Genomic DNA, 65,000 nt, shown 5'->3' with positions numbered 1-65,000 from the left:
ATACAAGCTCATAGCACGGCACTTGGCTAGTCCAGGTAAAGCTACCTGTGAGAGGCCAATGTCATACACCTTATCCAACTACATGTTACTGTTTGTGTGTGTTTGTGTGCGTGTGCTTGTGCGTGCGTGCGTTTGGAGTCTATTTGGTATTCTGCGGCTGAACCCAATTCAGTTTTGGCAGTAACACATTAGGGACAGTTCCACATTTGGCAATCTGTTGCTGTAGAACACTTGGTGTGTGTGTGTGTGTGTGTGTGTGTGTGTGTGTGTGTGTGTGTGTGTGTGTGTGTGTGTGTGTGTGTGTGTGTGTGTGTGTGTGTGTGTGAGAGCGTGCGTGACTGCGTGTGTATGTGTGTGCATGTGCGTGTGTGCATGTGTAAACGTAAACGATAACTGTTATTTGCTCAATTTGAATTTGCACACAGCTTTTTCCACATTAATACGGCATGAGGAAATTCCCACAGTGACACGCACGCACGTACACACACACACACACACACACACACACACACACACACACACACACACACACACACACACACACACACACACACACACACACACACACACACACACACACACACACACACACACACACACACACACACACACACAGTTAATATGAAAACACACAGTTAATATGAAAATGTGTAAAATGTCATGACATTTTATCTCCCATGGGCCCCAATTCATAATTCATAACTTGAACTGCTAACACCAGATTGGACTTTTTAAAAAGAGCAAATGTCTCAATTATTCTCTTTGATGTGTGTGCGTGCGTGTGCGTGCATGTCTTCTGTGTCTCTTAAAGTAGATTGGCTGGAAAGTGAAAGTGAACATATCCTGTTGCCTGGATACAAAAAGCATAATTAAACACAATTATGAACCATTTCACCCTCTCAATGAGCAGGCTTCATTACACACATGTATCACCAACAATAACAACCCATACGGAAGGAGTAGGAGAGAGAGACAGAGAGGAGAGAGATGGACAGAGAGATTGAGAGAGAGATGGAGAGAGAGATGGAGAGGAGAGAGAGAGGGAGGTAGAGAGGAGAGAGAGATCCGTGGGATGGAGAGTGAAGGTGAAGATTATAAAATGGGGTCGAGCAAACATGACACATTGTGTGCAGGTAGTGGGCCTACAACATGATGCAGACCAAAAAACACAACAATTATATTTCCATATTACACAGTCAAATTTAAATTAGTTTCAGAACTTCTTGCCTGTTTGAGTGAACTTGATATTTGGTTTGTATAGTCATGTATTTTCCCACGCTCTGACAATATGTCTCTTCATTTCTATTGTTGACTTCCTTATTGTATTTTTACAACCATGTGTGTCTTTCATCTTTGTAATTTTGTATAATGTTTGAGGTAGAAGAAGAATTTCAATGATGTATCAGTTTTCTGAGGTGCTTGTGTCTTTAATAATGATGTCACCATATTGACCATCATCACAAGCTGTCACCTCTTGGTAATCACAGACTTTGCCCAGTGATTGGTTGGTCATGACTGTGGCAGTTCACCACCCTGCCGCTGATACTACATATAGCCTAATATAGTTCCTGTGTTATTTTCCCCAAACCTATAACAGGAATGCTACTGTATCACACATTAAAGTTAAAGTTTGAAAATGTTTGTACATAAGTAACTCTGTCAGACTGCTGTGTATAATGCCTTAAGAAGGTCATCAGTGACAAAAACGTTGCCTCTCTCTCAATAAATGTGCTCCTGTACCGTGCAATTTGGCAGTGTGCGGGCGTATTCGTTTATTATTCATATTACACAGTAAAATCCTGTGTTCATTTAACTAACAAACTGAACCAAATGGAAACACCGGTCCATTTGGTTCATTGACGCTCGTTGGCACTCGTTGTTACTCGCATCAAGGCAATTATATTGTGTTTCTGCATCAAGTAGAACTACACTAGCCTGACACTCAGCCTGAATTTTCATTTCGTTTCACTCCATTATTCAGTCTGAAAGCCCTCTTTCTCAGTGCAGCCGTTTTTTGAGATGGGGGCGTGGCCAAAGTGGGACTCTTTAGCGATTGATTCATACTGTAATAACCCGATCCCGATAGGCTCTATGCACAGCAGCCATATTGGAAAGAAATTGGGCCTCTTTTTACAGGTGTTACCAATGATACTAATGAAGGCTCTGTTCCATTCTGGTCAGGGTGCTGATATTGTGCATGTTGGCTACTATAAACACTCCATTTTGGTTCCCAAATGGCCCCTTATGGTGGGTGTAACTCTGAGAGTGTACAAATGGAACCAAATGGACCCGTGAGGGTCCATTTGGTTCCATTTGTACACTCTCAGAGTTATGGGGGTCCTTGAAAATAAGAGACCACTGTGCTACACTAAATGGAACAGAGCCTTAATACTATTATTGGTAACACCTGTGAAGGAAGTAAGGAAGGGGCCCAATTCATTCCCAATATGGCTGCTGTGCATAGAGCCTATTGGGCTGGGGCCGGCGGTTAGATTTTCAACCGAGAAAACCCCGCCTTTTACACCGTCACCAGACCCTGAATGCCAGCCATAGGCTTTCTTGGGGTTTAAATCCTCTTAGCTGACCTTGTATTGAACTGTGCTTTCCTGTGCTTTTTTTTTGCAAACTGAATTTTGAATAACCAAAGTATAAAATACGGATAAAGTGAATGGGCTGACGTCCAGATGACAACAATATATGACTGTTGTGAATTCAAATAGATAAATGTGATTGGGAATCATCTTTAAAATGAGAATCGATATCTTAATCGAGAATCTTTCTGAATCTAATCGTGACCCCAAGAATCGGAATCGGATCACGAGATAGCAGACGATTCACAGCCTATAGATGGCACTGTGTTCAGTACCTGTGTTAAAACCAGCAAAGATAGGCATTCAATCCGGGAACGCATCTACAAATGTCTTCTACATCCTAACAGTTTTCTGAAAGACTTACGTTGCTATATCAGTGGTTCTCAAACTATTTCATGTCAAGGACCCCCAAAATTATATCTATTTGACTGCTGACCCCCCCCCCCCCCCCCACATCTCAAAATGTTTTGATCCACCAGAAGCTAAGATTTGAATTACAAATGTTCGCAGATCTACAAGCTCATCTATGAGCTTGTAGATCTGCTATTTTTGAAAAGCCAAAGTATAAAATAATGGTTATAGCTAAAATCTAAAACGACACAACACAGATGCGCTCCCGCAGCAACCGTTGTGATATGGATGTTGTTGTACGAGTCAATACTGTAATTTAGAGACGATTTGTATGCACTGTGCGTCACGTGTAGTGCAGATAGTTGAATCATAGCATCGTGCCTCACTAATGGCTTGGCCGGCAAGGCGATTTATTCATTCATTTTTTGTTATATGACAGGGAGAGCTCACAATTACATTGACTTGATTGCACCAGAGTTAACGTTGCGGCTTATTTGCATCGGTAGTTCTGACAGATGCATTTATTGGATTTAAATATATCAGCCATTATTTGCCTTTTTTGGGGGACAGCAATAATGCAGCTTATGTGTCCTGATTTCTAAATAAGTAGGCCTACAATAAGCAATAAAACATTCAATATTTATCTAGTATTTTATTTTTTGTAATTGCTATTTACTATAATTTACCATAAACCATGTAAGCTACTTATGTAATAAGACATTAAATGTTCTTTTCATATATTGAAATTTTATATCATTGCTGTCAGGGCAGAAACCTCTTTGTAAGAGCCATTTGAGCCATACATATGATTGCTTGTTAATTGCTTGTTAATTGATGATGTCACTGCAGGGCTTGGTCAAGGCCAAGTTGCCTAGGTACTTAACAGGGCTGTAATCAGCAGCAGGTGTTACCAGTGGCAGAGGCAAACAGTTTTCGACTGTGTCAGTCTCATGAGAGCTGGAGGTCTGTGTGCGTTTGAGTTGGATTAATTGTATTTGTTTATTGTATGCTAAAGTGATTGGCACGAAGCGACTAAGAATAAATATAATTTGTTATGAACTTCAAGGACACTTGTGGACATCAGTTTATATGGAACACACGTCAGAACTCCCTCGGCAACCAGTATAGTGCCAAAAGTATAGGACTCTTGACACTACACTTAATAGTACACCCAAGTATAGGACTTGGGCGTTACACTCTTATCTCCATATTTTATGCATTTTTTTCATACAGGCCTACTGTATAGCCACTCCAGTCAAGATCCACACGATTCAATTTATTTTATCCATCAATAACTTTGTTAATCGTTATCTATTTGTTTGCTTATACCGTAAGCTAAATGTTAAACATTTTGCACTTGTTGACAAAAATATCGATCAAAGAAAATTGGTATTCAGTGGGCTAGGACTAAAAAAAGAACCTGGCATCAGTTGTGCTCTAATGTTGAATAATCAGCGTCCACAAATCAATAATGCCCTCTCTACCATGTCGGAGCAAAGAAAACAGAAAGTCAGTGAATATTAAGAAGGAAGCAGAGCTGGGTAGCCTACTTGAAAGCAGAGTTGAGGCAAGAGTGTCAAACGGTCAAACTCTCTTACTTTTAAAAGCTTACTTTTTATGTAACTTTTTTTTAATGAATAAAATGTAATTTTGTCCAATCTGTATGGTAGAGCAGTGTTTTTTCAACCCTTTTCATATCAAGGTGCATTATTTATTCGGCATTTGAGCCACGGACCACCGTTTCATGAGATTTAGACTCTCAGACCCAAAACTTAGAATATTTTGTTATCGTTGGATAAGATTTTGTCCACAATTCCATGCTGTATTGATGTTGGTACCATAGGAGAGATAACAGGCAAACGTTGATCAAAATAACAATTCTTCCACATTCTCCATTTGTGTAGACTTCTTGTAAATTAAGTAATGCTTTAACAATAATTTAACTCTTGAGAGTGCCAAATGAAACCAAATGGACCCATAAGTCCAATGTATTTTTTTTTAACCAGGCGCATACCACATATAGGCTGGTAATCCAGCTTGACAGCGTGTCGCAGGTTCGACTCCCGATCCCGACGGCCTTTGCTGCGTGTCATCCCCCCATCTCTCTCCCCATTTTCTGTCAGCCTACTTTCCTAAAATAAAAAAATAAAAGGCAGAAAAAGTCCAAAAACATAACTTTTTTAAAAAAAGTATAAAATCAGACTAACTATCTGTCTCCTATCATGGTTGGCCTGGTTTCCCCTGAAGGTAATAGCAGACTGTGTCAATTACACCAGAGCAGAATGCTCTTACACCATGTCCCCAGAGATAGATAGCAGACGTCTCAGACAGACGGACGGACGGAGAGACAGACAGACAGACAGACAGGGGGAGGGAATGAAAGGAGAAAATGACTGGAATGTCTGGGCAGACAGAGAGCTACAGTACGTGTCCAGCTCTTTTAAACCCTTATACCAAAATAAGATGTCCTTTCAAGACATTCCACAACAGATGGCTTGGACCATTACAGCAGTAGTTCTCAAACTTTTTTGTGTCTAACTAGTTTAACTATTTTCAAAAATAGCAGATCTACGACCTACCCCCCCCCCCCCCCCCCCCCCAAAGGACCCCACTTTGAGAACCAATGTTACACAGTATATTTTGAATCGTCTACATAGAAAGAGATGTTGTAAATTGAGTGACCAAAATAGACATTTGTCAAAATGTATTTCCATGATAAACATCTATATATTTATTTATGTAGCTGTAGATGTATCTAAAAAATGTAGGCTTATATGTATATTACACATACATGCATGCAAAACCTACTCTGTGCCCCATACCAAATTTACAGGCTAATGGGGGGGAAAGAAGATGTAGGCTACTGTATTACATCTTGCTCTACACTGTGCATATTATTTAAAGAATTGCTTTACATTTAATAGGAAAATAAAAAAGACATTGTTTCCCCAAGCAGAACATTCTAAAAAACAGCACATGTTTATGCACGTGTGTGTCTATGTGTGTGCGCGCGCGATCCCTTTTTCTACCCCTTGTTTTTCAGTAGCGGGGGGCGGGGGGCGGGGAGCGGGGGGCGCCCTAGTCCCTACGTCACATCCTAGACGGATAGCTCCGCCCACACTGGGCGAGCGCTGTCAGTGCAGCGGAAGTCGATGCGCAGACGGCTTTGTTGTTGAAGCCCGACTGACGCACGCTCATGAGAAACAGCAGAAATGAAATCTGGCGAAAACAGTTGCGTGCATTAAACTTTAAAGGAAACATGCAGTCTAAATATATAATAAATATCCATTTGCCTAATTCACCACTACTTTTGCGACTGTGTCTCAACGTGTTTTTACTGGTTAAATAAAGGTTAAGTAAAAAATAAAATTTGCGTTTGAAACTTAGTATTTCTCTAAATATTACACTTTCACGACAGCCTAAGTATAAACTGTTATATTAGATGAGTGAAACAGCTGTCTCACCACTACTTTTGCGACTGTGTCTCAACGTGGTTTTACTGGTTATATTAGATGAGTGAAACAGCTGTCTCACCACTACTTTTGCGACTGTGTCTCAACGTGGTTTTACTGGTTAAATTAAAAATAAGATTTGCGTTTGAAACTTAGAATTTCTCTAAATATTACACTTTCACGACAGCCTAAGTATAAACTGTTATATTAGATGAGTGAAACAGCTGTCGATACAGTCAATATAAGTAAAGCATTATATATGATGATAGGGGACATGATTTTGGGACATTTTGTTAATGTGCACAACACCTTTGTTTGCACTTTTTTGTAAAGAATGCGGTTCTATGAATTGGTCCATCATCATCAAGATGATCAAAAAAGCCACGCAAACAATGTGGTTCTATTAAGTGGGCCATATCATCACGATGATCAAAAAGCCATGCAAAGAATGTGGTTCTATGAATTGGTCCATCATCATCAAGATGATCAAAAAGCCACGCAAAGAATGCGGTTCTATTAAGTGGGCCATATCATTATCATCATTATTCCATTTACCTCACTAATGGTCAACAAAGGTCTATTTTGGGTTGATGGTCCACATAGCAAAGTGTTGATATTTAATTAGAAAGGCAGAGAATTTGTCATTGTGCTTCAATTCAAATGAGCTTTATTGGCATGAGAAAACAACATTGTTGAAAGAAATAGCAGCATGAGAAAACAACATTTTTGAAAGAAATAGCAGCAATCTTTTGCAGTCACTTTTGGGACAATTTGCAGCATTTTTTAAAAACAAATAGCAGCAATCTTTTGCAGTCACTTTTGGGACAATATGCAGCATTTTTTCCCTAAACTTAATAACAATAAGTTGTGCAGAGTGCAGACACAGAAGCCGTGTAGAATCACTCATCAGGGGGGGAGGGCTAGGTGTCTGGTCCCTGGCGAAACCTTATAGTGCAGTCACCAATTTGATCAATTTACAGTGTGTGTGTGGTAATTAAACAAGCTAAAATGTACAACATGCAACGTACAGATAGCAAACATGCAAGTGCAAACGTAATGTGCAAAAAAACATATCCAAACAAAATCAAGCGTATAAAAACTGTACAACATGCAACGTACAGATAGCAAACATGCAAGTGCAAACGTTAAGTGCAAAAAAACATATCCAAACAAAATCAAGCGTATAAAAACTGTACAACATGCAACGTACAGATAGCAAACATGCAAGTTCAAAGTGCAAGAATCACACAAAAGTAGAAAACTTGTGCCACAAATCACTGCAAACAAAGTGCAAACATTGTCCACACACACACAAATTGACCAAAAGACAGATATTTACTGTATAGTAAAACCAGGTCCAAACCCCTAACTGCTCCCCAACTCCAAGCGCTGTCTAATAGCACTCACTTGTTTGGATGTGAGCAATTTCTTTCCACAGAATCTGATAACTTGTGGTGCCCAGCCATCCTTGGTTTCTTCCTCAAACTATAGCCTGAGTGATCTGGATGTGGATCTTTTCGGCGGGTAGGCGTTCCTGGCTGACATTGAATGATTTTGCCTGATCGCCTCGCTGCTCGCCGGATCGCCCTTGCTCTCACGGCCGTGTTTGTGGTGTACCCAAAAAGGGTACACCGTGCCACTGATGGGTTACTTGCAGCTACAATCAGCTTGGTAAGTGTAGCTAAATCGTAATCGGTGAGCATGGGATTATCTGGTAAGGTGTTTCCCAGGGTGGTGATGGCGTTACGCAGGCCTTCCACAAGGATGCGACGGTCTGGTGCGTCTGTTAAAACAGGTACAACGTTACAGTAACAGTAGGATCTTACTATTCACACAATATCTGTGCTTAGAATTAAATGTACACAAAATAATAACGTTCTATTTATGCCTAAGTACACTGCAACGGCCAGTTAATATTGTAAATGTCATTAAGTATTTGTATATACAGCTAGTTATTATTCTTACCAGTTTCACATTCGGGAGTGGTGGTGGTGTTTTCTTCGCTTGCATGAGGAGTGGACGCAAGCGGAGTGGAATGGTCCTGGTGGCTTGCACTTGGAGCAGACGCGAGTGGGTAGGAATGGTCATGATGGCTTGCACTTGGAGCAGTTTGAGCTGCCTTCAGAGGCGTCAGAAACGTGTGGCGTACTGCACCTGCGGCACCTGAAACAGTGCATGTAATTGCATCTTTGTTAATTACTGTCATCTTGTAGCATGAGAATGACAAAGGCAATAAACTGCAGATATAAAACTAAGAGTATTTCAACAGGTGATAAATCCAAAACATACCCGCTGTTGTCAGTTTGAGCAGCTCTGCCTTCATTTCCGGTGTTACAGGCACGTAGTTGGCAGAAAAGACACCAAATGCCTTTACCACCGCAGCCTGGTGCTTGCATGGTGCACCTGTTTGCCCCACTGGACAGGTGCAAAACTCAGACTGCATGTCCACGGAGTAGGTCAGCCCTGAAGTTGTGCTGCTCTTGACCTCAAAACTTCTGCCATCAATCTAAAAGACATAAAAAAAAACAGAATATGAAATAAATTCCAAAAGTTATAAGCAGGAGAAAGGAGGCATTATAGGAAACAATAGATAAATAAATATATATATTCACCTGACGAATGTCAGAGGATTTCACGTTTCTGGCTTCAGAAAGGACCCGTGACTTTTGGACATATGCCGTCGCCCGCCCAAGAGCAACATCGGTCAAGCGGAGTAAAAATATAGACAATTGGAAATTGTCTTGTAGATCTGCTATTTTCAAATAGCCTAGGTATAAAATAGGGCTAAAGTGGTTAATTTATGTTTTATAATGTAATAACTGTAGTGGAGTAGTAAAAATATATTGTAGATCTGCTATTTTCAAATAGCCTAGGTATACAATAGGGCTAAAGTGGTTAATTTATGTTTCATAATGTAATAACTGTAGTGGAGTAGAAGTAAAAATATAGACAATTGGAAATTGTCTTGTAGATCTGCTATTTTCAAATAGCCTAGGTATAAAATAGGGCTAAAGTGGTTAATTTATGTTTTATAATGTAATAACTGTAGTGGAGTAGTAAAAATATATTGTAGATCTGCTATTTTCAAATAGCCTAGGTATACAATAGGGCTAAAGTGGTTAATTTATGTTTTATAATGTAATAACTGTAGTGGAGTAGAAGTAAAAATATAGACAATTGTAAACTGTAATTGGAAAGTGAAAGTTCCTAAACATTGTACAGTACTTGAGTAAATGTAATTAGTTACTTTACACGTAGTATTAGTAATTATACTCTTATTCTACTCTACTTATTCTAAAGCACATAAAATGCTCATTTTTGCCACACAGAAAGGCCTCTAGAAACGGCGTGGCTTTTTGATCATATTATGATGATGGCCCACTTAATAGAACCGCATTCTTTGCATGGCTTTTTGATAATCTTGATGATGATGGCCCAATTCATAGAACCACATTCTTTGCGTGGCTTTTTGATCATCTTGATGATGATGGACCAATTCATAGAACCACATTCTTTGCATGGCTTTTTGATCATCGTGATGATATGGCCCACTTAATAGAACCACATTGTTTGCGTGGCTTTTTTGATCATCTTGATGATGATGGACCAATTCATAGAACCGCATTCTTTACAAAAAAGTGCAAACAAAGGTGTTGTGCACATTAACAAAATGTCCCAAAATCATGTCCCCTATCATCATATATAATGCTTTACTTATATTGACTGTATCGACAGCTGTTTCACTCATCTAATATAACAGTTTATACTTAGGCTGTCGTGAAAGTGTAATATTTAGAGAAATTCTAAGTTTCAAACGCAAATCTTATTTTTAATTTAACCAGTAAAACCACGTTGAGACACAGTCGCAAAAGTAGTGGTGAGACAGCTGTTTCACTCATCTAATATAACCAGTAAAACCACGTTGAGACACAGTCGCAAAAGTAGTGGTGAGACAGCTGTTTCACTCATCTAATATAACAGTTTATACTTAGGCTGTCGTGAAAGTGTAATATTTAGAGAAATACTAAGTTTCAAACGCAAATTTTATTTTTTACTTAACCTTTATTTAACCAGTAAAAACACGTTGAGACACAGTCGCAAAAGTAGTGGTGAATTAGGCAAATGGATATTTATTATATATTTAGACTGCATGTTTCCTTTAAAGTTTAATGCACGCAACTGTTTTCGCCAGATTTCATTTCTGCTGTTTCTCATGAGCGTGCGTCAGTCGGGCTTCAACAACAAAGCCGTCTGCGCATCGACTTCCGCTGCACTGACAGCGCTCGCCCAGTGTGGGCGGAGCTATCCGTCTAGGATGTGACGTAGGGACTAGGGCGCCCCCCGCTCCCCGCCCCCCGCCCCCCGCTACTGAAAAACAAGGGGTAGAAAAAGGGATCGCGGTCTTCATCATCATCATGGCCCAAATACACCTCACAGCCTGAGAGCTCGATCTTCTCTCATCTCTCACACCCATTAATATCTCTCTCTCTCTCTCTCTCTCCATCCATGTCTCTCTCTCCATCCACGTCTCTCTCTCTGTCTCTTTCTCTCCATCCATGTGTCTCTCTCTCCCTCTCTCTATCCATCTGTTACTCTCCCTCTTTTTGTCTCTCTCGCCACCTCTCTCTCTCCCTCCAGCCTTCTCTGTGCTATCTTTGCTTCTTTCTTGCATGCTTTCTGATCTCTCTCTCACACACACACACACACACACACTCTTTTCTCCAATCCTTCCTGTCCCACCCCTCCCCTCCCCTGTCTCTCAGCCACACACACACACACACACACACACACACACACACACACACACACACACACACACACACACACACACACACACACACACACACACACACACACACACACACACACACACACACACACACACACACACACAGGGATGGAGTGAAGGGAGTGGAGGGACCTTGAACTTCAGCAGTCAGTCGGTCAGGTCCTACATTACATTAACATTCTCTCACATTCTCTGGCACACTAATTAATCTCCGTCCATGTCATTATGTCGCCCGCCGTCTGATGCAGTCATAATAATACCAGCAGGTATCAGCAGCAGCAGAAGCAATAAAAACGTGTGCGTCAGCGAGTGGCGCGCTAGGTCTATACACGACCACGGCAATATCCTCCATTGTCTCAGTCAAAAGCGGATCAAAAGGGAAAATGATGAAGAGGCTTTTAACTCATTATGACCGGGAACGCATCTGTGTCATTTTACGATTTTTTTGGCTATTCAAAAATAGCAGATATACAAGCTCATAGCGCGGCACTCGGTGTGAGTGCCGCGAACAGATGCGTTCCCGGTCTTAATGGGTTAAAGTCATCAGATAAAAAAGCCTGTTATATTCATGGTCGTCTCGTCTAGCTCGCTCTCAGACACTATACAGCCTGAGGGGAGGGGGGGGGGATCTAAAAGACAAGCACTCCCCCTACTGTCCCCGGGACTGTCAAGGTCCCTTCACGTTTAATAACCACTTTCAACCCGTGTGTGCCAGACTTTGAGAGAGAAAATGAGGCCACATGAGCAATTGGCTATTTACACTTTTGGATCACCATATATACATCGGCTATTTGAAAATAGCCGATCTACAAGTTCACAACGCATCTTGACAAACACTTTGAAAATGTGGAATGTTTTTGAACCATGGTAACACAAATCTTGTACGAGGGGTCCCTGGCACAAAATATTTTTCGATGGGGGGGGTCCGCGTACAAATACATATTAATTGGGGGGTCCTTGATATGAAAACATTTGAGAACCACTGGTTTAAACAACATAAAAGCAACAAACCTATCTCCCACCTAAACAGCTAGAGATGGAAATCCATTCCTTTGTATATCTTCTAGATTGGATTATTGCAACTCCCTATTCACCGGTATTGACCAGTCCTCACTCAGGCGCCTGCAGCTGGTGAAAAACGTGGCTGTTCGCCTCCTTACTGGCACAAAAAAAACGTGAGCATATATTCAATTCAGAGGGCTTTATATAACTCCAGTCTTAGCTGCACTGCACTGGCTCTCTGTTTATAAATCTTTGCACGGGCTGGCCCCTTTACACTTGCCTGAACTTTTGGAGCCTTACACCGCACACAGAGCACTGAGGTCTGCCAACAAGTTGCTCTTGGAGGAAAACAAAACCAGGCTGAGGAGTAGGGGTGACCGCACCTTTGCTCCTGACCATGGACCCCCATCTCAAAAATATTTTGTGCCAGGGACCTCCAGAAGATTTGAGAACAGCTTTGGAACAGCCCGCCCTTCCATATTAGAAGTGCTAATTCTATTATTTTAAATCCCTTCTCAAGACACACTTTTTTGTATTAGCTTTTAATCACATTTAAGTCTATGTCTTGATATGATTGATGTGTGTGACGTGTGACTTTGTTGTTGTTGCACTTGCATAGCCTACTTTATTGTTGATGTTTTTGTTTCAAATTGTACAGCACTTTGGTCAATTACAATTGTAAATGTGCTCTATAAATACAGTTTGATTTGATTTTGATTTGAAATTAAGATTCCTCTGTGCCGTTCAATGATTGGGAATGTAAATAAATAATATCACATCAAGTATAGTCCTATACAATATACGGTACTGTACCTTGTTCGGTAGGCATCTGTGTGTGCCTTTGCCTATTTGATGCCTTTTAAAAAATTAAAAAAAAATTAAATAAGAACTGAACCTTTCCACCGTACGTTCCTCTCAAAGAACTCTATTCTAATCACACAGCCAGTGAATTCACAACCACAGCAAGAGATGGGACACTTAACGTTTAAAAGCAAGAGACGGGACACTTGACTTTTCAAAGCAAGAGACGGGACACTTAAAGGACAACTTTGTTTTTTTACAACCAAGGTTATATTTTAGCTTGTAATTAAAGTAAATAAAAGATGAGTGTTCTTTTTTTTCTATAGTTTTAGCAATTTTCGCGATATTTTTTACAGTGGGCGGGGGCATTCTGTCCGGTGGCTAAATGTGCCTTTTTTACACAATAAAAAAGGTCCTGTGGTCTTTGATGGCCAGATGTGAGTTATTGGGGGCTAGAAGAGCTACTGTAAATAATAATAAAGAAAACACCGGGTTATTGTGTAAAAAAAGACATATTTAGCCACCGGACAGAATGCCCCCGCCCACTGTAAAAAAGATCGCGAAAATTGCTAAACTATAGAAAGCAGTACATTTAAAATTTTTAACACTCATCTTTTATTTACTTTAATGACAATCTAAAACATAAACCTTGGTTGAAAAAAAAACAAAGTTGTCCTTTAACGTGTCAAAGCAAGAGATGGGACACTTACTACGTTTCATAGCAGAACTGAAATTATTTCCCTCGTTAACCACATAAAAACTATTCAACTTGCTGTTTTGACAGGTACTGCCGACTTCCTGGTTCTCAGTACACATACACATACACAGCGTCTCTCATTTACAACCTCAGCAAAACATGGCACAGTTAAGTGTCACAGCACTGCCTCCTTAAAGGACGACTTCACCCATTTTCAACATTTTCATCTTCATATAATCGGTCCTCACTAACGCTCATGATAAAATGGTACCATTTTTGTCTACCCCGGGCCGTCAGTTTCTAATAGCTTGGACTCCACATCGATGATGGGGAATCTCCTCTGAGACACAGACTGAGTAGACAAAAATGGAACCATAATTGAATTAGAAGTTTGCAGAAAAAAGCAAACGCAAGTATCGTTCAATACAAGGTCAGCTAATAGGAAAAAAAAAAAAACAAGAAAGCCATTGGCTTGTTTCCATTGTCCTTTGTACTCAATTCATGGTGACATTAAATGACAGATGTACACTACTATGCAGAACATCATAAAAACAGTTCAGAAATAAGAAAAACGAAAAATATGTACAGTAAACACCTGTAGGTGCTCTTTTAGGGCAGTTTTGAAGGAGAGTAGGGTTTTACACTCCTTCATGGCGTTTGGTAGGGCATTTCACATTGTGTGGCATAGCAGGAGAACAAATTTAACCCCTTGTTTGTGCCAAATCTGGGTTGGACGTGATCAGTGGAGCTACCTCTGGTGTTGTGATTGTGGACTTAGTGAGGAGTCGGACCAACCATATGAAGATTAGACTGAAAGAACGAGCCCAATCGATGGTCTCGAAGGGCGGATCCAAACCCAGCCGGCCGGATTCGTGCGGCGCTTCCTATTGCTTCACCAATCTATGTCCCTGCCTCCCCTCCTCCCCCCCCGGTCTGTGCACGGAGCACGCTGACGTCACCAAATTTAGAGCGACGCCCCTCTGCACTCTGGTTGGTTAGGAGTTAACAAGGTCCTAAGACCATCGTTCCTGCATCGTTCACCCAGACTTTTTTTCTTTTGTAACAAAAAAAAAAGCATGGGTTTCCGAGGCTATATGAAGATAGGTTGAAAATGGGTGAAGTCGTCCTTTAAGTTCCCCCATTCAGATTTGTGCTGCAGAACATGGCTTACCACGTTCCACTCAGGGGCAGACACTGTTATGTAGCTCTTTGTAGCTCTGATGATGGCCATCCATCCATCACATACCTGCCAAGTTGGCAGCTATGTGATCGTTTTCACAGCCTAATGTTGACAGTGCCAAAATTAGGCATGTGAAAAAGAGGGAGATATTCTGGGGGTATGGCCTTACCCTCAATAACTCTGCCCTGCACTACAGATTATTAGAATACATTACTTTTAATTGGTACAACATAATTGAATAAAAAACATAAAATGTACAACAAAGGGATAACATTTCACAAAATATATGTGCAAAGTCTGCAAACACTGTGAGAGAGAGACAGACAGATAAAGAGAGAGAGAGAGAGAGAGAGAGAGAGAGAGAGAGAGAGAGAGAGAGAGAGAGAGAGAGAGAGAGAGAGAGAGAGAGAGAGAGAGAGAGAAAGAGAGCATGGGTCTGTCTGAAACTGAGCAGAGTGGGCTTGTGTGAGCGCAATGACGAGTGAGATACATCAGAAAGGCTTGTTTGCACATGGATTGTGCTGCATTAAATCTGGATATCAATGGGGGAAATTACAAACCGGCAGCAGAGCAAAAGAAAGGGTTAAAAACATAGACTAGAATTGGGAGCGTTGGCAGGTATGCCATCATCAGTCATGAGTTTTGCTTGTTCAGCAGTGATTATTCACAGTCGCGTTGTGGTGCGCTTTCAAATGTTGGACGTGTTGCCAGCAGCATATCCGATTGCCAATTAACAATGCATGGCGCACTGCTTTCATCTTAGCCAGTTGTCTTTCTCCGTTGTCATCTCTCAGAGAAACAGATGTGTTCCCAAACACACAGGAGACCTTATGATAAACACTGGGTCTTCAAAATCTTCCTTCTCGGCTGACAACAAGACAGGCTTTATGGCTATAAAGCGTGCTGTCTGTGTAGCATCCACTGTGTAGTGTTTGCATAGTGCGCTCCCTTAATATGTTCAAGTAGGAACACAGATTTTAAGTTCTGCACGCAAAACTATTTTTTGTTTTGTTTTAATCCCATCTGTCTTTCCCCCCCCCCTCGTTTAATTCCTGTTTACATTTAGTGTAATTCCGGATGTGCTTCGTCACTATCGCCCATTTGGAATTTCCGACAGAATCGGCCACAGACGGGATTAAAACACTTATTTATTGAAAAATATGGATTATTACATTGCACTACTACGCCGTAGAGTGAGTTAACATTTGGGGCACGCGGGTAAGCACCTTATATTTTGCATTTCTACATGTTTGGAAAACTACTGGCTTTGGAGCTGACAATCCAGTGGGAAATGGGGGGATGGTCGCTACGAGTTCGTAGATTGAAAATGTCAGAATCGATAAAATACATCCACGAGAGTCGTAATCTACGGCTAGCACAAAGCCTATGTCTTTCTGGTACTTAAATGAACAATGAATTAACCACTTAAGACACTCTATATACCCTCTAGACCCGAGTTGGCTGTGTACTTGGTCTGCTCTTGTTTCCCTTCTACACCAAATCTCTTTGTCAGAAATAGCAGATCTACAAGCTTGTAGATCGGCTGTTTCTGGCGAATGTTCCACCCAGAATAGGAAACGCTCGGGTTCAAGTGGTTAACCCATTAAGACCTGGAACGCATCTGTGTCACTTTAGATTTCTTTGGCTATTCAAAAACAGCAGATATACAAGCTCATAGCTATGAGCTTGTAGATCTGCTATTTTTGAAAAATCTTGAAACTTTTTTTTTTTTTTTTAAATCAAAAAACTGTTAGGATTTAGAAAATTAATTATTTTTAATAATCGCCTCAGGTCTTAATGGGTCAATTACCAAATACCTTTGAACAATAACAGTGACGCTGATATAGCTCTGCAAGTCAGTCTGACTCACCTGTTCCTTCTCTCTCCTCCAGGCCTCCATCACCTGAAACACCCAGCCAGGACAGCACGATGTCGGGGATGATGATGGACAGCTCGCTGGCGGACGTCCTCCTCAACGGAACGGTCATCTCTTCTTCTACTCCTCCTCCGCCGGGGGCGGCGGACAACAACGGGACCTTCCTCCGCTTCTCCCCGACCTCCTCCTCCTCCTCCTCGGCCGAAGCCGAAGCCGCCGCCTCGTGGCCGGGGGGCAGGGGGGGGCCGCTGACCATGGGGAACGTCTACGTGTACGTGTGGGTCTTCCTGGGCATGCTGCTCTTCCTGCTCACGCTGCTGGTCATCTCGCTCCACCGGCTGAAGAACATCATCACGTCCTCCTCGTCCGTGCCGGACTGCAGCAGCACCGTCAGCGAGGGAGGGAGCTCCTCCTTCACCAACATGGAGATCTGCAGCATCTCCTCTCAGAGGTCCTCCATCTCGGCTCTGTCCACCTGAGGGAGGGAGGGGTGGGTGGAGGGGGTGAGGGGGGCATAATATAATAATAATAATAATAATAATAATAATGAATTTCATTTTTATGGCGCTTTTCTAAGTACTCAAACTTTAGCGCTTTACAATGGTTCATTCATTCATACATTGGGAGGTGAAGCGGCGAACAGTGGACGCCAGCGTCCTCACTTTTCCCACATTCACACACCAATGGTGGCAAGCTAACGCCGACCGACTCATTGGAGGCAATGTAGGGTTCAGTGTCTTGCCCAAGGACACTTCCACATGTGGACAGGAGGAGCCGGGATTCGAACCGCCGACTCACAGATCAATATAGCCTGGCTGGCATGGCCAGGCTAATATAGATATTAGTCTGGAATCTCTGTGTGAAACCTGCATTTCCAAGGAGCGAATTAAAAAAAATGCCTCTGGTAATAAACTCCACCCCATATTTGCATACTGGGCCCTGATTGGTCACCTCACTACTTCGGAGGGAGTGAAATCCAATGACAACTGAGCGGTGCCAGACCAAATCTTTCATTTTTTGTTTTTTGTTGCAATGGCAGAATCGTCTGGTTTCCAGGCTTGGCAAAATACAGATTCAGCTCGAATGGATATTGGATATGGACGTTCCAAAAGGATCCCCAAAATGATATGTACTAGTCCATACCCGTGGGGGGATATGCGCACATGATCTGGCAACCCGGGAGCCAGCGAACACAAAAACGCTAATAAACAGCTGACGGTTGGGGAAAGCGAAAAACGGGCTTCGCTGTTCCGTGCACATGGTAATGGTGAATGCCTGTGTGCAAATGCAGAACAATTGCTCCAGCCACTGGGAAGAAGAGATTTGGGCTCACCACCCTCACAGAGATTTGTCAAACTATAGGAGGATTTGGCCGCGGACCCCACATCGGAAAATGTGTTTGTGCCAGCAGGGACCCCCCGGAAGAGAAGATTTTGTCACTTTCAAGATTTTTCAAAAATAGCAGATGTACAAGCTCGCAGCTCGGCACGAAGTGAGGCGCTGTGAGCTTGTATATCTGCTGTTTTTGAGAACCACTGTTCCAGAATAGAGACGCACGCATGGATATTGGATAATGGTCGTGCAGGTTACATGGGCCTCCATGGAATCTTGGGCCCATCATCATGGCAACGTATCACACTGGACCCCCACTATTTATTAAACCAGTGATTATCAAACTTTTTTTTAAATTTCAAGTACCCCCAGTTTACTATGCATTATTAGGCCATAGATCCCCCATAACTCTGAGAGTGTATATGAATGGAACCAAATGGACTCGTAACCGATCATTTAACCTGGCTGGGGGAGGACCCCCTGGAACACCCCCTCAAGGACCCCTGGAGCCCACTTTGAGAACCATGAACAATACAATAAAATGTATGAACCCATTATACTGTATATACATTGTTCAGACTGTGGCCTAAATCTGATTCTCAATCCAGATTGGAGTCGGATTGTTTTTTATGCGGTCTGAACTGAAGGCTGAGGAATGTGATTCTAATCTGATTTGGATAAATGGGATTCCATGTGGTTTGCTGCTGTTCAGACTGGATGAAAACAATGCGACTCCAATCTGGATTCAGGGCCTTGGAGTGTTTTTACATGATTTCACCCTTAACCCATTCAATCCGGAACACATCTGTGTCATTTTAGATTTGAGCTATGACCATTATTTCATACTTTGGCTGTTCAAAAATCTTGAACATTTGTGCAAATCTTTGAATACATATATTTTTTGAAACTTGTATATCGGATATTGGATTTTTAACTCAAATCTTTGCTTCTGGGGGGGTCCCTGGAACAACATATTTTGATGGGGGTCGGCGGCCAAATACATATCATTTTGGGTGGTCCTTGACATGAAAAAGTTTGAGAGCCACTGACATCATAGTAACATAACTTTTTCAGACAACTGTTAGGATTTAGAACATTTTTTTAGCAGATCTATAAACTCGAATGAGCTTGTAGATCTGCTATTTTTGAATAGCCAAAGAAAACTTAAAATGACACATGATGCGTTCCCGGTCTTAATGGATCAATAGACCCTTTACACAACAGTCATTTAATTTTGACAGGTAAGCTGACCTGATTCCTGAAGGTAATACCACTATGTGTGTGGGTGTGTTTCATGTATGTGCTGCTACGTGACGAGTAGCTAACGTAAAGGCAAAGCTGCCCAAGTGGCTTCTTGCCTGCCCCTGAAAGACTGACCGAAGGCGGGAAAAAAACGAAAGATGCGATTATTATCACATCTGAAATCTGAATCAATTTAACATTTAGCCTAACTGGAACTATATCCTCCGGGTCTCTACAATGACTATGTACTATGTGAATCATGTGACAACGATCCCATTTTAGGACTTCCGTTGTCGCCATGCAGTCTATTTACATCCTCCTCGTCCGGATGCAACACTGTAACACTTAAATGAAACAACGCACACAGTTAATGTCATTACCGTTAGCTGTGAAAAGGGTCTTTGACTGTGTGTGTGTGTGTGTGTGTGTGTGTGTGGGGCGAGGGCACTTTCAGTACATGCTGTACAGTATGGTATATGTACAGAGAAGACATACACACACCCACACACACACACAGCTGCACTCAAGTACATAATGACCTGTGACCACATACTTAAACGTTCTCTCTCACATGTTCTCTCTCAGTCACACACACACACACACACACGTTTGTATTACTATACCAGTGAGGACATTGACATTTTAGGACAGCAGTTTTTAACATTTTTACTATTTACCGTAACACAGCATATATAAATGGTAAATGGTGCATTAATATACAGCAGCGCCTTTATCCAAGGCGCTTTACAATGATTGTGCATTACATTCACACACCGATGGCGGAGGAAACCATGCAAGGCACCAGGTTCAGCCTATTGCTCAAGGACACTTTGGCACTAACTTTGGGGGAGCCCGGGATCGAACCTAAGTGGCTGCCGGGGCCAACAGCATCCACCAACACATCATTTGAAATGACTTTAACGCCTTTCCCATGAAGATGGACGTTGCCAAGTGTGAAGAGGAGGGATTGGTTGATGGGTGGACATTGGACAAGGACATTGAGCAAACACTGAACAAAAAACTACTCTGAGATTAGTCTTAATGAAATAAGACAAAATGGGTCCTCAGAACTTCTCCAACCCAGGAGTACGCTGAACAATTGATTATATCATAATATTTTGTGTTCGTTTTTTTTGTGAAATAGATGACCAGAACTCTGCCATCTGATTCATGTGACGCTTTATACAGAGTCTTCACTTACTGTGTGCATCTGTAGAATCAAAATTCCCAATTATTGATTGATTAAAGACCAATGCTTTGTACATAAGTGCACACTGGTTTCTCAAGTTGTTCAGTTCAGCATCTGGGGAAATCATCACTTTTATCTTTTTAGAAAAAAACAGTAAAATACACTGACAAGCATATACAACATCATTGTATTACAGTAAAAATCACCCTGTCGTGTTCTGCATCTCTCCAATCTGAGATATGGCTGATTGATATGTCCCTTTTTTTTTTACCAGCTCTTACATTTTTATCCCACGATTTTGTAACCCATTTTTCACCCAGTGCCAATTGCCTATAAGCTTGTAATCCTGGGCACTACTCTCCCTCTGCCAGCCTAGGGAGAGCCACAAACTGAGCTCATGCTTCCTTCAATGCATGAGGAGTGAGCAGGCCGCTTCTTATCACCTGACAGGGGGGAGTGTCCCCGGTAGGACGTAGAGCGTGGAAGGAACACACGTTATTCCAACCAATTCCTTGACATGTTCCAGAACATGACATTTTCTTGTCACAAAAGATATTCATTTCTTTGGGGGCCTAGTAATCATTCCCACCAATTTTGTGAAAATCAACCCATTCGTTTCTCAAGTTCTTTTGTTCACACACAAAGAGAGGGAGAGAGGGTAGGAGAGAGAGAGAAAGAGAGAGAGAGAGAGAGAGAGAGAGAGAGAGAGGGTAGGAGCAAGAGAGAGAGAGAGAGAGAGAGAGAGGGAGAGAGATAACCTGTCTTAACCAGAGCCTTTTATTAGAGAGTTCCGCCGAGCTCACAACTCGACGTGCTGCGTCGCATTGTGCGCTTGTCAATCGGCTATTTTCAAGCGAAAGCTTTCCCCACAATTACAGAGAACAGAAAAGACAGTATTGAGCCCTTAGGGACTCCGGTTACCCATAAGGGGTTTAAGTGGTTAAATCTAGGAGGAAAGATGCTGGGAGGGTGTTGAGGAATACAATGTTTGTGTACGCTTTTGTCCAGGGGAAAATAAATGTGTTAGAAATGACAAACTTGACAGTCTGTACTGACATACAGTGGTGGAAAAAAAACTCACATGTTTTAAAAGTATCAATACGCAAAGTAGAAATACTCTGTTACAAGTAAAAGTCCGGTAATCAAAATTCACTAGTAAAAGTACAAAAGTATTGGCATCAAAATGTACTTAAAGTAGAAAGTACTTGTTAGGCAGAATGTCCAATTTCACACGTTTTCAAATGTATAAAAACCTTTTGAAAATAGCAGATCTACAAGCTCACAATGTGACGCATTGTGAGCTTGTAGATCTGCTATTTTAAAATGGCCGAAATGTTTATAGGGCTGAAGTGGGTAATATATGTTTTGTAATAATAATACAAATCTACAAAGTAACTAACAACTAAAGTTTTCAAATAATTGTAGTGGAGTAAAAGTACAATATTTGCCTCTGAGACGTAGTGGAGTAGAAGTAAAAGTATTGTACTGTAAAATTGTACTTAAGTACAGTACTTGAGTAAGTGTACTTAGTTACTTTACACCACTACTGACATACATGCAGACAGTACTACTGACATGCATGCAGCCCTCTCTCTCTACAGCTACAGACAGGTCAGGTTAGAAATGGCACCGACTACAAGATGCGATGCATATCTCCTTTTGATTGATGGGTCGACCAGCGTATCGGATTGCCCTTCCTCCCTGCCTGTCAGCTTATACTCTACATCAGACTAAAGTCTCCATAGCGACCCGACCGTGACCGAGCCCCGCGGCAGGGCAGCCAGCCGCCAGCCCGGCACGCTCCAATCTCTGCACCCTCAGCTTCAGCCAACTGTTACTCCTGCTCAAAAACACTGAGGCTTTCTTATTTATAGTTTTTTGGTTTCTTTTTTTGTCTCAAAAACAAAAATCCATCACTCCTTTGAAAACTCCATTCAATCCGGGAAAGCATCTGTGTCATTTTTTACATGTAAACCATTGGTTCTCAAACTTTTTCATGCCAAGGACCCCCAAATTGATATATATTTGGCCACGGACCGCCATCTGAAACATTTTTTGATATTTTTCAAAACAATTCAAAAATAGCAGATCTGCAAGCTCACAGCGAGTCACGAAGTGGCACGCTGTGAGCTTGTAGATCTGCTATTTTTGAATAGCCAACATATAAATCTATAAAGTGGTTAAAATGATTGTGATGCTATATTATACTACTTTTCTCAGGGGACCCCTGGAACCCCCTCAAGGACCCCTGGGGGTCCCCGGACCCCACGTAGAGAACCAATGATGTAAACTACATACAGTATGTTAGTTGCTGTCGGGCAGAAACCTCTCCACATTTCGACTTTGTGGTTTTTCGTAAATGAATGCCCTGCTTGATCATACCGTCACACAAAAGCATCAAAAGCAGCAGATATAAAAGCTCGAAATGTGTCGCGAAGAGACGCGTTTTGAGCTTGTAGATCTGCTACTTTTGCCATTTTTGAATTCTAATCCTGAACAGTAACAGTTTTGGACATATGAGGTTTCCACCCGACAGAGACAACATATAATATGAGTTTATCAGAAAACTGTTAGGATTTAGAAGGTGTTTTTTAGAAACGGCCTCAGGTCTAAATGGTCTAACTTAACTTTATCTTTTTACTTTTTCCTCGAGGAAGTGTGTTATTCATAGACTTATGTTTGGTTTTCTTGGCCGGCTGTACTGCAGGTGTCTAGTTGGTTATCAGGTATGGTGCTGCTGAAGTAGTAGTTAATTAGACACAGTATACTGTAGGGGAACTTCCACGAACAGACCACTGCCTGCCTGATAACAAATGATTATTTGTGAGTGTCCCAGGGTGAGAGAGGCAGGGAGTTGTAGAACTCTGGATTTTAGCTAGCAGTTTGTTCCTAGCCTAATAGCCAAGCAGGGTCGGTCCTAAGGAGCCTATGCAGACCCAGCTAGAGCACTTTGACGTTTTTGCCAGCCCTAAGAGGTCCCTTTTCCATCAGTAGGTGACGTGAAGGACAAGTTTTCCTTTGTCTGACAATAGTAGAAGTAAGCCTTGCCGAGCTGCCGAGCCATGTGGCCCATAGGGACAGAAGCCTATCTCCTGTTTCTGTAGCGTGTGAGGCAGCTTGATGATGTACAAGTACATCCCCTGGACATGGCGCTAGTATGTCGCAGGGACTTACCCTCCAATCCAACCCTTGATGCTGAGTGCCAAGCAGGGAGGCATTTGGTCCCATTTTTATAGTCTTTGGTATGACCGGTGATCACAAACCCCGACTTCTAGGGCTGTCACAAATTGTACCTGACGATTAATTGTCATTGAACTAATTTGAATTAACAATTTAATTACGTTTCTGTCATTGAACGTTGGAGTATATTAATACAAATTACATTTCGGTTTGGCTTTTAGGATTTGAAGTTGCACAGGTGCAGATATGACAAATGACCTAAATATATACAAAGAAAAGACTTAAATATTTAATTTAAAAAAAACATATAGTGGAAATAGATCACAATGTGACGCGTTGTGAGCTTGTAGATCTGCTATTTCCACAATTCAAACCAAAGTGATTGAATTGATTTTGATGCTATATTAACACATTTTGATTGGGAATCCCCCCCCCGAACCCCCCGAACCCCCTTAATGACCCCTGGGGGTCCCCGGAACCCCAATGTGAGAACCACATGAAACCTTTTCTCACTCACCTGATAAAACGCATCATCTGCTGTGCTGCTTGTTTTCAACCAAAGACGTCAAGCATCGTCCTTTGTCTGTCTTTCTGCACCTGCTGCAGGGAATGCGTCATGTTTGGTGGAAACCAGAGCATCTCTCTGTTGGAGTGGAGACATTAGGGACATTATGCTGTGGTGTAAAGTAACTAATTACATTTACTCAAGTACTGTTACCTAAGTGCAATTTTGAGGTATTCTTTACTGGAGTATTTCCAATTTTCTGGACTTTTACCTCTACTCCATTACATCTCAGAGGCAAATATTGTACTTTTTACTCCACTTGAAAACTTTAGTTTAAAGTTACTTTGTAGATGTTGGCCACATTTCATTTCGGCCATTTGAAAATGATGCGACGCATTGTGAGCTTGTAAATCGGCTATTTTCAAAAGATTTTTATATATTTTCTAGATTTGAAAACTTGTGAAATGGGACATTCTGCATAATTAGTACTTTCTACTTTTGGTACTTTAGGTCCTAAAGAAGTAAAGGCAATGATATACTGTATGCCTTTAGTAAAGGCAATGATGTAACATATTCAGGAAAACAACCACACCAACAACATAACAAAACAAAACAACTACAACAACCACATCAATCAAACAATATCAAATAGACCAATTATTTGTTTACTAGCATTGAGACTGGACGCGCAACCTGTTGTTTCCAGCGCACCCCAACCCCCTCTTGTGTGTTGGTAGTGAGGCGCGTCCAAGCGACACCTGATAGAATGGGTTTCATTGCACGCATACTGGTTGCATGCATACTGGTTCTTATCATGACGTCGTCTGTAAAGGGGTCTAAATGGCAAAAAAGTTAACAAACAAGAGAAACTATCTATCTTCAGTGCTGTCATTAACCTAATACATAATGGTTTTCAACCTTTTTTTTCCACTGGGGACCCCCTAGTATTTGTTTATGTTTTACCTGTAAACTCTGCTGCTCACTGTTCACTTCCTGAAGAGGTCCACAGCCTACACCAATCAGCAAGTTGTTTTGCTCTGTGACGTCATTGCGCGATTGCGCGATGATGTAATTACATAATATATCCTAATATCACAAAACTATTCATTAATTAAATATATAATGAGGTAACTCAAATATATAGATATGCCCCTAATGCGAGTCAAATTATAATGCACAATGTGTTGTTATTGAGTTGTCAGAGAAATACTTTTAGAGAGAAAATATGTGCATTTTATAGGTTTTTTTAAAAAGACAATCTTCCAAAGTTTGCCAAATTGATATAAAAGATTAGTTTGACTTGCCATAATTATGTGCTGCTTGAAAATAAGTTGCTACGAGTTGTAACAAGTTGTTAAATCTAGCAACAAAGTGCTAGTAATTAAGTACTGTAATTAAGTACAATGTTGAAGTATTTTTTACTTTACTGGCCCTATATAGACCAATTATTTGTTTACTAACATTGAGACTGGATGCACAGGTGATTGTTTCACGCAATCAATTCTCAACCTGATGTTTTGGGGTGCGCTGGTTTCAGCACACCCCAACCCCCTCTTGTGTGTTGGCTCAGTGAGGTGCGTCCTAGCGAGACCTGATAGAATCAGAATGGGTTTCATTGCACGCATACTGGTTGCACGCATACTGGTTCTTAGCAGTGTGACGTCGTCTGTTAAGGGGTCTATACATTTGAAAATAGCCGATCTACAAGCAGCTCACAATGCTTTGTGATGCAAGAAAACTCAAAAATAATTAAGAGATCAAAGTGTACCCTACATTTCTTTGAGCAGTACATTTGAAAACTTTTTTTTAAACTTGTAAACAGCGTGTTTCTCTACAATGGCAGTATTGATACATTTACTCAAGTAAAAAAAAGAGTACCTTCTCCACCACACTGGTTTAAAAAAATCTGTCAACAAAGTGCTAAATTGGCAACAAGTGTGTGAACGTTTATATAAGGTCTCAATAGTCCAATCACAGCGTCTCTTACAGACAGGTCTATGTAAGACAGCCTGCGGTTGGACAGTGCGCCACAGGTGCGGTAATTTCAAAGTGATCAGTGAACGGCTGAGAAGGAGAGGCAGCGCTAACAGCTGATCAGTGAACAGCTTATAATGACAGGGCAGGGCTATCAGCTGATCAGTGAACACATGCAGTCTGTCTGATCAGGAGGAGCTTTAAATTGTGTCACTAGATCATCAGTCACCGCACAGACAGAGGTTATCATCAGATCGGGACGAGGTTCCAATTCCAACGGATCCAACGCGCAACCTTACATGGTAAAACTGATGAGTTAAAAAGAGCGTTATTTTGGGCACGTTAACGTTCATTTAAACTTTAAACGGGGTATCATTAACGAAGCGTGGCACGACGAGGAACCGCATCAACTTTGTTGCAGGATCTGATCTTCTGTTCTCTTCGGTGAGTTTATGAATCATTTTAATCTAAAACGGTCGTTTTTGCATGTTGGATTTTTTTCGCACTGAATATAGCTCTGGGGGCCAGTTGCACCACCTCACACTAAGTCCAAACTTACCCTAGTTATAGCGTAAACATATTCAATCCAGGAAAGTGTCTCTGTAATTTTAGATGTCTTTGGCTATTCAAAAATAGCATATATACAATCTCATAGCGGGACACCGAGTGCCACGCTATGAGCTTGTAGATCACCTCACGTCTAAAATGCATTTTGGACAGAAAAGAGACTATTAACTTTTTTGCTCCACCGCGCTCCCTACAGTTCTAATCAATGGAAAGATTCCATTGATCAGATCTGTAGGGGACGCAGTGGAGTATAAACTAGAACTTTTTTTTCCTTCCGGTGAAATAGTATTTTTCTGTCAATAAGTGTACTTTAGACGTGAGGTGGGGGACTCTTGAGTGTTCCCACTAAGGAAAGTAGGCTTTCAGCATCTTAAAACCGTCTTTGTTTTGGTGAGTTGCGAAAGTGTGTATTTTTTTTACTACATACTAGAGGCTGTGCTACCGGGGGTGTGCGGGCAACGGCTCTTAACTCTATGGACCAGAGCTACACTGAACACACACAGGGCTGCAATGGATATGAGCCCTTTAATAAATAGGGCTTTTTATTGTGTTATCCTTTTAGCACCTTTTTTCTAAATTCGCACCACTATACTTTTTTTGTAAACTGTTAAATGTATTAATTCAATGTAGAAATGATCTCCTTACAAGTAAAAGTACTCATTATGCAAAATGTCCCATTCCACAAGTTTTCAAATGTATGAAAATCTACAAGCTCAATGTGAGGCATTGTGTGCTTGTAGATCTGCTTATCTTTTAAATGGGTTGAAGTGGTTAATTTGTAATGATGATCAAAATCTACTGAGTAACTAAAGTTTTCGTAAAAGCATAATATTTGCCTCTGAGATGTAGTGGAGTAAAAGTACTGAGAATTGGAAATACTCAAAGTAAAAATACCTCAATTGTGCAGTACTTCAGTAAATGTACGTTTGCCTTGTAGATCTGGTCTTGTCAGCCAGCAACATGGAAAGGGTGGTTGAAGCATTGGTCACAGGATAGGTGGGCACTAGGGATATCTGGGCAATGTAAAATTGGCTATTTTGTCCAAAATAAGGGGAGGGTCCATGGCCAAATGCATATCAATTTGGGTGTCATGACTTGAAAAAGTTTGAGAACCACTGGATTAGTCGACATCTTTCAGACCTCATCAGTGACAGCCTGGATCTCTGATTTGTAAAGGAAAAGTAGGCAAGGCATGTGTAACTAATTGCTTACTGTTCATTTCTCCAGGTAATACTGCTTGAGGATGATGAACTCCATCAGGCCTAATGTCCGGCTTGGCCTCCGCTCCTACAAAGAGAATTCTCTAGTCTCCAACAAACATGACGCAACCCTTCAGGTGCAGAAACTCCAACAAAGGACAGTGCTTGGCGTCTTGGCTGAGAACACACAGCACAGCAGAATTGTCAGTGAGGTGAGAAAGGAAGCCATCAAGAAAAGTGCATTATTCGCAGTGGTGGAAAAAGTACTAAACATTTTTACTTCAGTAAAGGTATCAATACTGCAGTGTAGAAATGCTTTTACTAGATGAAAGTTTATTTGACTTACCAAAAGTACTCATTGTGCAGACTGTCCCAGTTCACAAGTTCATAAATGTATACAAATCTTTTGAAAATGGCAGATCTACAAGCTCACAATGCAAAGCGTTGTGAGCTTGTAGATCGTCTATTTTCAAATGGCCTATGTATATGGTTGAAGTGGTACTGGGATGTTTTGTGATAATGATCTAAATCTGCAACGTAACTAAAGCTGTCAAATAATAATAGTGGAGTAAAAGTACAATATTTGCCTTGGGAAATACTCCAGTAAAGTATAAATTCCTCAAGTGTGTTTAAGTACAATACTTGAGTAGATGTGCCTAGTTACTGTACACCACTGATTATTCGGTTATGTCCTTTTTAACAGTCTATTTCGATAAAGGGAGGGCGGCTTCCTGATCATGGCTCCTGCTCAGACAGCTCCACGTCCACCTTGACTAACCAGATCTCCAGCTCTGCCTGTGATGTTCAAACTGATGATCGGGGTAGGCTATTAGACCTTTCTATGTAGCCACTGTTATATATGCACATGGCAGCAAAATACTAATTAAAATCTACAAGCAATGAGAGCTAAAGATAAAATGGAAGCTGGTAAAGGCATCTCCAGGCTGAAAGCTTAACATTACTGTTGCAGCCTCTGAACAACAGGGAGGCATTTCTTTGGACTGCGGTCCTGCCAGCTTAGCGTTGCTTGGTTATCATGCTCAACTTGATTTATCTAATAACTAAATTTGTCTTCCAGTTTTTGATGACATGGAGGCCAGTGGGACTCCATGTCAAGATGAAGCTATGCAACAACACAACGATTTCAGACTCTTCCTCGATCTGAGCACAAGTGAGACTGACAAACTTGACTTGAAGCATTTTTTAAAAGATATTTTTAATGCTATTCATCTGGTTAATAATTGCTCTTTTAACTTGTAGATGCAGATGAGTCTATGAATTCCCAACCAGATGACTCCCTGCATTCACATGATGTGTTTTGTGTGTCCGAGTACACGGAGGAGATTCACCACTATTTGCGGCAGAGAGAAGTACAAAACTTAACCAGCTTCTCACTATTTTTTTTTTTGGTCCAGTCTTGTTTAATATCCCAGACTCTCTACTGTGGCAAGTCTGGAAACTACATGGATTAACAATAGCCTTGCAGACGCATTTGAGAACTTGTAGATGGGCTATTTTCGGTTAATGTTTTAAGATTGAAGTGGTCAAACTAGCAATATCTTCTGAAGCATCTTCCAGAACCCTAATGGCTTGGCAATTTCATAAAGGCAAAGGTTAAAGCCTCAAGCTGTAATTTCTTCACCTGGTTGGCACTATGTAAAACAGAAGGAACAAGATTACTAAACCAACATTTTATGTATTGGTGGGGGGGGGGGGGGGGGTGCTCCTTTCCCAATCTCACATTAAGACACAATTTTCCATTTATTTTGCTTTAATCCATGCAACTGCTTTTTCTTTTCTTCCAGCTCAAGTGCAGGCCGAAGGTAGGCTACATGCAGCATCATCCAGAGCTCACCAGCAACATGCGGATGGTTCTGGTGGACTGGCTGGTGGAGGTCAGCGTGGAGTACAAGCTGTGTGACGAGACCCTGCATCTGGCCATCTGCTACCTGGACCGCTTCCTGTCCCTCACCAAGTGTGTGAAGCGAAGCGAGCTGCAGCTAGTCGGCACAGCTGCCCTAATGATTGCTGCGTAAGTCTTGTGTCACTTTAACCACTTAAAACCCTCTAGACCAGCAGTCTTCAACAGGGGGTCCTGACAGGGTTACTGACAGGGGGTCACCAAATCATTGTGCGACAGAAACTTGTTTTTTAACATTAACCACTTGAACCCTAGCATCCCTATTCCGAGGAGAACTTTTAGCTGAAAATGGCCAAGCTTACAACACCACGCAGTGCAAGCCGCTGAGAGGTTTGGTATAGGGGGAAAGGATCCAACGGTCATGTTAAGTATTGACTGTTTAGGTGGTTAGATGTAATTAATTTACACAACACTGATAATATGAAGCCATCTATATGAAAAGTTTACTCTGCAACACCTGGAAAAACTTTGAAGACCCTTGCTCTAGACTTTGTAAACTGGACCCGAGTGGCTCTGTACTAGGGCCGCTTCTTTCCATCTACACTAGATCTCTTCACCAAAAATAGCCGCTCTACAAGCCCACAAATCACAATGCATTGTAGATAATCAATTTTACTGTTGTACATTGCAGTGGGGCATTCATTTGTCCTGAAAAGTCATATTTGTCAGCAACATACAGGCAACAATTCCTTGCTAATGGACAGAAGATATAAAATTTAGCTGTATTCTGTTTTTTTTAAACATCACTTTGATGGGAAGAGGCTGCTGTTAAAAATATGTAATTATCTCTCTAGGAAATACGAGGAGATCTACCCACCTGAGCTGAAAGAGTTTGTGTACATCACAGACGACACTTACAGCAGGGCACGACTGATGAAGATCGAGATCATCTTCATCAAGGTGTTGACCTTCCAGTTGTCTACGCCCACCGTCCACTACTTCCTGAAGCAGTACATGACCGTTCAGTCTGTCTGCTCCCAGACGGAGAGCCTGGCCCTGGTAAGCAAAGCCAAAGCTATTCACATGGATTTAACACATTTAGACCTGAGACGGATTCTAATGTCTTCTAGATCCTAACGTTTTTCTGAAAAACTATTGTTGCTATATCAGTGGTGCTCTGCGCAAACGTTTTTATGTCAAGGACCACCCAAAATTTTATGCATTTGGCGCCACGGACCCAATCTCAGAATATTTCGTTCCAGGGACCCCCAGAAGCAAAGATTTGAGTTAAAAATGTTTCAAAAGATTTTCACAATGTGTTAAAAAATACCCGGTCTACAAGCTCGTAACGTGGCACTCGTTGCTGCACTATGAGCTTGTATATCTGCTATCTTTGAATAGCCAAAGAAATCAAAATTTACACTGAGCCTAAAAGTCAAACAAATGCAATTTTATTTTTGTAAAAAATTCCCATGGCAAAACGTAATTTTATTTCAATTTGCAACAGTTGTTAAGTAAAATGTGATGTGCCTACATGTGACCTTTTGCCGCTTGCTGTTGACCTTGCAGTATGTGTCGGACCTGAGCCTGTTGGAAGTGGATCCCTTCATCCAGTATGTCCCATCTGTAGTGGCGGCTGCAGCCTACTGCCTGGCCAACTACACCGTCAGCGCGTGTCTATGGGTATGTATTCTCTTCAAAGCTCTTTTGGTTCACATGGTGCAGTAGTACAGTGGGGTCCAGTCGTGTTGAGCAGTGGTGCCTTAGCATTTTAATTTGAGGCCCAAAAGATAAATTTGACTTCTGCCCTTGACCCAAACTAGTGAAAAAAGAGCCACGGGCTCTCACACTCGTTGTGAGCTTTTAGACCTGCTATTTTCACTAAGTTTATTTTTACCGGTATTTATGGATTTTCTTTAGATTTCTTTTTGGAAATCTTGTGACTTTTTTTTTTTTTGGTAGGAACCAAAAAGGGATACAAATTATGTAGAGGCCCCCTTAAGTCCTAATTAATGAAATTGAATAAAATCTGCAAGCTTTAATGACTGACCATCAGTACTTTTATTTAATGACCGTTTTCGACATGCTCAAAATGGAGTCCCCAAGTTGAAAGTGAGTGCTGCACACAGGTACATGAATGATGGTACTTTTCTTTCGTTTTTAGCCCGTCTCATTGGAAGCCTTAACCGGTTACACCTTGGCTCAGTTGGCACCCTGCCTAGAAGAGCTCCACAAACTTTACAGAACTGCAAAGAAGCTCCCTCAGAGGTCGATCAGGGGAAAGTACAACAGTTCAAAGTAAGTGACGCTTTCATTCCAACAGTACACTCTACATACCAATTTGAAACAAGCTAATGCCTGCTCTTTGAAAACTTTTTGCTGCATGAATGTAAAATCTGCTTGGCTGTGTCAGAATGGTTTCCTCCACTCAAGGCTATTCTTTTCTCTACAGGTATGACTATGTCTCACAGATGAGTGCACCTGCTGTCATCCACATGCCATAACGGCCCCCCCTCGGACCTCCTTATGCTAGAAGTGTTTTTCTTTTTGTTCTTTTACTGAATGGGAACATGACTTGTCTCCTAGACTATAGCGGACTATCGTTTCCACTATTTTAATGTTTTTGTATTTTAGCGAGTAGATGATGTATTTTAGCAGATGTGTTTACATATGTCATTTTAGTGACTAGAGGTGTACAATTTGTACACTTACCAGATGTGTTTTATACATTTTATGTGGTCTTAAATTTGACGACTGACACTTCACAACAGTACTTGTTTATTACGAACTTCAGTAAGCTGATTACTCTACCCACATGCACTAATGGCCCACATGTTGTCTTTTAAAGAGTGGGTACCTTAAATCTAATTTTTTATAAGTCTGGTTGGTTCTGAGGTTTCCCTAGAATCTAATTTTGTTATTCCCTAGAATCAATCATTGACTGCATATGTATGTTTTGTAACATGTCAGTACATAATAAAACAAACAAAACTATACTTTGGTGTTTCTCTTTACAGTTTGATAACTATGTTTAGCTTTCTTGCTTGTAAGATTTGCCTGAAGTCAACACTCATGATTGGTAGAGGTTTGGGTTGTGTAGTTACCTTGCCATGATGTAATGCCTGTTCTATTTTCTTTTATAATGACTTACTGTTATTTGAAAACCTGGATCGACAGATCCAGGCCATTTTCTTAATAAAAAATGGCAACATTTTTATTTAAAAAAAAGTACAGGGTTTGATCTACATTGCCTGAATCAACTTTGTTTGTGTTCATTATGTGCTAAAATAACAGCGCTGTTTCAGCGTTCAATGAGGAGCATGTTTTGAATTAACAATTTCTACTTCTATCACTGACACTATTTGTTGGAGTTACAACATGGTAAGGTAACTAACTACACAACCCAAACCTCTACAAGTGGTCTTGCCCTTTAGAAATGTTGTTTGCTAGCGCTTGTGTAAACAGATTTCTGGTGTTTCTGATAACAAGAGTTGTACACAAGTATTTTGATCCAGAGGAAGATTCTGTTAACCTCACAGTAAGGAGGTTTAAATAGACTTATAGACTTGTAGACTGCATAAGCTAACACAAATCAGATGGGCCTAATGTTAAAGGCAGCTTGATAACCAACCCTTGGAAGGTTTAGCTTGTAATTGTGCATGTATATGACTTAAATTTATTCACTTGGTCTGGCAAACTCCCATCAGTGGTTGTGGTGTGGCTCATTAAAATGTAGGCTATGATTAACAATATAAACAAATGATGAAGCGTCTTGTAAAACCTCACAAACATGCCAAACTGCCAGTGTGGCTTTGTTTAAAAAATGTATATACTTTTTGGGTGGGGCACTGGGGGGTATACTTCATTCAATGTTTTTGTTTTTACACTGCTTAATTTACACACATCAAATGCAAAATCTAGTCTGCCACAATATGTTTGTATAGTAGCCTATCGAAATAAGTGGTTTTGAGAGGACCTCTAGTGGTGATCACAGGTAACATCAGGTGATGGGAGGAGATACCGAGTTCATTGAAGCTTTCAGCGCAGGACAGGCTGCGCCCCTTTCTCTCTCTCTCACACACACACACACACACACACACACACACACACACACACACACACACAGAACCCATGATGTGAGTGACCCATACACGGAGAAAGAGGACAAACTGCCGAGACTTGGGTCGTACACTTTGGGAGCAACTTTTCCTTTTCTACCAGGACAGGTGCATTTCATTGTCAAGGTAGGCCGGCTGTATTTCATGTATTTCTGGTAGTTAATGTTGTTGGCCATGGTGGAGGACCTGCCCTGTGTAATTACTTTTTCCATATATTTGTAAATCTTTCTGACTTTGACTTTAGTTTAGAAAGGGCACTTAATACTGATACTGTTGTTAAAGCTAGTCTTGTTGTTCAGGTCAAACCAGATGTGTGCGTCAAACCAGTGCGTAATCTCAACAAGTAGGCCTATAAATACATACCTGGAGTTCTCTTTTAGGTACCTGTAGCTCAATGACTCATGCAACAGCACTTCTACCTTCGACTACAGGTGATCATAATATGGGATTATGGTGATTTTATACAGTGTAGGATAGTTTTTCATCAGTAGTTGTCTGGTGGAAGAAGTAGGCTACACAATGCTACAGTTTGAAGGTGTTACAAAAGCCCTACAGTACTCAACTACCTACTTAAAGGTAGGGTAAGTGATTTTCTGTGGTTAAAATAAGTGTTAAATAGCTCTATAACAGGAAGAGTGGGCACAAGTTGTGGAATACACTACCACTGGAACTTAAAAAGGCAGCTCTCTTAGTGTTTTTAAGAGTAAACTGAAAACGTATTTTTTTCTATATGGCTTTTATCTAAATTAATCTTGTGTTCACGTCTTATGTTCTTTTTTTTACTATTTTCATTATTTTTATTTTGTATTGCTATTTCTACTTTGATTAATGTGTATAATTCTGCCCTATGTTGACTTGCTCTTTAGTTTAACTACAGTGTTTAGTTATGTTTCTGTTTGCCAATTCAGTTTTTTTCTGGCATTCTACTATTTATTATCTTAATGTGAAGCACTTTAAGTTATTATTATTACTAAGGAAGAGTGGGCACCTCAATGTAAAATGTCTGTTTGGTCCAAAATGTTGCTAAAAGTACATTAAGAGAGATTAAAAATAGAAAGAAAATTGAGTAGTGCAGAAGCCTAGGTAAAAGCAATGCTAAAAAGGTGTGTATTTCTTTTAAACATGTCAACAGCTTCAGTGACCCACAGAGCCTCCAGCAGAGCAGAGCCTCCAGCAGACTGTTCCAAAGGCTAGGACCAAAGGCTATAGCAGCCTCCAGAACAATTATAGGAGTGACATGGCCGAGCCTGCTGAGCTGCTGCTCATCAAGGACCAGTACGAGCAGGCGCTACACTGCCTGAAGCGAGGCATGGCGGCCGAGGAGGCCGGCAGACGACCGGAGGCCGTGGAGTATTACAGGACGGGGAGGAAGCACCTCACCCAGGGCCTGGAGGTTCCCAACGGGGGAGGAGGGGCACCGTGCTGGGACACTGCCAGACAGCTCCAGCAAAAGATGAGGGAGACCCTACAGAATCTAGTGGCTCACCTCCCCGAGCTGGAGAGCAGCGCCTCCACCGAGCTCACGGCGATGACAGAGAGCCAGAGGGAGGACCGGGGGGAGTCGGGGGATCATTTCTATCCCGCTCTGGGATATCCCGACGTTCAGCCTCCCCATAGCTCTCTACACCATCTGTACCCTACCGTACCCGCCCTCACCACCACCACCACACAGACCACAACACCACCACCAGCCACAAACATCCTCGTCCCGACACCAGCACCACCACCAGTCAGGCCTGCCTCCCCCAACCCATCCCAACAACAAGGTTCTTATATTTTTTGAAAATGTTAAATTGAAAAATTAGATTTTTTGTTTTCTATTGTTTGTCTGGGGCATTTGTCTGGGGCAAGATAAAAAAAAAGAACAACAAATATTTCAGTTAGTTATTCGCCACGCCCCCTCCCGTTCCCTCAGTTTCTGGTGATGCCAGCCTCCTGGACAAAGAAACCAAACTGGGGTGACTGACGACAGGGCCTTCTCCTCCCTATGGAACTCACTCCCAGCTCACATCAAAGCTGCCCCCCCCCACCCTCGCCACGTTTAAAAACGCACTCAAAACTTCACTTGTGTTATTAGTTTGCAACCTTTTTAACTAGTTTTCTCCTAATGAAGTTTTTATTTTGTTTCTGTTCTTTGTAAAAGCGATTTTTCTGAGTATTTAGAAAAGCCTAGTCTTTCATTTTTATTCCAGTTAGCTAAAATCTAAATTCTATTCTAGTTTACATTATTTAATTAGTTTCAGTTAACTATAATCATGCTATAGTCCCCACACATAATAATATGCTCCCATCTGGTGGCTTCTAGGAACAACAGCCCTACCTGCCTCTCTACCTGCCTGCTGGTTACCTGAGGACCAGCCTCCAGCGTACACACCCCGGCCCACCGACGGCCACCACAGCCTGGCTTACAGCCCGGCCGCGCGGGGCCTCCTGCAGGGGCTGAGTGGACAGATAGGAGGAGAAGGAGGAGGAGAGGAGCTGCTCCTCATCCACTCTGGAGTGCAGCTGTTCTTTGTGACCCCGGACGGGCAGGTCAGCTCCCTGTCCCATCCAGGGTTTCTGCGCATCATCAGCTTTGGATGTCGGAGCAAAGACGCGGCCAGCGGGAGACCGTCAGCGGTTCTGCATGTAAGAAAGTGTGTGTGTGGGGGGGGGGGGGCTGAAACGGGCGGCCGTGTTTGTGTGAGCATGTATGCAAGCATGCATGAGCCTTTGCATCCTTTGTGTCAAGGACCCCCATAAGAGAAGATTTGTCAAGATTTGTCAAAACAAGATTAGAAAAAAAGGGCTTAAGTGTTTAGACTGTTCCTCATTTTACTGGGGTAAACGGGCATTACGATAAGTTGCATGCAGCAGGCAAGACCACCTTACAACCATTCAGTTGCATGCAGCAGGCAAGACCACCTTACAACCATTCAGTTGCATGCAGCAGGCAAGACCACCTTACAACCATTCAGTTGCATGCAGCAGGCAAGACCAGACCACCTTACAACCATTTGTTTCCCTGACAAACACATTCTTTTGTTGCAATCTGAGAAGGATTATCTTCAGATTTAAAGCCACAGACAAGGCTGATGGTCTATATATATCTGATGGCTGTTTGATTCCTAAATAACACAACCACCTGTGTAAAAACCTATTGTGAATAAATGAGTTCAGACGTCAAAGTGAACAATCTCATATACCGTATCTTGAGAACTTACAAAATAGTACACATCTTTACTATTGGATATTATTGCCGGTTTGTTGAATATTGATCGGTGATTATCAGGAGATAATTTGAAGGAGACATCTGGGTTTTGATGTACAGTTTGATCACATCCCGTGTATTGGTCATGTTTATTCCCAAATCCTTTGATACTGTTGTGGACTATAACTTTAGGCCTTCATTACGGATGGGCATGATGACAGCCCCTGTGTACTTGAACTAAGAATAGATTTGTTAGAAGAGCATCAATCAGCAGAGTAAAAAAAGCTCTGAAAGCTCATTTTGTGTATTCCTGATGGCAAAAAGGATATCTTTTTTACGGGGCCAGAGCTCTGCTCTGGAACCGTATTGTTATTGGCAGTATTCTGTCACTTCTTCTTCTTCTGCCACTTTTCGCAGTTCTGGCTGAACCGTGCAGTCGCTTTTTACGAAACTCGGCCATATGGTAGATGGTCATGAAAAACGATCAAAAAATAATTCTCACAATCTTTCGTCAAAAGGTGGCGCTATAGCACTCAATTGAAAATGCCAACTTCGAACAGGTACAACTCATGCCCTGTTTGACCTACAGCCATGAAACTTGGATACACATACGCGTCTCCTCATGCTGAACAACTTTCACCCTCTGACTTTTGACCTCTGACCTTTAGATCTCCCACCATTTTGAATTATATGAAAAACAGTCATTGGCTCCTAACTTCTGCATTTTTTCACTTATGGAAAATCCGTTGGAATTTTTTGTAGGCAGAGGTCCAAAGTTCAAGTGTGAAACGTTTCGTGCAGATTGCTCAAAAATCCCAGGAGGAGATAGATTTTAACTATTACAGTTTTATGAAAATTATTCATCTGTGCCTAAAAGATACATGCAGACTCACATTTCTTTGAAACTTTGCAGAAATGTACAGGGTCATTCCAAATATCACTGAAACCAATCTTACTCCAATTGGCCAAAAGGGGGCGCTATAGCTAGCAATTTTTTGAAAAGGCAGACTTTAAACAGGCATAAGTCATGCCTCGTTTGGCCGAAAGTCGTGAAACTTGCTTACACATGTGCCTTGACTCATGAGGAACACACGTATCGATTTGACCATTAAGCTCCGCCCTTAGATTTTCCGCAATTTTGAGCAGTTTGAAAAATACTTGTTTTTGCCAGTTCTGGCTTAACCGTGCATACGCTTTTTACGAAACTCGGCCATATGGTAGATGCTCATGAAAAACTACCAAGAAATAATTCTCACACTCATTCGTCAAAGGGTGGCGCTATAGCACTCAATTGAAAGTGCCAACTTTGAACAGGTACAACTCATGCCCTGTTTGACCTACAACCATGAAACTTCGATACACACATGCGTCTCTTCATGCCCGACAACTTTCGTGGTCTGACTTTTGACCTCTGACCTTTAGATCGCCCACCATTTTGAATTATATGAAAAACAGCCATTGGCTCATAACTTCTGCATTTTTTCACTTATGGAAAATCCGTTGGAAATTTTTGTAGGCAGAGGTCCAAAGTTCAAGTGTTAAACGTTTCGTGCAGATTGCTCAAAAATCCCAGGAGGAGATAGATTTTAACTATTACAGTTTTATGAAAATTATTCATCTGTGCCTAAAACATACATGCAGACTCACATTTCTTTGAAACTTTGCAGAAATGTACAGGGTCATTCCAAATATCACTGAAACCAATCTTACTCCAATTGGCCAAAAGGGGGCGCTATAGCAATTTTTTGAAAAGGCAGACTTTAAACAGGCATAAGTCATGCCTCGTTTGGCCGAAAGTCGTGAAACTTGCTTACACATGTGCCTTGACTCATGAGGAACACATCTATCGCTTTGACCAGTAAGCTCCGCCCGTAGATTGTCCGCAATTTTGAGCAGTTTGAAAAACACTTAAACCCAGGATTTTTCAGCTATTTGCGTGAAACTGTATCATCTGTGTAATCTCCTTTTTCATAATTCCTTGTCTGTTGGTCCAATGGCGTCTCCCTTAAATGAGTGCCTCACAATCTCAAGGTCGCCAGTTCAAGCCTCACTTGATGCAGACTTAATTTAAGTTGAATTGCAAACAACATGACTGTATCAATGAATACATGTGCAAATGGTAAAGATAACCTGAAATGCTTATTTGAGAGTACGATTTCTCAATGTATGACATACTTCATTCTGAAAATAGCCGATCTACAATCTCAAAACTTTTCAGATAGCAACGTGTTTCTGAGCTTGTAGATCGGCTGCTTTCACTGTTTTCGGTAGCGAGGAGACATACAATTTCTCTATTGGTAAATGGTTTGTGAACGAGTGATCTTAGTGTTGGCTTGGTTCATGACAGAAGGCAAGAGTTTATGATCTTCAACAGACAACATCAGCCTGGACAAAGCTATAGCACTATAGGTAGTGTTGCAGCCTATTAGCCTATCATGGGGCGGCCATAGCTGGGTGGTTAGTGAGCACGCCTAGGGAACCAGAGGCCCTGGTTGCCCCAGGTTCGATTCCAGGCCATCCCAGCATATGCGTCGATGAAATGAAATTTGTCCCTGAGCAAGACTCTTAACCCCTAATTGCTCACAGGTTCTCATTGGAAACAAGACCACAAGGACTTTCATGAACGACCTGTTAAAAGGAATTATCCTTATCCTAGTCCGAAGGTTGAGAGTTCGATTCCTGTTAATGGCAATAGGTTGAGATGTCCAATCTATCCATTCTGTTTCCATCTCTCATTCTCTCTCTCTCTCATCAATCTATTCCGTTTCCATGTCTCTCTTCAATCTATTCCGTTTCCATGGCTCTCTCTCTCTCTCTCTCTCTCTCTCTCTCTCTCTCTCTCTCTCTCTCTCTCTCTCTCTCTCTCTCTCTCTCTCTCTCTCTCTCTCTCTCTCTCTCTCTCTCTCTCCAGTTTCCATCTCTCTCTCTCTCTCTCTCTCTCTCTCTCTCTCTCTCTCTCTCTCTCTCCAGTTTCCATGTCTGTCTGTCTCTCTCTCACTGGCCCCGTATTATCGCTGCTTGCAGCTATATTTTCTGTTTGGAATTGGAGCCTTTGTATAAAAGGGGATTGCTAGAGCGGCCAGATTAAATTATCCATTTTGTGTGGAATGTACCAGAGCAGAAGTTAACCAGAGAAGAAGTCACAATGTTTTAATTTCACTCACTCTCCAGCTGCATGGGTGGATAACTGCAAGACCAGATGGTTCCTATGTGAGGACAATAAAGGAGATACGAATCAGATAACAAACACAGCTATAGTACATGTTTTGTTGTTTTGCTTTTTCCAACATCTTTGAGGTATGTTGGACAGGCTGGGATAATAGCCTACAGCTTTTTACACTGTTGGTTGTAGCTGATTTGTAGTTGATTTTGTCTGAGAAGTTGTGATTATAATATGCAATAGATAGGCCTATAATTGATGAACGTGAATAGCAGTTGTTCAACGTCATCCTTTTTCATCAGTAGTAACACACCAGAGTTTTATGTCAAAACAGTGGTAGGCTTTGCTATTGTGACCATGTAAAACTTAACCCATTAAGTCCTGAGGCCGATTCTACAAATGCCTTCTAAATCAGTAGTTATTTCGCTTTCGTGCCAATTAAGGACCCCCATCTGAAAATGTTTTGTGCCAGGGACCCCCCCCAGAAGAGCACACTTTCGAGATTTAAAAAAAAATGTCCAAAAGTCTGCAGTGTGGCACATAAATGATGCGCTGTGAACTTGTATATATAGCCTGGAAACCAGATGAATCTGCCATGGCAAAAAATTGCCCTCGGCAGATTTGGTCTGGCACCGCTCAGTTGGGTAACCAGACATATCGCCCTAAAACCATTTCGCCCCTGTTTTTGAGCGGACATTTCGCCCACCCCCGGACATTTCGCCCGGACATTTCGCCCACCCCATACGTTTTTCCCAGACATTTCGCCCACCCCCAGACATTTCGCCCGCCCACCCCCAGACACTTCGCCCAGACATTTCGCCCTGCAATTATATTGTGCGACATTCATTATAAATATATAATCCATCAGTTGTGCGAGATTCATTATATTGAAATTACCTTTGCAATTGCAATTATTATAGTTACCATTCATTATACATGGCTTTATTTAAGAGGGGAATACATACATACATACATACATCCTACTTTTGCAATTATTATAGTTACCATTCATTATAAATGGCTTTATTTAAGAGGGGAATACATACATACATACATACATCCTACTTTTGCAATTATTATAGTTACCATTCATTATAAATGGCTTTATTTAAGAGGGGAATTTCTCAACTTTCACAACTTGTTCTACTGTTTGACTATTTGCATAGCTCCGTTTACAACTTGTTCTACTGTTTGATTGATTGCATGCAGTTTGCATAGGAAAAGGTACAAACGCCTTAACTGATCACCACCTGAATCTTTGTACTTTAATGTCCAGCTATCTGTGTACTTTAATTGCTTTAATTGGCGGCAGATGGCCCATTCCGCACCTCCTGGATCTAGGTCTATTGAAATTTCAAGACAAAGGAATGGAATGTGACCTGCCTCTGTGATGCATCTGTACTGTAATGACAATAACAGAATAGCAGAATAAAAAGTATTGCAAATGTAAATGTTCCTTTTCTCCTGTCTTAGCGTGTGTGTGTGTATATATATGACTCCTGGCAAACCTGTTCACCGCTGCTGCATGTCAGAAGTCATCTCCACTGTTCCTATGTCATGAGCAACAGACACCTTTGGCTTGTTTTACAAATAGGCCTAAAACATGTCTACAACCCAGTCCAGAACTGACAGAATACATGCTTAACATTAGCTATGCCCTCTGTCAGTTATCTGTCCATATGCTCTGTTCATTATATACATTACTTCACTATCACTGTCCATTTAATCCTAATCAAGACAATACAAAAATAAAAAAGGCCAAACAAGCTAAATTCATTTCAGAACTAAACATTTAGATTCTGCTGGATCTTTGTCTGAGGAATCAAGCATGACACGTAAATCAATCAAACAATGCACTGAAAAACAGGCCACTGAGTCGATAATATAATCTATCCCCAGCCTAAATTGTTGTAATTGTTAGATTTGGCTTGAATCATTCTTTCTGAATGATTACACTTGAAAACAAATTAGATTTAGGAATTTTATTCCTAAAGGCTTCATCTATTTGCAAATAGGGCAACTAAATTATCAGAATAGAAATGAATAAAAAACATAATGATGCATGGACAGTTTAGCGAGAGAGAGAGAGAGAGAGAGAGAGAGAGAGAGAGAGAGAGAGAGAGAGAGAGAGAGAGAGAGAGAGAGAGAGAGAGAGAGAGAGAGAGAGAGAGAGAGAGAGAGAGAGAGAGAGAGAGAGAGAGAGAGAGAGAGAGAGAGAGAGAGAGAGAGAGAGAGAGAGAGAGAGAGAGAGAGAGAGAGAGAGAGAGAGAGAGAGAGAGAGAGAGAGAGAGCTTTTATCTAACCCTAACCCTCTCATTCTCGCTCACAAACGGCCAGCTAGCTTCACTATCTATGGGCGAAATGTCTGGGCGAAATGTCCGCAAAAATGGGCGAAATGTCTGGGCGAAATGTCCGATTTTTTGGGCGAAATGTCTGGGCGAAATGTCAGACTTTTTGGGCGAAGTGCGGAAAGGGCGAAATGACTTGTATTCCTCAGTTGTGATTGGATTTCACTCCCTAGTGAGGGACCAATCAGGGCCCAGTATGCAGATATGGGGCGGGTTTATCACCAGAGGCATTTTAATTGTTTTAATTTAATTGTAATTCGCCCCTTGGAAATGCAGGTTCCACACAGAGATTCCAAACTAATATCTACGCAGTGATATTTGTCACTGCGTAGGAAAAACACATTTTAGGGGTTAAATGTGTTTTTCCAGCCATCTGCACAGAACAAATATGTCATTCCATTGACAGCAGCACTCTGTAGACCAGCCCCACAATCACACAGCAGGCCAGACCAGTGTGTTGACTGCTCTCTGCATGGCGTTCTGGCCGGCTCTGTGTCCCGGCAGTACAATGCTCCCATTTACACATGACTCTGCACTTCTGTTGTTGCTGCTCTGGCCCTGCCAGGGGTCACTCTGCCGGTCACAGCTGTTTGTCCACATACCTACCTGCCTGTGTGTGTGTGTGTGTGTGTGTGTGTGTGTGTGTGTGTGTGTGTGTGTGTGTGTGTGTGTGTGTGTGTGTGTGTGTGTGTGTGTGTGTGTGTGTGTGTGTGTGTGTGTGTGTGTGTGTGTGTGTGTGTGTGTGTGTGTGTGTGTGTGTGTGTGTGTGCCTGGGCTGGTGGCACTGGGCCTAACGGGCCTATTACTATACCACCACTCTATATACTGGTTCCTTCTCTGACAAAGCCACGTAGGGGTCATAAGGCCGCGCCGAGCTAGCTACAAACGAGACTGTGTTTTTACACCCCCCCAAAAAATGTTTTACTCTTGTTTACTCTCCGTTTATTCATCACAGTAATTATTCAAACAGGATGGTCCCATTGTAATAAATGATCTAGTCAGGAGGCTGGTCTAATGATCTAGTCAGGAGACTGTGTATTTGGAATACATGAAATGTATGTAAGATCACAAACATTCTAGGGCTATCTGGCCATGTGACAGCTTTTACTCCTCCTACTTTGAGTAAAGTGTATAAAAAGTAACTACATGTATTGTTCTGGAGCTCAATCATCTCACATGCGGGAAGGTGGTTGTTCTCTAGGGATCCCTAATAAATTGAATTGAATGTCACATCTTGTACTCTCCTTATATTTTGTTATAAGTATTAGTATATAAATTCCACGACACACCACTGGAGGCTTCGATATGGAAAGTGAAGTATGCATATAGAACATCACCATAATCAAAGACAGACACAACTACAGCTTGAACAATGTTTTTTTTTCCTGTTAGAAAGTATAGTATAGTGCTCTGGACCATTTATGACTGTGTGTGTTGTTTGTTTTTTCAAGGTGTGTGACTGGCTCTATCCCCTGACCGCAGACACCCCGGTGCTGCTGGCCAACTCGGGCATCTTCATGTTCCCCGACACCATGGCAGAGACCCCGGGGTCCTACATGGGCATCGTGCTGTCCTCCGAGCTGCCTGGCAGCGCCAGAGACCTGTTCCGCGACCTGCTGTCACAACTCGCCGAGCTCAGGATCCAGGTGGGTAGCTAGCTACTAGCGAGTACAGTGTCCACTGTCACAAATAGGTTGTGTTTATTGTTCATCGTTTATTATACGGATCCCCATTAGCTGCCGCCTTAACGACAGCTAGTCTTCCTGGGGTCCAGATATTAACCCATTAAGACCTGAGGCGATTCTTAAAAATGTATTCTAAATCCTAACAGTTTTTTGAAAAAAAATCGAAAAAATATTTTTTCAAGATTTTTCAAAAATGTATGAAATATTTGAAAATGCAAAGAAACTCTCTAGATGCAATAGAGCCTGGTCGGTTCAGTTAAGAACCATACACCGATTACAGATCACTCGTAGCCTTCGCCATAAAATGAACCCTAATCTATCACATATCTGGCTTAAATGTAAGATTGAAGAGGGAGACTATATTCACTGTATATGGTCATGTCATAAGATCGAACGTTATTGGCTGGGTGTTGTGCAGCAGTTGAATGTGATTTTCGATATGGAGTTTGAACCTGACCCTATGTGTTTGATTCTGGGACTTCCTTTATTGACAAATTTCATAGACGCTTGTTTAATCTTTTAACCTATGCTGCGAGGAAAAATATTCTGTTGTCTTGGATTAATGAGAAACCACCAACAAAGAAAGACTGGCACAAAATAAAACAAAAGCCATTGGAATTTTTAACCTGCCTCCTACGTTCCACAACCGATGCCTTTTATAAAATATGAGACCCATATCTACATGTTATTGGTCCTCAATTGGCTGGTTAACGATAGGGTTCCTTAACAGGAGTGATCCCGCTGACTCGGTGCCGCGCTATGAGCTTGTATATCTGCTATTTTTGAATAGCCAAAGAAATCTAAAGTGACACAGATGCGTTCCAGGTCTTAATCGGTCAATATACATTAATCACAACGTAACCGAGTGCCGCTCTATGAGCTTGTAGATCTGCTATTTTTGAATAGCCAAAGAAATCTAAAAACGACACAGATGACTTCCCGTTCTTAATGGGTTAACGAACATAAACACTCGTCAATCAGAGCTTGCCTCACGATGCCATCTTCGGTGCCTCATTCACAAACTGCACACTTCAGACCGGCAGCCCCAAACCCAGCCCAAATCTGATTTCCTATCCAGACTGGAGTCAGATTGGTTTGATGCAGTCTGAACTGAAGGCTGAGGAATGTGATTCAAATCTGATTCCATGTGTTTTTTTTTTTGCTGTTCAGAGGAAGCCACACCATGTTGCATTCACACTGGCAGCTTACAAAAGATACAAAGTGACACTGCATGTCTGGTTGCTGCGTCGCTGTTGACGTGTTGAGGAACATGCTAGAAAAATATAAAGCCTGGGGGTAAAATGAACACGAAACTGGCTGTCGGAAATATTGTCCCCCCCCATTACAAGCAGGAATTGTTTGAAGAGAGATGGTGAATGGAAATTCCTTTGTAGCTGCAGTTGAAGCCAGCTCAACTTGGATTGTAGCTTTGTAGATTTTGTAGCGGCTACAAACGTTGGGTGTCGCTTTATGTCGCTGCCTGGCTTCCATGGAAAATGAAAAACTATGAATAAATAAATGGACAATTTCGTCAACAAGTAAAAGCTAGACTAAAATGTTAGGGAGGGGCTAGTGGAGAAGAGATCGAGTAGAACTAAGACAATTCATCATGGGTGCGAGTGGGTGTCACAGAACGAAAACAGCTGATCTACAAGCTCACAACGCGTCGCGCTGCAACGCGATGTGAGCTTGTAGATCAGCTATTTTCGGCATGCAGCTACAGATGTGCCATTTCAAAACTTCAAATGTCCTGCCATCGCCAAGACAGTAAATTTTCAGGGGATTCCCAGGGCAATAAGAGGGACAAAGAAGGGCATTTAAAATGCTGAATTATTTTGATGATCACTGCTTTTATGATGCTAATTAATTTGAGCAACTGGTCAAGGACCTCTTCAAATCACCTTTCACCTCATAATGAGTCTGACACCTTCTTTTGTTCTCATGTATATGGATGTCTGTTGAAGGGAAAAACGGGGGTGTGTAGTGACAACTTCTTTTCAGGGGCAAATCAGTGCATTTTTAAGGCCAGAACAGGGAGGAAAAAATGCCTTTTCAGGGCACATTCAGGGAAAGAACAGTAACGGGTGAAGTTTTGAAGTGGCACATCTGTAAGTGAAAATCTGCCATTTCGATGGCATCACGGCCCGCCAAACATACATTTTAGTCGACTAAATCAACTGTAGATTTAGTCGACTAAAATCTTATGATATTTAGTCAACTAAGACGAGACTAAAAGTAAAACATTTCAGGTGACTAAAATATGACTAAAACTAAACAGAATTTTATTCAAAGGAATATGACTAAAACTAAATCAAAATTTGCCCTCAAAATCAACACTAGTGCATTAGACCCTGTCTTGTTTCTCTTGTTTACTCTACTGTACCTGTAGATGAGGAAAGCCTGTTGCTATATTGCCTGTCATAAAGTGTCTTATGTTTAGTGAATGACTCTGTGTCCTGTCCTGTCCTGTCTGCCAGGCTCCTGAGGAGGGCGCAGTGGGGTCAGAGGTCATCAACCTGGCTGAGAAGGTCCCTCTGCTTCCCCCGAAGCCTGGGACACAACAACACGTTACCATGGCAAAGGGAGAGGAGGAGAAACTTCCACTTCCTGAGTGGAGCGAGAAGATGGCCCAAAACATCTTGTCAGGTGTGTGTGTGTGTCAGGTGTGTGTGTGTGTGTGTGTGTGTGTGTGTGTGTGTGTGTGTGTGTGTGTGTGTGTGTGTGTGTGTGTGTGTGTGTGTGTGTGTGTGTGTGTGTGTGTGTGTGTGTGTGTGTGTGTGTGTGTGTGTGTGTGTGTGTGTGTGTGTGTGTGTGTGTGTGTGAGAATCATAACAAAGACAGAAATCTGAACACAGAAAGAATGATCTAAATACATTAGTTAGTGTTCCATCTATCTGCTAAAGTTGCCCGCTACAGATTACTGTTGATCAGCAGCCATAGACATCAGTTATTGACTTTAAACCACAAAGTATATAAGGCTCTGGGACCCAAACTAATTAAGAAAGCCGATCTACAAGCTCACAGCACGTCGTCGTGACGTTGATGTGACTTATTGTGAGCATGTAGAGAAACAGTGAATGAAATGAATGTATAATGTGTAATGTTGGTGGTTTTACTGTATCTCTGCAGGGGCCACCTGGCTGAGCAAAGGCTTCGTGAAGGGAGCCGAGGCCACGGGTAAGGTCATACACAGAGGAGCGTCCAAGCTGCGCGACCACATCACCCCTGAGAACACGCCTACAGAGGTCAGCCCCCGGGTCAACAAGAGTCTGCAGGCGGCCAAACAGGCCACCGGGGGCGCTGTCAGGGTCAGCCAGTTCCTGGGTAAGTCGTCTTCCCGATGATTCAAACTAGCCTGGTAAACCCTCCCTCCGGAAATCTAATTTCCATTTGCTTTCAGGAAGGAGTCTGGCATGAACGCCCATTCTGCAATATTGGGGAGTTTCCAGCGAAATCAGGACCTAACCGCGCCTATCAGCGTCGTCGCTCATCGTTCTGTGATTGACAGCTTACGTTGGCCAATCAGGTGGCGAGTTCGAGTGAGCCCGAATGAAGCCGAGTGCAGCCTGAGAGCCGCCGACAAAAGACGAACGGCAGCCATTGTTTTTTGTCCGAGTGCCGTCACTTCTTAGTTTCGTTCTTAAAACGGTCTCAAACTTCTTTTTTGAGGCACGGAATTTACTATTAACATATCGTTTGGATAGAATTTAGTTGTTTAACTTCATATATGTGGTCAATTAATCATGACAGAGCCTATTTAAAAATATAAATTTAGAGAACCGGCAGGGGCGGGGAGTGACACGCATGTATCCCAATAAGGCAACCTATTTTCGGCATGGCCGTCCCAAAAGTCCCGTTGCGTCACATAGTCTGGAGCTCGTCAAAATGAACTGCTGATTGGCTGAAGGGCGAAAACGATCATTGGTTGAAGGGGTTGTCAGTCAACGGTATTACTCCCGCCCAACTCCAGCCCACAGCCAGTATTGCAGAATGAGCAATCATGCCAGACTCCTTCCTGAAATCAAATGGAAATGAAATTTCCGGAGGGAGGGTTTACCAGGCTAGATTCAAACCCCATTGCAGCGGAAAAAAAGACATCGTCTCTGTCGGGGTGGAAATATCATATGTCCAAAGCGGTTACTTTTTGGGATTCAAAAAGTTGCTACGCGTCGCGCTTTGAGCTTGTGGATCTGCTGCTTTTGATGCTTTTGTGTGACGCTGTAGTATGATGAAGTTGGGCAGTGGTTCTCAACCAGTGGTCCGGGGACCACCAATGGTCCTTGGGGGGGGGGGGGGGGGGGGGGGGGGGGCAGGGGGTCCCCAGCAAAATTAGTTAGCATAGCGTCACAATCATTTTAACCACTCAGCTTTGGCTATTCAAAAATAGCAGATATACAAGCTCATGGCACGGCATGCCGCTATGAGCTTGTAGATTCTGCTATTTTTGAAATAATCTTGAAAATGTGTGCATATCTTCGAATATATATATATATTTAAAGCGACATTTTTTTATTCAAATCTTTGCTTCTGGGGGTCCCTGGCGCAAAAAAAATGTGATGGGGGTCCGCGGCCAAATGTATATCAATTTAGGGGTCCTTGGCATGAAAGTAGGGCATTTATTTACGAAAAAACTCAAAAAGTAAAAATATGGAGATAAGCGCCTCGACAGCAACGATATACATATTTGTTGGCGAAGTGAGATTGTTATTCTGTAGCCATCCTGTTTAAGAGTGTTGCTCCTCCTAAGTGAGACAACTCAGGGACTTCATTAGAACAAATAGCAGCTCAGCAGGGAGAGCAAACAAATGAATACACCGCTAACAACTCCATGGTAAACAAGACCAAACAAGACCAGCCCTGCATTGCCCTAAACTAAAGCATCTATTGAATAATAAACTATTACTTTTTCTTCTGTCAGACACAGGTTTTCTTTTTTTGGGGGGGGGGGGGCCTTGTTTCTAAAGTGTAGTTTATGCAATCTACACGCTCACAACAATGCATTGCGACGTGTTGTGAGCTTGTAATCTGCTATTTAAAAAAATGGTACATAAATCTGGAATGTTATTGAAACATTTTACCACACAAATCATCTTGTATGGGGTCACTGGCACAAAATATTTTCAGATGGGGGTCCTTGACATGAAAAGGTTTGAGAACCACTGCTCTAAAACAACATTGGGCAATAAAGTTTGACCGACCTAACCCTATTCGCTTATTTAATTTGGGCTTGTTAGACCATAGACCTGGTTGCTTGTTTCTCTCAACAACAATGCTAACGAGGCGTGTGTCTCTGCTTTGCAGTGAATGGAGTGTGCACCGTAGCAGGATGTGTCGGAGACAAGCTGGCGCCCCATGTCAAGAAACACGGCGCCAAACTGATCCCTGAGTCCATGAAGAAGAGCAAAGATGGCCGAGCGTCCAACCTGGATGCAGCCATGGTGGTGGCAGCTAGCAGTGTTCAGGGTAATGCACAGAATGTCTGTTGAAAATATGGTATCTTAACCCATTAAGACCGGGAACGCATCTGTGTCATTTTCAGATTTCTGTACAAGCTCATAGCTTGTAGATCTGCTTTTTTTTTGTTTTATCGTGAAGATTTGTGCAAATCTTTGAATAATATATTATTTATTTATTTTTTCAAAGCGAACATTTGTAACTCAAATCTTTGCTTCTGGGGTTTCTTCAATATGGCTTTCCCCAGCTCGCTGCACACCCCCCTGTCTCACCATTTCACTGTTTTTATTGATTGATTGATTGTATATTTATTTGTGTTCTTTAAAGGTCTTTCTACAATGTGGAGTGGTCTGGAGACTGGAGCTAAGACTGTTGGCAAGAGTGTAACATCAGAGACTGTTAAAACAGTCAAGTACAAGTAAGTTCTGAGAGCCTTCATTTCTATTTCCATGTTTAAAGACTACGTTTTGCACCCTGTCCGTCAGTCCGTCCGTCTGCCATTCTGCCCCCCCCCCCCCGCGTTACATTTTGCCCACTTTCACCACTTCCTACTTCTTCTTGGTTCGTTTGGGCAACTAATGTGATTACACACCTCTTTCTTTCTTTCTTTCTTTCTTTCAGATTTAGGGGTCTTGAAAATGTATTAGGCATACCACGCAACATATGACTACGGGGGCAGTAAAGTCACCAAGCTTATCTGATCTCCACTACTAACTCCAATCAAGTCTGAAGTTTCTGTTTTCCATCATACTGACTCACATGGTTCATTTACAGTGACTTCTGAACTTTGGCTTTTGCTTTGACCTTTGTGCAGAGTAGACTCTACACCAGTGGTTCTCAAACTTTTTCGTGCCAAGGACCCCCAAATAGACAGTTATTAGACCGCGGACCCCCATTAGAAAAGATAAGCCCAATTCATATTGTAAAATCAATGTTAATTTAACTCTGAGAGTGTACAAATGGAACCAAATGGACCCGTTACAGACCCATAAGGGTCCATTTGGTCCCTGTCCATCATTTAGCTGGGGACCCCCTGGAAACCCCTCAAGTACCCCAGGGGGTCCTCAGACCCCACTTTGAGAACCAATGCTCTACACAGCATCATGTGTTTGTCTTCCATAACATGTCTCATGTCCATTGGCAGTGAAATGCCTGCCTGTGTTGGGTGACGGTGCTCTTGCTGTTCATACGGTAATTTATTGTAGACTCTTCCTTTGATTTGTTATGAATAAAAACCGAGATAAATTGAGACAAAAACAATACGAAACTCACGATTCCATCTCTTTTTCTTTTTTCTTTTTTTACCGGTAATGCTGTTTGGTGGTGGGTGTGTGCATTAATAAGGGAATTTCACAATATGTTGTAAGCTATATAAGGGTCCTTGTTCGAGGGGGGTCTCCAGCTAAAATGGTTGATCCTTAGGAACCAAATGGACCCTTTGGATGGCTTGGTTCCAGGCTTAAAATAATAAATATAAATAATTTCAGAAATCTCTATGGGGGAAATGTATGGGCTTTCTAGCTGTGGAACCACAGAATGGCCGCCACAGGCTTATGCCCTATACCTTGCTTAACTCGGCCCTGCTATGTGTGACTGGTGAAGGTATGGTGACGAAGCAGGCATGGCCACAGACACTGGTCTTGCGTCGGCTGTGAACGTGGGCCTGGCAGCGTACTACCTCGACAACCTGGGCCTTAAAGCCCTTCTGAAGACAACAGGCAAGCAGACCGCCAAGAATCTGGTCAAACAGCACCACCCAGAGGACGGAGAGGGACTTGCAGAGGATGGGGAGCAGCAGGAGGAGAGGAAAGATGAAGAGATGGAATTGATTAGATTAGATTAGAGATGCAATTGATGTGTTGCCTTTGGGTGGAAGGGCTTTCCAATTCATTTGCAAAGCTTAGTTCTAAATGCAAGCTGCTTCACGCAGACTTATCTACCTCCTTTTAAAATGCATCACCATACTCTGCTGTCAATGTTGTATTTGTCAGTGGTGGAAAAAGTACTCAAATGTAAACATATCAATACTGCAATATAGAAATACTCTGTTACAAGTGAAAGTCCGGAATTCCAAATGTACTTGAGTACCTGAGAAGTACAAAAGTATTGGCATCAGTATTTAAAGTATCAAAAGTAAAAGTACTCATTATGCAGAATGTCCCATTTCAAGTTTTCAAATGTATAAAAAAATCTCACAATGCGTTGTTGCATCGCGACGCATTGTGAGCTTGTAGATCGGTTATTTTCAAATGGCCGAAATGTATATAGGGCTGAAGTGGTTAATGTATGTTTTGTAATAATAATAAAAATATACAAAGTAACTAGTAACTAAAGTTTTCAAATAATTGTAGTGGAGTAAAAGTAAAAGTATTGAAAATTGGAAATACTCAAGTAAACAAAAAATGTACTTAAGTAAAGTACTTGTAAATGTACTTAGTTACTTTCCACCACTGGTATTTGTCACCGTTTTCAAATGGTGAATATTTGATTTGGAAACAACGGTCACTTCTTGGTGGGCTATTGAGTCTGAGGCGTAGGCCTACTGTACTCAACTTTATATTACAAAGAATAGAATCATTAAAGAATTATGATGCTACAGTTCGGGCTGTCCCTATCATGAGATTTTACTTGATGATTTGGTTAATTGTCATACTTGCGATTAACGATTTAACTGTGTTTTTGGAACTGAACATTGGAACATGAATAGAAATTCAATTTCTGTTCACATTGCACTAGGGCATATGGCAAATAACGGAAATGTATAAAGAAATGTCTGACATGGTTAATAATGTTATATTTTAAAGATAAAGTAAATAGACGATCTACAAACTCACAGCGCGTCTCATCGAGACGCGTTGTGAGCTTGTAGATCAGCTATTTCTGCTATTTTTGGAAAATGTCGACATTGAAACGGTTATGACGATTATGCATCTAAAAAAATTGCGATTAGACTACTATGTAATACTTGTGACAGGCCTACAGGCCTATGTACACTGAAATGAAACTTGGATGTATGTGGAATCGCCATTTTGACATTGTTGTAATAAACCTGTTGTCCATGTGTGTATGTTAGATTGTATTTTAAGAGTTGGTCTGTGAAGGCCCCTGAATGAGTTTCTCTTATCCTACACATTGAAGATGACTTGCTAAAAAGGATTTCATGTAGAATAATTACATTGCATTCAATGTAGCGTGATTCATTTTATGCAATTATTTAAAATGTAAAGGGGCCTAGTATGCATGGACCCCTGGGCCACTCCAGTCAACTAAGGCTTCGTCAACACGTACACGGGTATTTTCATAAACGCAGATTTATCGTTTTTAAAAACCTCTGCGTCTACATGGCCCCGTTTACAAAAATCTCTCTGAAAACGCATTAAGATGGTAAGTAGTGCATTCTTCCGTGAGTTTTCCATGTTCGTGTGGCTCGAGGTATTATTCAGGGTTTTATAAATAAAAGGTTCAGGGATCAAACCTCACGAAGAACATTATCATCACTCTATCTAAATTCTAAAAAGGGGGTTACATATTACATTCTCGGTTGCATCTTCGATGCCAGTGTAGCTCAAACGTTAAATCAGTGGTTTATAAACAAAGTTTAAGGGCCAAAACTCCAGAAGAAAAAAATTCACCCTCTGTCTAAATTCTCAAAGGTGGGTGAAGTAATACATTATCTGCTGCATCTTCCATGCCAGCTACCATGTGAGATAAATCAGTGATTTATGAACTGTTGGTTAAAGGTTCAAAACTCCTGAAGAACTTTTTCACTCTCCATCTAAATTCTAAAAGGTGGGTTAAGTATCACATTCTTAGTTAATTATTACATTCTCAATTCCATCTTCCATGCTAGCATGGCATGTGAGTCAGGAGTACAAACCAAGTCTCAAATGATGAATCAAAGGTTTATGAACAGAAAGTTTAAGGACCAAAACTCCAGAAGGAAAAAAATCATCTCTGTCTAAATTCTAAAAGGTGGGTGAAGTATTAGATTCTCAGTTAATCATTACATTCTCAATTGCATGTTGCATGCTAGCATGGCACATGATGAGTCAGGAGTACAAACCATGGCTCAAATGATAAATCAGGGGTTCATAATCTGAATATTCTGGGTTCAAAACTCCCGAAGAACATTTTTCACTTTCCATCTAAATTGTGAAAGGTGAGTTAAGTATTGTATTCCCGTTTGCATCTCCTATGTCAGTGTGGCTCAATAGATGAATCAAGGGTTTATAATCCAAAGGTTCTGGGTTCAAAGCTTCCAAAGAGCATTTTTCACTTTCCATCTAAATTGTGAAAGGTGAGTTAACTATTACATTCCCGATTGCATCTTCCATGCTTGCATGGCTCAATAGATGAATCAGGGGTTTGTAATCTAAAGGTTCTGGGTTCAAAGCTCGCAAAGAGCATTTTTTCTTTCCATCCAGATTGTGAAAGGTGAGTTAACTATTACATTCCCGATTGCCTCTTCAATGCTAGCATGGCTCAAATGATAGATCAGGGGTGTAACATCCGAAGGTTCTGGGTTCAAAGCTCCTAAAGAGCATTTTTCATTTTCCATCTAAATTGTAAAAGGTGAGTTAACTATTACATTCCCGATTGCATCTCCTATGCCAGCATGGCTCAATAGAAGAATCAGGGGTTCAAAAACCAAAGGTTCTGGGTTCAAAACTCCCAAAGAGCATTTTTCACTTTCCATCTAGATTGTAAAAGGTGAGTTAAGTATTACATTCCCAATTCCATCTTCTATGCCAGCGTGGCTCAATAGATGAATCAGCGGTTTATAAACCAAAGGTTCAGGGTTCAAAGCTCATCTAATACAAAAGACCACTCCAACAAACTAATACAAAATATCTCAAACAACCAAAACAACAATCAATACAAAACTTCAAAGTGCCTCAATAAAAAAACATAAAACAGCGGTCAAAAATATAAAAAAAATAAGTCAGCTATAATACTAATAATGTCAATGACATACAACACAAATTGCTTTGCTTAGTATGTTAATTTATTAAGCTCCTCCCACTGGAGGTGGGCTTTACCCATGCTCCTCCCCCTCCTACCGGAGCTAAAAGAGGGCGTGAGGAGGGAGGCGGGCTGATTCCACGCTCCTCGCCTTAAAAAGAGCAAAGATAGAGATTTAATAGGACCAAGATTCAAACCCCCAACCTTCCACCTGCAAGGCCTCTCCTTTTCTCTTGCGCCACCAGGCTTTTCACACCAATTAGAAACTTGAGGTAATATTTGAAGTTTAAGGTACAGGTGGCAGGTCAAAAGTTGAAAGTCTACAGCAAACACCTCTCCCCCTGACAGAATGACTGAATCTACTAGATTCACTGATGATCAGGGTTCATTATGAGACAACCTTTGAGTTTTAGGTTATTGTTAAAAAACATCTGTTGAAAAAAAAAACACTCAACAGATGGTTGGAGAGCAAACAGAGGGATGTTTAATATGATCAAAACACATATTCGTTATTGTCATATCTTAAAGTCATTTATCAATTTCAGAAGACCAAAACTAGCAGTTTTAATCAAGAGTGTGAACCTGGCTCAGAGTTCAAACAAAATAAGAGCAATACACTTAAACACAGAATTGATTATGAATATAAAGACAAAGGCTAATTAACTAATTGTTTATGAGTGAGTTAGTCTGCAGAATCTGTAGTGGATGTGTGTAAAGCAGTGGTTTTCAAAGTGGGGTCCAGGGGACCCTCATGGTTTCTTGAGGGGGTTCTGAATGTCCCCTTACATTTCTGTAACTCCCGAGAGTGTACAAAATGGAACCAAATGGACCCCTAATGGTCCATTTGTACACTCTCAGAGATATGGGGGTCATTGAAATTAAAATGTCTTAGAAGTAAGGAGTTGGATGATGGATGCAAACCAAAAGACAAACAAACCAAAATGTGAGAGGCGAGAATGAGAGACTCCAAAAGTAATGAAGACTGCTGTCACTATGCGAGTCAGGAGGGAGTGCAGGACAGAAAGACCAAGGCAGACTAGTTCAGATACATGGAGTTTTCTTGTTTTTATTATGACAAAAACCAGGGCACCAGAGCACGAGAAGGACTAGGAGGGCACTTGCAAGTTTCACTTGTAAAAGCACAACAAGAAAGCCTACATACACCTAATTAAAACTAGAACTAAGAAGATATATTTCTAAAATATGTAAAGAAACACAACTGTATTGTAAAACACCAAGTATAACTAAGAAACACAACAGTTATTGTTAAAAAACATCTGTTGGAACATTTTTCTCTGCACCCAGATTTACTCTTTCATTGAGAGCAAACAGAGGGATTTTTAATGTCATCAAAATACAAATCTGTTATTGTCATATCTTATAGTCATTATATAAAGTTGCATCTTCCATATCAGTGTGGCTCAGGAGATATACCAGGGATTTATAAGCTGAAGGTTTAGAGTTTGAAACTCCTTAATATAATGTTTCACTCTCAATCTAAAATCGAAGAGGTTGGTTAAGTATTGCATTCTTACGTGAGTTTTAATATAAATTGTGAAAGGTGAGTTAACTATTACATTCCCGAGCACTTCTTCCATGCTAGCGTGTCTCAAATGATAACTCAGGGGTTTCAAATCCAAAGGTTCTGGGTTCAAAGCTCCTAAAGAGCATTTTTCACTTTCCATCTAAATTGTGAAAGGTGAGTTAACTATTACATTCCCGATTGCAATTCCTATGTTAGTGTGGCTCAAATGATAACTCAGGGGTTTCAAGTCCGAGGGCTCTGGGTTCAAAGCTCCCAAAGAGCATTTTTCACTTTCCATCTAAATTGTGAAAGGTGAGTTAACTATTACATTCCCAATTGCTTTTTCCATGCTAGCATGGCTCAAATGATAACTCAGGGGTTTCAAATCTGAGGGTTCTGTGTTCAAAGCTCCCTAAGAGCTTTTTTCACTTTCCATCTAAATTGTGAAAGGTGAGTTAACTATTATATTCCCAATTCCTTCTTCCATGCTAGCGTGGCTCAAATGATAACTCTGGGGTTTCAAATCCGAGGGTTCTGGGTTCAAAGCTCCCAAAGAGCATTTTTCACTTTCCATCTAAATTGTGAAAGGTGAGTTAAGTATTACATTCCCGATTACTTCTTCCATGCTAGCATGGCTCAAATGATAACTCAGGGGTTTGAAGTCCGAGGGTTCTGGGTTTAAAGCTCCCAAAGAGCATTTTTCACTTTCCATCTAGATTGTGAAAGGTGAGTTAACTATTACATTCCCAATTGCATCCTCTATGCCAATGTGGCTCAATAGATGAATCAGCGGTTTATAAACCAAAGGTTCAGGGTTCAAAGCTCACCTAATACAAATACAAAAGACCACTCCAACAACTAATACAAAATATCTCAAACAACCAAAACAACAATCAATACAAAACTTCGAACTGCCTCAATAAAAAAACATAAAACAGTGGTAAAAAAACAACAAATAAGTCAGCTGTAATACTAATAATGACATACAACACAAATTGCTTTGCTTATTATGTAAATGTATTACGCTCCTCCCACTGGAGGTGGGCTTTACCCATGCTCCTCCCCCTCCTACCGGAGCTAAAAGAGGGCGTGAGGAGGGAGGCGGGCTGATTCCACGCTCCTCGCCTTAAAAAGAGCAAAGATAGAGATTTACCAGGACCAAGATTCAAACCCCCAACCTTCCACTTGTGAGGCCTCTCCTTTTCTCTTGCGCCACCAGGCTTTTCACACTAACAAGAAACTTGAGGTAATATTTGAAGTTTAAGGGAGAGGTGGCAGGTCAAAAGTTGAAAGTCTACAGCAAACACCTCTCCCCCTGACAGAATGACTGAATCTACTAGATTCACTGATGATCAGGGTTCATTATGACACAACTTTTTTGAGTTTTAGGTTATTGTTAAAAACCATCTGTTGGAAAAAAAAACATGCAACAGATGGTTGGAGAGCAAACAGAGGGATGTTTAATGTTATCAAAACACATATTCGTTATTGTCATATCTTAAAGTCATTTATGAATTTCAGAAGACCAAAACTAGCAGTTTTAATCAAGAGTGTGAACCTGGCTCAGAGTTCAAACAAAATAAGAGCAATACACTTAAACACAGAATTGATTATGAATATAAAGACAAAGGCTAATTAACTAATTGTTTATGAGTGAGTTAGTCTGCAGAATCTGTAGTGGATGTGTGTAAAGCAGTGGTTTTTAAAGTGGGGTCCAGGGGACCCTCATGGTTTCTTCAGGGGGTTCTGAATGTCCCCTTACATTTCTGTAACTCCCGAGAGTGTACAAAATGGAACCAAATGGACCCCTAATGGTCCATTTGTACACTCTCAGAGATATGGGGGTCATTGAAATTAAAATGTCTTAGAAGTAAGGAGTTGGATGATGGATGCAAACCAAAAGACAAACAAGGCAAAATGTGAGAGGGGAGAATGAGAGACTCCAAAAGTAATGAAGACTGCTGTCACTATGCGAGTCAGGAGGGAGTGCAGGACAGAAAGACCAAGGCAGACTAGTTCAGATACATGGAGTTTTCTTGTTTTTATTATGACAAAAACCAGGGCACCAGAGCACGAGAAGGACTAGGAAGGCACTTGCAAGTTTCACTTGTAAAAGCACAACAAGAAAGCCTACATACCGAATCAAGGAGACTAGATCAAACACTAAGATACTCATAGACAACTACATACAACAAACAGACTGGCAGTGAAGGACAAACAGAAACACATTGGAGACACAGGTGCTTATCTATGGACAATCAACACACGATTGGCTAGGGCTAAACAAGACACAGGTGAACAACATTTGCAAATGACATGGTGAGACAAGACAGGTAGCAGCAAACAGGAAACACTCAGACATCACTACAAAACAAAAGGTACACAAGTGTAAATTAAAACTAGAACTAAGAAGATATATTTCTAAAATATGTAAAGAAACACAACTGTATTGTAAAACACCAAGTATAACTAAGAAACAAGGAACACAACAGTTATTGTTAAAAAACATCTGTTGAAACATTTTACTCTGCACCCAGATTTACTCTTTCATTGAGAGCAAACAGAGGGATTTTTAATGTCATCAAAATACAAATCTGTTATTGTCATATCTTATAGTCATTAAATAGAGTTGCATCTTCCATATCAGTGTGGCTCAGGAGATATACCAGGGATTTATAAGCTGAAGGTTTAGAGTTTGAAACTCCTTAATATAATGTTTCACTCTCAATCTAAAATCGAAGAGGTTGGTTAAGTATTGCATTCTTACGTGAGTTTTAATATAAATTGTGAAAGGTGAGTTAACTATTACATTCCCGAGCACTTCTTCCATGCTAGCGTGTCTCAAATGATAACTCAGGGGTTTCAAATCCAAAGGTTCTGGGTTCAAAGCTCCCAAAGAGCATTTTTCACTTTCCATCTAAATTGTGAAAGGTGAGTTAACTATTACATTCCCGATTGCAATTGCTATGTTAGTGTGGCTCAAATGATAACTCAGGGGTTTCAAGTCCGAGGGCTCTGGGTTCAAAGCTCCCAAAGAGCATTTTTCACTTTCCATCTAAATTGTGAAAGGTGAGTTAACTATTACATTCCCAATTGCTTCTTCCATGCTAGCGTGGCTCAAATGATAACTCAGGGGTTTCAAATCTGAGGGTTCTGTGTTCAAAGCTCCCAAAGAGCTTTTTTCACTTTCCATCTAAATTGTGAAAGGTGAGTTAACTATTACATTCCCAATGCTTCTTCCATGCTAGCATGGCTCAAATGATAACTCAGGGGTTTGAAGTCCGAGAGTTCTGGGTTCAAAGCTCCCAAAGAGCATTTTTCACTTTCCATCTAGATTGTGAAAGGTGAGTTAACTATTACACTTCCAATTGCATCCTCTATGCCAGTGTGGCTCAATAGATGAATCAGCGGTTTATAAACCAAAGGTTCAGGGTTCAAAGCTCACCTAATACAAATACAAAAGACCACTCCAACAACTAATACAAAATATCTCAAACAACCTAAACAACAATCAATACAAAACTTCGAACTGCCTCAATAAAAAAACATAAAACAGTGGTAAAAAACAACAACAAATAAGTCAGCTGTAATACTAATAATGACATACAACACAAATTGCTTTGCTTATTATGTAAATGTATAAGCTCCTCCCACTGGAGGTGGGCTTTACCCATGCTCCTCCCCCTCCTACCGGAGCTAAAAGAGGGCGTGAGGAGGGAGGCGGGCTGATTCCACGCTCCTCGCCTTAAAAAGAGCAAAGATAGAGATTTACCAGGACCAAGATTCAAACCCCCAACCTTCCACTTGTGAGGCCTCTCCTTTTCTCTTGCGCCACCAGGCTTTTCACACTAATAAGAAACTCGAGGTAATATTTTAAGTTTAAGGGAGAGGTGGCAGGTCAAAAGTTGAAAGTCTAGAGCAAACACCTCTCCCCCTGACAGAATGACTGAATCTACTAGATTCACTGATGATCAGGGTTCATTATGACACAACTTTTTTGAGTTTTAGGTTATTGTTAAAAACCATCTGTTGGAAAAAAAAACATGCAACAGATGGTTGGAGAGCAAACAGAGGGATGTTTAATGTTATCAAAACACATATTCGTTATTGTCATATCTTAAAGTCATTTATGAATTTCAGAAGACCAAAACTAGCAGTTTTAATCAAGAGTGTGAACCTGGCTCAGAGTTCAAACAAAATAAGAGCAATACACTTAAACACAGAATTGATTATGAATATAAAGACAAAGGGTAATTAACTAATTGTTTATGAGTGAGTTAGTCTGCAGAAACTGTAGTGGATGTGTGTAAAGCAGTGGTTTTCAAAGTGGGGTCCAGGGGACCCTCATGATTTCTTGAGGGGGTTCTGAATGTCCCCTTACATTTCTGTAACTCCCGAGAGTGTACAAAATGGAACCAAATGGACCCCTAATGGTCCATTTGTACACTCTCAGAGATATGGGGGTCATTGAAATTAAAATGTCTTAGAAGTAAGGAGTTGGATGATGGATGCAAACCAAAAGACAAACAAACCAAAATGTGAGAGGGGAGAATGAGAGACTCCAAAAGTAATGAAGACTGCTGTCACTATGCGAGTCAGGAGGGAGTGCAGGACAGAAAGACCAAGGCAGACTAGTTCAGATACATGGAGTTTTCTTGTTTTTATTATGACAAAAACCAGGGCACCAGAGCACGAGAAGGACTAGGAAGGCACTTGCAAGTTTCACTTGTAAAAGCACAACAAGTAAGCCTACATACACCGAATCAAGGAGACTAGATCAAACACTAAGATACTCATAGACAACTACATACAACAAACAGACTGGCAGTGAAGGACAAACAGAAACACATTGGAGACACAGGTGCTTATCTATGGACAATCAACACACGATTGGCTAGGGCTAAACAAGACACAGGTGAACAACATTTGCAAATGACATGGTGAGACAAGACAGGTAGCAGCAAACAGGAAACACTCAGACATCACTACAAAACAAAAGGTACACAAGTGTAAATTAAAACTAGAACTAAGAAGATATATTTCTAAAATATGTAAAGAAACACAACTGTATTGTAAAACACCAAGTATAACTAAGAAACAAGGAACACAACAGTTATTGTTAAAAAACATCTGTTGAAACATTTTTCTCTGCACCCAGATTTACTCTTTCATTGAGAGCAAACAGAGGGATGTTTAATGTCATCAAAATACAAATCCGTTATTGTCATATCTTATAGTCATTAAATAGAGTTGCATCTTCCATATCAGTGTGGCTCAGGAGATATACCAGGGATTTATAAGCTAAAGGTTTAGAGTTTGAAACTCCTTAATATAATGTTTCACTCTCAATCTAAAATCGAAGAGGTTGGTTAAGTATTGCAGTCTTACGTGAGTTTTAATATAAATTGTGAAAGGTGAGTTAACTATTACATTCCCGGGCGCTTCTTCCATGCTAGCGTGTTTCAAATGATAACTCAGGGGTTTCAAATCCAAGGGTTCTGGGTTCAAAGCTCCCAAAGAGCATTTTTCACTTTCCATCTAAATTGTGAAAGGTGAGTTAACTTATTACATTCCCGGTTGCATCTCCTATGTTAGTGTGGCTCAAATGATAACTCAGAGGTTTCAAGTCCGAGGATTCTGGGTTCAAAGCTCTCAAAGAGCATTTTTCACTTTCCATCTAAATTGTGAAAGGTGAGTTAACTATTACATTCCCAATGGCTTCTTCCATGCTAGCGTGGCTCAAATGATAACTCAGGGGTTTCAAATCCGAGGGTTCTGGGTTCAAAGCTCCCAAAGAGCATTTTTCACTTTCCATCTAAATTGTGAAAGGTGAGTTAACTATTACATTCCCGATTGCGTCTTCCATGCTAGCATGGCTCAAATGATAACTCAGGGGTTTCAAATCCGAGGGTTCTGGGTTCAAAGCTCTCAAAGATCATTTTTCACTTTCCATCTAGATTGTGAAAGGTGAGTTAACTATTACATTCCCAATTGCATCTTCTATGCCAGTGTGGCTCAATAGATAAATCAGCGGTTTATAAACCAAAGGTTCAGGGTTCAAAGCTCACCTAATACAAATACAAAAGACCACTCCAACAACTAATACAAAATATCTCAAACAACCAAAACAACAATCAATACAAAACTTCAAAGTGCCTCAATTAAAAAAAACATAAAACAGTGGTCAAAAAAATAACAAATAAGTCAGCTGTAATACTAATAATGACATACAACACAAATTGCTTTGCTTATTATGTAAATGTATTAAGCTCCTCCCACTGGAGGTGGGCTTCACCCATGCTCCTCCCCCTCCTACCGGAGCTAAAAGAGGGCGTGAGGAGGGAGGCGGGCTGATTCCACGCTCCTCGCCTTAAAAAGAGCAAAGACAGAGATTTACCAGGACCAAGATTCAAACCCCCAACCTTCGACTTGCAAGGCCTCTCCTTTTCTCTTGCGCCACCAGGCTTTTCACACAAATTAGAAACTCGAGGTAATATTTGAAGTTTAAGGGAGAGGTGGCAGGTCAAAAGTTGAAAGTCTACAGCAAACACCTCTCCCCCTGACAGAATGACTGAATCTACTAGATTCACTGATGATCAGGGTTCATTATGACACAACTTTTTTGAGTTTTAGGTTATTGTTAAAAACCATCTGTTGGAAAAAAAAACTTAAAGTCGTTTATTAATTTCAGAAGACCAAAACTAGCAGTTTTAATCAAGAGTGTGAACCTGGCTCAGAGTTCAAACAAAATAAGAGCAATACACTTAAACACAGAATTGATTATGAATATAAAGACAAAGGCTAATTAACTAATTGTTTATGAGTGAGTTAGTCTGCAGAATCTGTAGTGGATGTGTGTAAAGCAGTGGTTTTCAAAGTGGGGTCCAGGGGACCCTCATGGTTTCTTGAGGGGGTTCTGAATGTCCCCTTACATTTCTGTAACTCCCGAGAGTGTACAAAATGGAACCAAATGGACCCCTAATGGTCCATTTGACACTCTCAGAGATATGGGGGTCATTGAAATTAAAATGTCTTAGAAGTAAGGAGTAGGATGATGGATGCAAACCAAAAGACAAACAAGCCAAAATGTGAGAGGGGAGAATGAGGGACTCCAAAAGTAATGAAGACTGCTGTCACTATGCGAGTCAGGAGGGAGTGCAGGACAGAAAGACCAAGGCAGACTAGTTCAGATACATGGAGTTTTATTGTTTTTATTATGACAAAAACCAGGGCACCAGAGCACGAGAAGGACTAGGAGGGCACTTGCAAGTTTCACTTGTAAAAGCACAACAAGAAAGCATACACCAAATCAAGGAGACTAGATCAATCACTAAGATACTCATAGACAACTACATACAACAAACAGACTGGCAGTGAAGGGCAAACAGAAACACATTGGAGACACAGGTGCTTATCTATGGACAATCAACACACGATTGGCTAGGGCTAAACATGACACAGGTGAACAACATTTGCAAATGACATGGTGAGACAAGACAGGTAGCAGCAAACACTCAGACATCACTACAAAACAAAAGGTACACAAGTGTAAATTAAAACTAGAACTAAGAAGATATATTTCTAAAGAAACACAACTGTATTGTAAAACACCAAGTATAACTAAGAAACAAGGAACACAACAGTTATTGTTAAAAAACATCTGTTGGAACATTTTTCTCTGCACCCAGATTAACTCTTTCATTGAGAGCAAACAGAGGGATGTTTAATGTCATCAAAATACAAATCCGTTATTGACATATCTTATAGTCATTAAATAGAGTTGCATCTTCCATATCAGTGTGGCTCAGGATATATACCAGGGATTTATAAGCTGAAGGTTTAGAGTTTGAAACTCCTTAATATAATTTTTCACTCTCAATCTAAAATCGAAGAGGTTGGTTAAGTATTGCATTCTTACGTGAGTTTTCCATGTTCGTGTGGCTCGAGGTATTATTCAGCCTTCCAAGGGGTGTTAAAACATGAACTATTTACGTATTATTTATTTATTTATCTCTAACAAAAGGTTCGTTTGCACCGGCTATCGCCATCTTGTTTTTTAGGACCCTTGCGAGATTCCCACAACGTGGCTATGTAGTGACTGAAAGCACAGAAGAAAATGGGGAAACTCTGCCACTTAGTGGACCTTTTTTGTAAACCACACACAAAACAGTCAAAATGTAGCAATAAAACACAACCCAAGCATCACAAAGGTAGATAAACAACCATCAATCAATAAAGATGCAATAACTATAACTGTATAGTAAGTATCAAAAACCCTTTTGTTGGTGGTCATTTACATTGTTTGAGCTTTGTTTTTCTGATAAGGAGGTCAGCATTTGTATTTTGTTTTCTCTCGTGGGTATAGGTAAGAGGTTATTGTTTCTTTGTAGATATAAATTACTATATTATAAAACACACATAGGGGGTAGGGGTCCTTTGACATGAGAATCACTAACCTGGATACAGACATCAGGCTGAAGCAGTGATTTTCAACCCTTTTCACGTCAAGGACCCCCTGTTATGATTATTACGTTTATGAAGAGGCTTCTCTCCTGTGTGTGTGTGTGTGTGTGTGTGTGTGTGTGTGTGTGTGTGTGTGTGTGTGTGTGTGTGTGATCAGCACTTTAACCCTATATACATACATTGCATATTTTAAAATAGCCGATAGCTCACAACGCATCGCAGCTATTTTCAAAGAAAAATCTTGAGAATCCAAATCCACACAGATCTTGTATGGGGGTCTATGGCACAACATATCTTCAGAAGGGGG

The 65,000-nt window shown here is 41.1% G+C and overlaps 3 protein-coding genes across 3 annotated transcripts; all 3 read left to right on the top strand.

Annotated features, from left to right (window-relative positions):
- Positions 1-16,792: 16,792 nt before the first annotated feature.
- On the top strand, positions 16,793-17,218 carry sertm1 (serine rich and transmembrane domain containing 1; the record flags this gene model as incomplete). Its single annotated transcript, XM_084074270.1, has 1 exon — positions 16,793-17,218. The coding sequence occupies one exon, from the start codon at positions 16,793-16,795 to the stop codon at positions 17,216-17,218; it is 426 nt and encodes a 141-aa protein (XP_083930396.1).
- Positions 17,219-27,971: 10,753 nt separating this feature from the next.
- ccna1 (cyclin A1) lies at positions 27,972-32,292 on the top strand (the record flags this gene model as incomplete). Its single annotated transcript, XM_084074269.1, has 9 exons — positions 27,972-28,139; positions 28,631-28,748; positions 29,006-29,098; positions 29,188-29,297; positions 29,733-29,959; positions 30,643-30,847; positions 31,358-31,471; positions 31,953-32,086; positions 32,241-32,292. The coding sequence occupies 9 exons, from the start codon at positions 27,972-27,974 to the stop codon at positions 32,290-32,292; spliced, it is 1,221 nt and encodes a 406-aa protein (XP_083930395.1).
- Positions 32,293-33,897: 1,605 nt separating this feature from the next.
- LOC311057491 (spartin-like) lies at positions 33,898-52,692 on the top strand. The gene is made up of 9 exons (XM_084074451.1): positions 33,898-34,032; positions 35,039-35,672; positions 36,212-36,534; positions 44,056-44,250; positions 46,767-46,935; positions 47,419-47,613; positions 49,591-49,752; positions 50,071-50,161; positions 51,346-52,692. The coding sequence occupies exons 2-9, from the start codon at positions 35,144-35,146 to the stop codon at positions 51,584-51,586; spliced, it is 1,905 nt and encodes a 634-aa protein (XP_083930577.1). The 5' UTR covers positions 33,898-34,032; positions 35,039-35,143; the 3' UTR covers positions 51,587-52,692.
- The last annotated feature ends 12,308 nt before the right edge of the window (positions 52,693-65,000 follow it).

This window comes from Gymnoscopelus microlampas (assembly GCF_963454915.1).
Source record: "Gymnoscopelus microlampas genome assembly, chromosome: 12".
NCBI classification, from domain to species: domain Eukaryota; kingdom Metazoa; phylum Chordata; class Actinopteri; order Myctophiformes; family Myctophidae; genus Gymnoscopelus; species Gymnoscopelus microlampas.
This window is presented reverse-complemented; position numbering and strand designations above follow the sequence as displayed.

Excerpts from the sequence above, each read along its gene's own strand:
- LOC311057491 (XM_084074451.1), top strand. The coding sequence starts at position 35,144 with ATGGCCGAGCCTGCTGAGCTGCTGCTCATCAAGGACCAGTACGAGCAG. Across the intron at positions 46,936-47,418 it reads GGCCCAAAACATCTTGTCAG|GGGCCACCTGGCTGAGCAAA; the intron begins GTGTGTGTGTGT and ends GTATCTCTGCAG. Across the intron at positions 49,753-50,070 it reads GGCAGCTAGCAGTGTTCAGG|GTCTTTCTACAATGTGGAGT; the intron begins GTAATGCACAGA and ends TGTTCTTTAAAG.